Source organism: Cornus florida, unplaced genomic scaffold (genome assembly GCF_030987335.1).
Source record: "Cornus florida cultivar Cherokee Brave unplaced genomic scaffold, ASM3098733v1 CherokeeBrave_3.0.0_Hap2_Chr11, whole genome shotgun sequence".
Classification (NCBI taxonomy): domain Eukaryota; kingdom Viridiplantae; phylum Streptophyta; class Magnoliopsida; order Cornales; family Cornaceae; genus Cornus; species Cornus florida.
Genome location: NW_026775581.1, coordinates 119,725,552 through 119,797,640, shown reverse-complemented (window position 1 = coordinate 119,797,640; position 72,089 = coordinate 119,725,552). Strand labels below are relative to the sequence as shown.

The 72,089-nt window shown below is 34.6% G+C and overlaps 6 protein-coding genes and 1 pseudogene across 7 annotated transcripts; 1 reads left to right on the top strand and 6 right to left on the bottom strand.

The window, feature by feature from the left end:
* LOC132285686 (short-chain dehydrogenase RED1-like) overlaps window positions 1-280 on the top strand; it is a 5,782-nt pseudogene extending 5,502 nt beyond the window's left edge.
* Window positions 281-19,054: 18,774 nt separating this feature from the next.
* On the bottom strand, window positions 19,055-19,357 carry LOC132281990 (heat shock 22 kDa protein, mitochondrial-like). The gene has a single exon (XM_059783633.1). The coding sequence runs from the start codon at window positions 19,355-19,357 to the stop codon at window positions 19,055-19,057; it is 303 nt and encodes a 100-aa protein (XP_059639616.1).
* Window positions 19,358-32,496: 13,139 nt separating this feature from the next.
* On the bottom strand, window positions 32,497-33,252 carry LOC132281989 (agamous-like MADS-box protein AGL103). Its single transcript, XM_059783632.1, has one exon. It carries the CDS (start codon window positions 33,250-33,252, stop codon window positions 32,497-32,499), a length of 756 nt encoding a protein of 251 aa, XP_059639615.1.
* A 4,346-nt stretch (window positions 33,253-37,598) lies between these two features.
* Window positions 37,599-38,774, bottom strand: LOC132281988 (agamous-like MADS-box protein AGL103). Its single transcript, XM_059783631.1, has one exon. The coding sequence runs from the start codon at window positions 38,772-38,774 to the stop codon at window positions 37,599-37,601; it is 1,176 nt and encodes a 391-aa protein (XP_059639614.1).
* A 957-nt stretch (window positions 38,775-39,731) lies between these two features.
* On the bottom strand, window positions 39,732-53,239 carry LOC132282514 (small GTPase LIP1). Of its 2 annotated transcripts, XM_059784227.1 has the most exons (8): window positions 52,592-53,239; window positions 49,702-49,793; window positions 49,459-49,600; window positions 48,698-49,002; window positions 47,010-47,063; window positions 46,785-46,921; window positions 40,718-40,956; window positions 39,732-40,302 (listed from the first exon to the last, which is right to left on the bottom strand). In XM_059784227.1, exons 1-7 carry the CDS (start codon window positions 52,680-52,682, stop codon window positions 40,764-40,766), a joined length of 1,014 nt encoding a protein of 337 aa, XP_059640210.1. In that variant the 5' UTR covers window positions 52,683-53,239; the 3' UTR covers window positions 39,732-40,302; window positions 40,718-40,763. The 2 variants fall into 2 exon arrangements, with proteins under 2 accessions (XP_059640210.1, XP_059640209.1); XM_059784226.1 differs by lacking the exon at window positions 39,732-40,302 and having other exon boundaries at window positions 40,590-40,956.
* Window positions 53,240-54,299: 1,060 nt separating this feature from the next.
* On the bottom strand, window positions 54,300-57,580 carry LOC132282513 (probable WRKY transcription factor 51). Its single transcript, XM_059784225.1, has 3 exons — window positions 57,288-57,580; window positions 57,013-57,144; window positions 54,300-55,063 (listed from the first exon to the last, which is right to left on the bottom strand). Exons 1-3 carry the CDS (start codon window positions 57,479-57,481, stop codon window positions 54,853-54,855), a joined length of 537 nt encoding a protein of 178 aa, XP_059640208.1. The 5' UTR covers window positions 57,482-57,580; the 3' UTR covers window positions 54,300-54,852.
* Window positions 57,581-60,674: 3,094 nt separating this feature from the next.
* On the bottom strand, window positions 60,675-71,685 carry LOC132281986 (uncharacterized). Its single transcript, XM_059783630.1, has 3 exons — window positions 71,469-71,685; window positions 61,227-61,446; window positions 60,675-60,795 (listed from the first exon to the last, which is right to left on the bottom strand). Exons 1-3 carry the CDS (start codon window positions 71,683-71,685, stop codon window positions 60,675-60,677), a joined length of 558 nt encoding a protein of 185 aa, XP_059639613.1.
* Window positions 71,686-72,089: the final 404 nt, after the last annotated feature.

Genomic DNA, 72,089 nt, shown 5'->3' with positions numbered 1-72,089 from the left:
AGAAGACTGTAGCTGCAGTGCTGAAGAAGAATCCACCGGCTTGGTTCACGTTGGCCGGTTACTCCACCATAATGGCGATCTTGTACCATCTTCCACCATTTATCAGAGATTCCATTATCAGGCAATGAATTGTTAAAGTTTTACAATTTATTTATGACAGCTTCTCAACCATATATGTAACTTGATTCCATTTATCATGACAGTATTGAACAAAGAATTCATGTTTTAGTGCCACCAAGTACCTGGAAATTTTTAAAATTAATTCATAATCCATGCAGCTACAATTGTCACATTATTAATATATCAACAATTAAAGAATGACTTTCCGAAAAACAAAAAAACAATTAAAGTGAGCTAATTAACGTACACATTTGAATATACTAGATAACAACAACATATGCCTAACCCAAAGTATACCATGTACCAACACCAGAAAGTGACCAACTTTAGTATTCCATGTCTGGACCAACATAGTAGCACATTGGAGGCATAGGATCGTCCATAATCACATTCTCTACCATATCAAACATTCGATCATCAAATACAGGATCAGTAGCAGTATTGTATGTGGCATCAAATCCAATCCAATCTTCATCATTCATCATCATCATCAAATTTGGATCTTCATTCATCATCATCATCAAATTTGGATCATAAAAAGTTGGAGTAGTGTTTGTGACATTGCTACCAGAAGAAGAAGCAGCCATTGAATTTGCAGGCATTGAGAGATCCAACGGAACGGGCACGCCGAGATCACTGAAGAAAGAAATTGGGTTGTCAATAATATGATCCGATGACGGCATGAAATAACCGGAATAGTTTTCGTTTTGGTGATTAGACTTCAATTCCTGAAGTCTAGTTTTGAAGGCTTCAAGATTTTCCTCCAATTTAGTACTCAAGTTTCTCAACTGTTCCTTGGATAGATTGTTAAACCGATGATCCCAAGTAGGGTACTTGATATTCTTGGTGGTCTCTTCATCATGATCGTCATTATTTTTCTTGTCCTCCACTTTTACAAGTACTGAAGAAGAACTAGTACCCTGATGATCAGTTTCATGATCATCAGCCGCCGCCTCCTTTTTCTTGTTTGGATTGTCTTCTTCCATGAAGTGAGACAAATCAAGTGTCCACTTGTTACGATTTTCATGAGATTCTTCTTCGTATGATGTGAACATGTGCTGGATTGCATTAAGATCTTTAGGCCACATGTAGGGCTGTTGATCGTCAATCGGACGGTGGTCCTTCGGTTTGGGACCGTAAACAACTATACAAACATCAACACCACATAGAGTGGATAATTCAAAGGCCTTTTTTTCCAAACAATTTCTTCTCTTCCGAAAACTAATATATCGATCTTTTTCGTTTCTTATCAGTTTCTTCTTTATAAGTTCCTTTTTTGGTTTAGGAGCCATCTGAAAATTATACCATCTCAGTTAGATTAAATAAATCTTTAATGGCTAAACAAATGTATATGAAACTCAATCATTAATTTCTGGGCCACAGACACCGCCGCGTACCTTTCAATATTGGCTTCTCTCTGCGCCTTTGCACCGCCTCTCTCTCTCTCGGTCTGGAAGACGCTCTTATGGATATGTTCTACAGAAGTTAAGCCAATCTCTTTGTTTACAGAGGTTTGCTCGCCGCCACCAGCAGAGTCCTCGTACGCCGATATAGCAAAGCAAAGTTTTGAGTGAATTCCGTCGACCAACACCACCGCTGTGCCGTCTCTGCTTAAGAGGAAATCTTGAATTTCTCTTCCGTTTGCTCTGATCTTTCTCTCACACCGCCTCTCTTTCTCTCTCTCTCTCTAAAAATATCTCTCTCTATTTGCAATAATGCAATGGGTGAAGAACTAATTTATAATGAGAGGGTTGGGTCTCAACTCTGCGATCTCTCTCTCTATTTTCAAGAATGCTTACTGGGTATGGAGTGATATATATATATACACACACACATACATAGAAACCTTTACTTGGGCACTAATTAATAGTAGATTAACCCTTTCTGCGATCTGTCTCTCTATTTTCTCTTCCGCGTTGCTCTGATCTCTCTCTCTACACCGCCCCTCTTTCTGTCTGTCTCTCTCTAAAAATATCTCAGAATGCAATAGGTGAAGAACTAAACCTTCTTCAATAATGCTTACTGCGATCTCTCTCACTATAAATTCTCTTATCATTAATTTATAGTGAGAGGGGTTGGGTCTCAACTCTGCGATCTCTCTCTCTCTCTCTCTCTCTCTCTCTCTCTCTCTCTATTTTCAATAATGGTTACTGGGTGTGGAGTGATACATATATACATATATAGAAACCTTTACTTGGGCACTAATTAATTGTAGATTTCTTTACGGCATACATACGAAAATAATACAAAATCTAAAAGATTATGTTTGAGATACTCCTGTTTTAGGACAGTTAGTCCCAAGTACTAAATTTACATTATTAACTTCCTTATTTGCTTTACTTTTCACATGGAATTAATTTACTTCAAATTTTAGAACTAAAATTTCAAACACAAGACTAAACTCAACCTCCAATTCCTATTTATTCACATATATATTTTTTGGGGAGTAAGTAATATAATTTTAATATTTTTTTTAGGGATAATTAATATTTTTTAAAATAAAGAATAAATATTCTAAAAGATATAACTCGTGTAAAGGAACTTTGAAAGTGCATTGTTAACAAATATAAAATAGTAGAAGAATTAAGCTCAACGTCAAAAAGGTCAAATGTGTTCTGATTAGTTTTAATTATATATTCTCAATAATTAATTTTAAGTTTCTTATTTATCCATATGACTAATAAGTATTTATTCATAATTATATCCACACATATGTATGTTTTTTCTTTTTTTATCCCGATCAATTAGTGGAAGAGAGGACTAGAACGTCTATCTTTTTTTTTTTTTTTTTTCTTTTTTTCAACAAATTAAGAGAAAAGAGGACTCGAACATGATGACACGCTCGGCGCTCTACCAACTAGATCAATGTAATGCCTCATCTACATCTTATTTAATGATAAGAGAATTGAAGATTTTTTTTATTTTATTTAGTAATTATCCTGAAATTAACAATGGTATAAATGTGGGTTTAATATGTACAGAGTAGGGAAGGGAGCCAACATAGACCCGCAACCCTAAGATTGGTATTTAAGCCCAACTAAAAAAAGATACAAACTAGATCAAAGCCCAATGCACTTAAAACATTAAAACCGGCCGATAATAAAAACAAAAAATAAAAAATAAAATAAAATAAGACCAAAATAGATGTAAATGCTTAATTGCTTATCAACCCTTCCCTAATTGCCCATCTTATTGACAAATATGTACTCGAGGTGAAAAAATAAAAATATTTCTCCAAAATAGAGAAAGCAGGTACAGATGGACATCACAATTCACACCATAGAAATAGAGAAGATTCCATAAAGATACAACAAAGTCTTCAAATAAAAATAAACAAAATTATTCTGCCTCTAAATCATCATTTTACAAGTAAGATAATAATGAGGTAAAAAAGAAGAATGAAGACCATAAAATGAACAAAAGATTGACCAACCCTAAATCTAACACAGCCTGGTAGTGGGAAATGCATATAACTTTATAATTATTGTTGGACCTCTCTTTATATCTATCATCAAAAGCAATCCCAATTTGCACAGACTAATTTTCAAAATTGTCCAGAAAATGTTTCTGCAAACAACACTGCCGCACTGTTTGGAATGTCTATATAAATGTCACTGAGAATGATGAGGTTGAGAATAGTACACCATACCAGGTGGTTGAATAGGGCCAACAGGTCGAAAACTAGGAGGTGCTGGTGGTTGATGAGGTAACAGTATTGGTTGCTGCTGCGTTAATGCTGATTGTTGATGAACAAAATTTATATACTTTGGAGGGTATATAATATAATTTTAATATTTTTTTGAGGGTAATTAATATATTTTTAAATAAAGAATAAAAAATCTAAAAGATATAACTCGTGTAAAGGAACTTTGAAAGTGCAATGTGAACAAAAATAAAATAGTACAAGAATTAAGCTCAACATCAAACAGGTCAAATATGTTCTAATTAGTTTTAATTATATATTATTAATAATTAATTTTAAGTTTCTTATTTATCCAGATGACTAATATGGATTTATTCATAATTATATACACACATATTTACGTATCTTTTTTGTTTTTATTAGGGTTAATTACAATGACACTTTCTTAAGTTTGTCTTATTGATAACTATATACAAGTTAATCATTTTTCAGACAATGACACCCCTGTCACTATTTTGATCCAAACAAACCCTTTAAAAGTTTGAAAAGGCAATATTACCCATCAATATATGTTTGATTTTAATTGCAAAATATAAGAGGTTTGAACAGACACTTTTGCCCTTTTCTCACCTAACCCATTAATTTAATCTCTTTCTCAAACTTTCAGAACCAAATGTCTATTCATTTCTCTCTCTAACTTCTGCAATTACATAATAAAACCCTAATCCCTAGTTTTTAACCCGAGTCGCACTGATGGTGGACGAACCTGATTAATAAAGAATCTAGTAATGGGGTTTTTCATCGGCAGTGGAGCCTGGACTGGATTGTGACTCCGAGGAGTCCTCTGTTTTTGGGTAGTTGTTCACCGCCGGTGATCTTCAACCTGGCCAGCCGTTGCGTATTTCAGATTCCAATCGTTGTTGTTATTAGGGTTTCATTTTAAAATTTTTGGTTCGACTTTGTAGATCCATTGGGTTATATATATATATATATATTTATATATGTTCATATATGTACATAACAGAGAAGATCAATTTACAGTTTTTGTTCAGTTTAGATTTATATTATATATATATAATATAAATAATATAAATCCATTGGGTTATATATATATAAATGAGTAGATCCATTGGGTATAAACGCCGCCCCTTTGTGCTCGCCATGCACACACAGCAGTTATTATACCCTCCACCTTCACCACCGCCTCCACCGTGGTCTTCTTCTTCCCCCTCCTCCTCCTCCGCCTCCATTTCCATTATCTCATCATCATCCATCATATATGCCAAACCATCTAACCCCATTTCTCTGTCTGTCTCCGCCAACAATGCCATCAATGACACACTCACCGGCGACTCCCCACCCGCCTCCACCGCCCCCGCCTCTATCGATGACTCGCCATCCCTTGTTATTCGGAACTGAATTTGTTTCCACCAATCCGTTGTTAATTGCCGGGGACGTTGACATTTGGGGTTGAATTTGATTTTGCGTGTTCACAGAACTAGTTGAGTTTCGTCGAGATACTATCACTCTGTTCCGAACCCGAACGTCGGAGCGCGGAACTGGAAGGGTGGTGATCCAGGCAGCGCCGGCGCGGCGGAGTCGGAGCTTGTTCCTGAAGACTTTCCAGCTCTTCTTGTTGTTCTTGAAACCGCCGTTGCGGTCGTCTCGGATGATGTCGAGGAGCGTCCGGTTAACTGGCGCCGCTCTCTTCTCGCTCTCCAGGATTGTGCTTAGAGTTAGTCCGGCCAGCGAATTACGGCTTTCTTCTTCGTCTCTCACTCGAAAGTTCAATGGGTCGATTCCTTTGCCCAAGTGCGATCTCCTTCTTCGACCACCATTGGGTTATATATATATATATATATATATATATATATATATATATATATTTATATATGTACATAACAGAGATGATCAGTTTACATTGGGCCTTGTTCAGTTTGGATTTCTCGCCCGTCCAATATCCATTGGGTTATATATATAAAAAATTTCACAGTTCTTGTTCAGTTTGGATTTATATTATATGGGTATGGTGAACTCTGTGATACAGAGAGAGAGAGAGATCTATATATATGGGTCCTGTATTTTTTTTTGCGTGAAAGGTTTACATAGGGTTATTTTGGTCCATACATATAGTTTGAAAAAGGTTAAAAGGGTAATTATATTATTCAAGTAGGTCAATTAACAAGTCAAAGGGTAATAGTGTCAATTCACTATGTTAAAGGTAATTAGGGTGTCTTTGTTAACTTTATGAAACTTAAGGGAGTGTCATTGTTAAAAAATGGGTTAACTTATATATGACTATATATGACTGTAAATAGAATAAACCTCATGGAATGTCATTATAATTAACCCTTTGTATTATTATTTAGAAATTAACAAAGGTATAGATGTGGGTTTAATATGTACAGAGTAGGGAAGGGAGCTAACATAGACCCGCAACCCTAACAAAATTAAAAAAAAAAAACTTTAATTTTATGAGGTTTTGGATTCAAATCTCAATCTTACAATTTATTTCTCCAGATTTTGTGTATGGGGATAAGTTCCTTAGTTTTCATACTTTTTCAAATTTTTACAATTGAATCAAACAATGAAATCTCGATTCCGTGCATCCTCAAATTTTTCGATTCCACCAAACAATGATCGCTATAGCCTATGGGTAGTATTTGACATAAATTATTTTTTTTCTTTCAATTGACATAATGACAAATGACATTGCATGGATAAATATTTTTTTAATTACATGTCCAACCAAAATATCGGATACATATTTCATACCCATGCGTGAACAATATATATCTTAACTCAAGTATTTCGTTATTTCTAAAGAGTCCATATAACATAATCTATATTCCCGTCACTTTGCTCGAAGTCATTTTATACTATTCATTGTGACCTATAAGAAATATGTTGACCTAACATGTGCTACTATATCATTTTTTTGTAACTACTAATATTTCTTGAAGAGCAATGATATTATCATTGTTTTATAAATACTAATATTTTTTTGAAGAGTAATGATATAGAACAACTAATATGGAGTGTCTGAGTAATCGTCTCACGAGAGTGACCACTATACCAATTAAATTTTTTATTTTGTTTGATGTGGGACTCCGGGTAAAGACCCAACTACCCGATCCCGTCCATTGAACTTGTAATTACCAGGTAAAGTTTCAACTTCGCCCATTAAACTTGTAGTTACCTAGTAAAACCCGATTACCCGACCCGCCACTCCACCAAAGTTGGTAAGTTTGATAAAAGGCGAAGTCAAAGTGTGACTCGACTGTGAAGTAAGCCAGTGCAATTGTAAATGAGATTGTCTGACGTAAATGATGTAGTGCAATTGTGGTGACCTTGGTGTGCCTCCATCTGTAAATTTGCATGCATACGTGTCTGTGTATATAATTATTAATTACTCTATAGGAGAACAGTGTGTATTAAATGTTGCTGTCACGTAAAGATGCAGATGAGATTAGAGATATATATATATATGGATATGTATATGTATATTAGGACAGAAATTAATAGACAAAAGGAGAATATAACAAGTGAAAGAACACAAATAGGCACCTCTTCTCTGCCACACCCACCGCCGCCCCCACTAACACAAACAAGAGTTGCTAGTGCTTAATTCCGATGCTTGCGGTGTCATTCTCATGTGCCTGGTTTTGTTTCTTAATACTTCACCAAAATACATGCACAAACATCATAATACATTGACAAAAGTACAAACCTTGTGATAAACTTTTGAACTTAAAAAGAACTAATTAATCTCTAGAACAATTAACTAATTAATATTGCAACAGCTGAGATCTTCTTCTTAATTAAAAACATAATTGTTTCAATTTTACTGAGACCAAAAAGTAAGTCTTTAGTATTACATGTAACTGCAAGTCAGCACTACATGTACACAAAAACAAACTCATTTCTACAGGAATTAAGAAGAACCCGGCCATGTCATTTTAGGAGTGAGGTTTTTGAAAATCACAGATCCATCTGTGAAATTACTGGTTTAATTACTGGTATAAGAATAACACGTCGCTATTCTCTTTCTCGGCATCTCTAACCAACTCTCCATTTCTTTCTTCTTCTTTAGGATGGGTTTTTAGAGCAATACATAGAAAGTACGTGCAACCATGGAAGTCACGTGTTGACCATAGAGGAATGAGATTAAAAAAAAGGTTCGAGACACGTGTACTTGTACAATAAAATATACTCCGTAGTTCAGAGTTTACAGATGTTTGAAATTCTAATGCAATGGTGCTTATTTTATTCTATTTTCTATTTATTTATTTATTTTTTTTTTTGAAAGTTCAAATACAAACAAGGACAATATGGTCGCTTAACTTCACTATATATATATAAAAGAGATCTAAGTTAATATTTCATTATATTATTATTATTATTATTATTTTGACAATCGAATGTTAGGTGTTTTGACATAATTAATTTACGGGACAACGAACAGAGTAAAACTCGGACTATATCTAACACATTTCTTAAAAAAATTATTTATACTTAAAAAAAATCGATCATAATATCTTATACTAAATTTCATAATTCAAAACTAAAAAGTTTCTGTGGTAATTAAATACAAAGTTTTATTGATACCTGTATAATGTCACTAAATCTCATAAATATGTTTTGTTTGTCATTGCAAATTGCAACAGTGAAGTCAATGAGCCATATTAGACTGTTAATCTTTTACCCAGAAAAAAAACAAAAAAAAACTAGCTAGTCAAGTTGCTGGGTTCCAATTATTAGTAGCCCTCTAGGGGCTACTTTTAGATTGCAAATTCACGAGCGGAAAGAAAAAAGATCGAGATGTGATCTTCTTTTTACATATTTTTTCTTATGCATTTAGCAAGATTAAAAAGTAAAAAATTCTTAAAAAAAGAAAGGGGTTGAATAATAACAAAAAAACAAAACAATTGAATCTAAAGTTAAAATTTTCTCCCTAGAATATTGTTTTAGATTTCTTTTATGCCCTATTATTTATACTCGGACTTGCCTACGAATGCTACTATCTCTATGTTTATTACTAACAATGTCAGCTCATGGCCTTGAATGGAAAAGAATAAATAAATAAAATAAAAAATAAAACCTACGTGAAGATGCAATCTATTTGTGTGTGATATATATTTAAAAAATCACTGTAATAAAATCCCACTGTTGCAAATTTTTTATTTTTTTAAAAAAGTAAGAAAACATATATCAAAACATATAAATTTTTATTTGAATTACACAAAACCAAAGTTGCATTTAAGGATCACAGAGATTTCAATATGATGAAAAAATAAATGACACCAATACAAAGGAGTAAATGCTTATATCACAATTTACAACCACGTAAATAAATTCAGGTCTACATATATATTAAAGATGTGATGGTATCCCATAAATTCTCCCTCTAAAACACAAAAATAATTAATATAAGATTTAAATTTTTTTTTTTTTTTTTTCTTTGAGAACAAACAAAATCATGCACCATACTTTTGTTTTATTTTGAAACACATTCATCCATTTCACCCTACACAGATTTGAACCCTACCATCCACTTTAACACCACCATTTACCTCCACTAACACGATTTATGAGTTAAGGTTTGACCGCAGCCTCCCTAGAAATTTACTGATGGCCATTAGTTGGTTTTACCACTTCCCCCAAGGTTTATGGGAGGCGTTGCTTTGGGAGTCGTTGAGTTAGTCTAACCACCTCCCCCGGGATTTATGGATGGCGTTGGAGGTTTTTCTGTGAGAGTGGATGAGTTGGTTTGACCACCTCCACCGGAGTTTATTGGTGGTTTTGGAGGCGTTGCTGTGAGATCCGATGAGTCAGTCTGGCCACATTCTTTGGAGTTTATTAGTGGCTCTGGAGGCGTTCCGGTGAGAGTCGATGAGTTAGCTATCTGACCACCTTTCTCGGAGTTTATTGGTGACCTGGAACACGTTGCTAGCTGTGAGACCAAACTTAGTGCTTTGTGCTGAAACATCTTCCTGTTTAGCGCCACACCCATTGAAGTATTAATTAATATCCAATGCATGCATGGTGAGTAATCAGCGTGTGTGTGTGTGTGTGTGTGGGGTGGGGGGGATGGAGAGAGACTTACAGTGGTTTTTTCTTGTTAACTCTTAATACAGTGGTTTTTTCTTGTTAACTCTGATTTGCTGAAGCCAATAACATAGGGTACATGCACAATGTGTATATAAGCTGATTTATTTTCAACTGCTTAATTACTTATCATAGGGTACATGCACAATGTGTGAGCTGATTTATTTTCAACTGCTTAATTACTTAACATACATGTACAATGTGTGTATATAAGCTGATTTATTTTCAACTGCTTAATTACTTAAAAGTCCACCAAATTAATTAATTATTATTGGGGTCTTTGGGCTTGGCTACTTTGTTCAAACTTTATTCTCTCATGCCTGGCTTACTTCAAGCCTGGGCCTGCTAATGTAATATTGATATGGGCTGTTTAGGTTACCTTTTTATAATATTTAAATTTACTTTTCAAAAAAAAAAAAAATCCACGTCAGCGCAAGTTTTTCAACACACTAATATTAGAGGCTGGACTTGGTTGATTAATTAGACTCTGATTTGATTTGAGCTGCATAAAACATTATCATTAAAATGGGTTTGGAATTGGTCTTGGATTATTGACGACGAAGTGAAGTTCAAAATTCAAAGGAACAAGCAGCAAGGCTATCAAGTTCAACCAGAGACCGGGTTACGCTGAATTAGCGAATTCTAGTTTGAGAAAGTTTCAATTTTTGTATTTTAATTTTTTAAAAGAATATTTATTCTGAAACAACCCAATAGAAATGAAAATTTATTTTGTCAGAAGAGGGCCTCCAATATTTCACCATCAAAGCAGGATATTGAAAATCAAATACTCGATCATGACACCATTTTGTCACTTCACTTTCTTACATATAAATAAATAAAATGACATCATCTATTATTATTAGTATTATCTATTTTTGGCACTCTCAACTCCCAAAGATTGATTTGAATAATAATATGGAATTATTACGTATAAATGGTGCTAATAACTCATATTTATTATTTAATTGAGTCAAAGTCTCATAATTTCGAAAAAATAAAAACATGAAAAAACATTATTTGCCCTCTGAGGTACCATTTTTTGTCATCAACCTATGTGATAAAAGTGGTATCTCTATACTCAAAACAAAAGTAGTATCTCCATGCCCTAGGTGCCTAAAAGTGGTACCTCAGCGAGGGTAAACAGTATTTTTTCATATCCATGTTAGCATTTTGGTCAACTTTATTTTATCGAAATTATGAGACTTTGACTCCATTAAACGATAAATATGGGTCATTAACACCATTTATATGTAATAATCCTTAATAGTATTACCTTTACGAGTAAGGATGGCAATTTGACCAGCCCCACGGTTACCCGCCCCACCCCATTTTTGGCGATTTTGGGAGACCGTTTAGCTTATTTGGGCGGGGATGGTTTGATGTAATAAAAACTCAAGCGGGTTTGGTGCCGGGGGGGGGGGGGGGGGGGGTCGCTCTAACCCCCCCTCCCGATTTAAATAGGTAAATTACTTAAGTACTCTTATTTCATTAGTATATATATTTCCCAGTATATATATTAAGTACCCTATATAACAATATTAAAGTAACAAATGAATTTTATTAAAAGGAAAGTTACAATGGTGAAGAACTAAAGATGAAAAAAAAAAAAAAAAAAAAGAAAAAAAAAAAAAGCAAATTTATTTCAACAATAAATAAATTATGATCTTAAACGGGATAGAGCGGGTACCCATAGGGTAAAAGTTAAACGTGGGCGGGAATGAGGTGAAAAGTCCCCCCGTTTTTATGGTTTTGGGTAGGGACGGGAGCAAGGTTTTTAAACGGTTGCGGGGACAGGGAAAGGTACACCCGCCCAAACTCGCCCCCATTGCCATCCCTACTTTCGGGTCAATGAAATCACTAAACAACAAAGTTAGAGTGTCATGGCCTAACTTCCACGTTCACCCACCCCCAACAAAATATATTTGGTATGACTCATTACAAATTCCTTGCAACCATATTAATAAAACAACACTAAATTATATGAAAATGACTCAGATTCAAAATTGGCCATACATAAACAGTCTTCCACACATACTTATTCATACTAAGAGTCACGTTACACACTCATGTATGGAGGGGCGGAGTTAGGATTGCAAAGTAAGGGGGTTAAAGATAATAAGAAAATTTGAAGATGAACACAATAATTCTTATGATAAAGACATGTTATATATATTTAAAAATACAACAAAAAAAAAAACGATGATGTTCTCATATATCAAATCAAGTTTTCAGGGGATAAAAATTACAAAACACCTGTAAATAGAGTTTCCTGATCTCAAAGAGATTATTCTTTTCTACGTATTCTCTTCACTGATTTTTTATCTATATTTGTTCAAAAAGATGAAAAATGGAACCCCATCTCAAGTCTGTGCAATTTCCTTGCTAAACTCCAAAACAGGCCAAATCATATGAGGAAAAATACTACCGCGTGTTGAAAGTAAGTGGCTGAAGAGCAGTAAAAATTTATTACATATCACATATGAATTGAACTGATAGGAAAAAGAAGAGTAGTACTATAGACTGGGCTGATAAAAAGAGAAAGAGTTGTGTTAAAAATTAATTACATACGGACTAGGCTGATAGGAATAGTAGTACTAATTTTTTTAAAAAAAAAATTGGACGGGGCTATAACCCATTAAAAGCTCCGCCCATGCACATATGCATACACATTTGCTTAGAAATCTGTACTTAATTATGTCTAACTCCTTCATACACTTTTAGTGTCTAATATGTGTAAGAGTTCTTTATTACAATGATAATTACGAGTAATAAGGGTGATATCTAAATACAAAATGTGATGAAAGATGAACACAAGCCTTATACAGAGGAGATGGAGATTAGCCAAAGTACCGACCCTTATGCTGTGCATGGGGGCCTTTATTTATAGTCTATCCATTGGCTTGGCTCTTGAGGGTAAGGCTCTAAGCTTAGGCCTACCTTGGTAGGGTAGTCATCATGACCGACCTATTGGGTCTAATAGGGTCGTTTTGGTCTTTTAGCTCGAGGATCGGCATTGTCACATTAAATGCACATCTCTTCAAAAACGGCAATAGTTGGGAATCATTAATGTGATTATTAGTGTTGCAATCGAAGAACGGGTTTCTCACCTCACTAAATGGACCTATAGGTTAGGTGAGTGTAGTCTGTGAACCTCCTGAACTCGTCCCATGACGCTAGTGAGAATGTTGAGTGATCCTATGCGAGCATTATCCTCAAGCCATGCGGTAGCACCCAGGCTCGACTTGCGCGCGGATCTCAAGCAGGAGTGAAACTTGCTAGGGTGGAGCTTGACAGGGCAAGTGTTTGGGTGTGCCATGTGGATACATCCCATACAATCTGTAATTTATAATTCTCGTGATGTACATAATATATCCTTAACTAAATATTTTCAGTTCAGTATGATACAACTATCATTATCATATATTATGGACAACACACCATTAACCGTGTCACGGTGGTCAACTCAATATTGGATTAGACTCTTCTGAAGATGGACAACATTAATTTGTACATATACATGTACCACTTATTTTCTTCTTCAACTCCATGTCGATCAAGTCATGGCCCTCCCGTTGTTAATGTTTTTACCCGGGAAAGCAATTATATATACAAAAATATATAAATCAATATTGAAGTATATTTACATGCCTGTGATATTAAGATACATTCTGCATGTACAAAAGAAGGCGTGTGACTAGATAGTTGACACACCTAATATTAGAATATTTTTAATTCAATTTGTTTAAGAATGCTTTTTTTTTTTTCTTTTTATAATTTGTATGGGTCAAACATTCATGGTTTTTTTATTTATTTAAAAAAAGTCAAAATCCATGAAACACATAGTTAGGTTCAACACTTAACTACTTGGATATTGTCTTTTTGTATGGACTAGGTCTAGGTGTGTACAAGTCAGACAGTGTCAACTAAATAATTAACAATACAATAAAATTTGAACCAATTCAAATGACTTTATGAAGCACAATCAAATATAAATCAGTCAACCTTTCCAATACAATAAAATCTACTAGTTTCAATTTAGTTGAACCAATTCAAATGACTTTATGAAGCACAATCAAATATAAATCAGTCAACTTTTCCAAATATTTATTTTCATTCAAATATAAATAAAAAAGTTTCCAAGTTCTGGGTGTTCCAATTAGTTGACGTCAAGGGTTATTTTTATATTGGATATTGTCTTTTATGCACATAGCAAGATAAACTGATAAAGTAAAAAATTAAAAAAAAAAAAAAAAGGTTGAATAATAAGGAAAAAGAAAACAATTTATTAAACATGAGTTCCATTTGTTTGGATGTAAAATATTTTTTAGAAAATATTTTTTTATTTTTTGGTATTTGGTTGTCATAAAATATTTACGAAGAAAAAAAATAAAAATTAAAAAATATTTTACCTGAAAAGGAAAAATATTTTCCAAAAAGAATATTTGACGTCCAAACAAACGGAGCAAAAAAATTTCTCCTTATGGTGTGTTTGGCTGCATGAAATTGGAGTTTTGAAATTGAAATTGATGAAATTTGAAAAAAAAAAATTTGGTGCACTAGACACTCTCCACCTTTCCTCATCCGGTGCATAAGAGCAGATCCAAATTCCGTAACCATTTACCATTTGCGTTGAATTGAATGATGTTTTACAAGCGATTGCCTACCCTATATATGAAAAGTAATCTTTCGAAGAAAGATATGGTGATTTTGTCTTTTTATCTTTCGGGATGGCTTCACAATGACTTCTCAGTAGGAAGAGACTATTAAGGCTAAAAAGGAAATATGTTTTTTAGTTGGCTGTGATTAGATCTGTTAATGGATTGAATTTTGATTCGAATTCGATTCAAATCAGATCCGATAACTCAAATATATATGGATTGAAGATTTGATCCGATAAGTCGTTAATTATTTGAATCCAATAATTCATTAGTTAAATAAATTTGATATAAATTATGGTAAATCCAATCCGATAACAATCCGAAATAATATATGAAAACATATAAATATAATTTTATGATATATAATATTTTTTATATTATCAAAAATTCTTATCATTATTTTCTCCTCTCCTTTACTTTTTCTATTTTTTCTTATTCCCAAGTTTTTATTCTTTAACAATGAGTAAAAGATTTAATTTTCTTTTTCTTATATTTTATTTATCGTTATCTATTTATTTAATTTATTCTCTTTTGACATTAATTTTTTTTTACAAATAAAAATAAAAATAAATAAATAAATAAAAAGTACACATTCACCCATATCGGATCGGACCGAATTATCGAATCGGATCAGATATTCTTTTATTAATAAATCGGATATAAATTTATTCACAAAATATTCGTCTAATTATCAAATTGAGTATATCTTTATCATATTCGGATCCAATCAACACTTATTTGGTTTGAATCCCCCATTTACATGTCTAACTGTGACACTATGCTTTAAGAAGTATATATATTCCTAGTATTTCCTTATTCTGTTACCAATAAATGATACAATCTCCTACCTTTGTTGAATGAACTCAAGTGGGCCTTACCTGAGTTACTTGCATCTTGACTGTGATTGTGGTGGTGGGTTTTCATACAATGGCTGTCATTGTTGTCATTTTTCATTTAGTTCAATACCACTAGTAAAAAGTGATGAAATAGAGACAAATTCACGCTCTAGTACGTAATGCTTTATTAGGTGTGTCGATTCACGAGAAACCTTTATATATATATATATATATATATATATGGTAAAAAGTGATGAAATAGAGACAAATTCACGCTCTAGTACGTAATGCTTTATTAGGTGTGTCGATTCACGAGAAACCTGTATATATATATATATATATATATATATATATAAGGGGTATATTGGGCATTTGAAAGGATAAGTTTGTTAAAAGTAGATAGAGTTTTAGACTTTAGTGCACTACTTGGCCAAGAAAGAAATTAGAAATAAGTTATATTCACTGCGCTTGAACTTAGAGGCGTTAAAGACAGCAATTGAAAAAATAACGGGGGCAATTAAATGCTTAATACACAACCGAAGTAAATTCACGTCTATATATATTAAAAGATGTCATACGCCATAAATTCAATCTCTCTCTAAAACGCACTAATAATTAATATAAGTTCTTGAAATTATTTTTTTATTTTTTGACAACAAACTCACACAATTACTTAACATTACAAATATTTAAATTATCACCATTCACTTTAAGAAGTGCAGAAGGTACATCAATTTATAATTCTTATTGGTTTTAATACATCATATACCTCTACTAACGTGTTTTATGAGTTGGTTTGATTACCTCCCTATAAATTTATTTGTTGTGAGATCTGATTAATTGGTTTTACCACCTCTCCCAGGGTTTGCAGGTGGTGTTGGAGGCTTTGCTTTGGGAGCAAATGAGTTGGTTTGACCGCCTCCCCCAGAGTTTATGGGTGGCGTTGGGGGCTTTGCTTTGAGAGCGGATGAGTTGGTTTGACCACCTCCTCCAGAGTTTATTGGTGTCGTTATTGGAGGCGTTGCTGTGAGAGTTGATGAATTAGCTATCTGAGCACCACCTCTCGTAGAGTTTATTGGTAGAGTTAGAGGCGATGTTGTGAGAGGCAATGGATTGATTTGAGCACGTAGTCCCTTGAAGCTTATTGGTGACATTGAAGGCGTTGCTTGCTGTGACTGTGAGAGCCAACTTAGTGCTTTGCTTCGAAACATCTTCCTGTTTAAGGCAAACCCATTGAAGTAATTACCCAAATATCCCATATATATGCATAGTGAGTAACCAGGTGTTACATATATATATATATATATATATATATATATATATATATATATATATATTTGTGGAGAGAGTTCGAGAGACTTACAGTGGATTTGATTTGTTGTTTACTCTGATTTGATTAAGAGAAGTCTCAGAGGTGGTTTCAAGCACTTAAAAGAGAGCCCTACGTACCAAGAAGCTGAAGACAGTAAGGAGGGGCTACTTGTCTCTCTTGAAATGCCTCACTCTCTGTATATCTGTGTCAATGTGTGAACTGATTTATATAGTGTTTTCAACTGCTCGTGAGTGGGTGCTTTTAACGTGGAGACGGTCTTTCTCAAAAGTCCACGAAATTATTGAGAGTTAAGTCCGCGTCAACGCAAGATAAAAAAAAAAAAAAAAAAAAAAAAAAAGACAAAAACAACAACCCTTAACCTAACCTCCATTGCAAAACCACTATTAAAGCTAGTTGAGTTAGATTCTGATTTGATTCCAGTTGCATAATATTATAATTTATGAATATATAGTTCGAACATTGTGTAGTTGGATGACCCGTAAGCGTGGCTCAGTAGATGAATGGTAAATTCGAACCTTGTATAGTTGTATAATAGATGAGAGGTATCTAAATTGTAAATTCGGACATTCTAAATTAGATTCTTACAAAAGGACATAAACACATAACCCTTAATAATATGTGTAATTTACAAGTGATTTTATATATTCTAGGTTGATTTTATATATTCAGTCCAAGTACAGCCAAATATGGGATTTTGCTCAAATTGTACCTTTAATTTGCAATTCCAACTCTTTAACCGACCATTTAATTTTTAATTAAAACTAACTACCTAAAGACTATTAACTTTAAAAAGTTTTCAATTAAAACTTAGAATAATTTTTGAAAGTTTCAATTTTGTATATTAAAATTACAAAATAACATTTATTTTGAAATAACTCAAAAAGGAGAAATGAACATTTATTTTGTCAATGAAAACTAATTTTCTTAGAAGACAAATGGTACTTTCACTTTCACCATCAAAGTGTGGGATATAGAAAATCAGATTCTGAATCCAATGAAAGAAGGAAATTTCAAGTACTATGATTTATTTATTTGTTATTATTTTATTTTTATTTTTTTTTGCAGATGTAAGAGAGTAGATTGGGAATGTTGAGTTAGTAAGAACCTGTTTAATAATACTGCAATTTTCAATTTTCTTTTATCTTGTCAAAAATGAGAATCTGCCTTTTTGGAACTTTACTTAAAAAAAAAAAAAAGTAGTTTTTAATATTTTTTCTATTAACAATACTTACTTACTCATGAGTGAGCATGGTATCTTTACTGATTGCTAACATGGTCCGATTACAAATGTACACATAATCTGCAAATAAAAAATCACTGAATAAAAAAAAAATTATTTTCCTTATTTATTAATTTTCTAATTTTGTAATTGCAGACTGTGTATGAATTCGGAATTGGAGCACATGTAGGGATACTAAAAATAGTATTTTAATTTTTTAATATAAAATAACTATTTTAGGACAACCAAATAAAAAAATAAAAAAAAATTACTACCTAAATACTTATTATGAGACAAATAAAGTACTTGTTAAAACCACATTTTACTTTTCATATTGCTGGGTCGAATATATATTAAACTACCAAATTTTACTTGAATGGTCAGTAGTATTACCTTACGGGTTAATGAAAGTCACCTTATAAAGGAAAGTTCAAATTGCTTTAAAAAATTAATAAAGCAAAGATGCTAAATCAAATATGCTTGCCTTTCAATTGTTTTGACCAAAGATAGTTCATATGCATTGACTCGACATTGGCGTGTTTGAAGGCTTGAATAAGCCAAGTCTATTATTTGTAGTCAAATTTGAACCAAGTCCATGTGACCATGATTGCTCCAAAGACAAATTATGAGGTAGGTGGATTCTAGTTCGACTTTGAATTACTCAATCTTGTTATTTTAATGTAAAATATTTTTTTTTATAAATATATATTTTTAAGGTTAATTTTGTTTTTGTTTTTGTTTTTGTGTGTGTTTGATAAAAGTCTAAATTGAAGTTAAGGACCAATCCATCGGGTTGGACGTATAAAATAATTTGTTAAAAATTTATGGGTAAAATATTTTTGTTAAATTTTATTACTTATTTTTATTCGTATATTAATTTACATCCAAACAAACTGGTAATGCTTTTAGGGTGGTCATTTTTAAGATTACACCTAGAAGACAATATTTGAATAATTCAATGTGAAAGAAATGTATATATAACTTAGGACACTGCTTAGCTACTCATCGGTGAGTAGTTTCACTTTACTGACCTCTTATGTGTCCCAATAAAAAAAATAACACATTAGTTTTAATAAAAAAAATAATAAAAAGTGAAAAAAAATCCGGATCAACCCGTTTCCATTCTCGCTTCCTGAATCAATCGACATTAACCTGAACCACATCCTTTCTCGATCTCCTTGTTATCGTGTTTGGGCACTTTGGAATCTCAACTTTCGAAACTCCATTCTTCATCTTAGCTTGCATGTGTTCAATGTTATAGATATTGGAAGGGAGACGAAAACTAGAAGGGTGATAAAGCCTGTTGGGGTAGTCGGGCCCATACTTTTCGTCTTCCATCGAATCCTTCCCGCACTTTCCTTTGATGCTCAGACTCTCCATCTCCATTGATATCTTCACGTTTTTATTGCTGAGACCAGGCATGTCCATTCTCAGATACATTGCTTTTTCATCCTAGTTCATGTCGATGCTTCTTCTTGCAAAAAATGTATCAAACACATCATCTGGTGCAACATCAACCAATTTCAATTCACATAACCGTATTAGCAATTCATAATTCACGGAGAGTATTCAAGTCAAAACTAACAAATCTGAGACTTAAATCAGAACAAAATCAAGACATTAAACTAAATCATAGAAATCAAGCGCAAATCGAACAAGTAAAGTTCAAAATCAATGTCAAATCAATACTTGCTCATTGATTGATGATGTCCATGGAAGTGAGAAGAAGAAGAATGAAAAAAGAAGTCAATCCGATGACTCTCTAGTGGAGAGAGGAGGGTATGGGTTTGGGAAGCCATGAAAAATAAAAAGAAAGGAGAAATGATGATTACCCAATTAAAACGGATTGATCCGGTTTTCTTTTCACTTTTTTATTATTTTGTTATTAAAGTTGATGTGTTATTTTCTTATTGGGACACAAAAGAGGTTAATAGGGTGAAGCTACTTACTGGTGAGTAGCTAAGCATTGTCCTTAAACTAATTGGAGCTTTTGGAATTTATGACCAAAAATATCATTTTCTTTACACAAACACGCTTTAATAGCAGCCACCGAACATGTGGTTCATAGTTGACTGACTTGAGTCACAGCCTTCCAGTTTCCTCAATTTCACACCAAGGTTGCAAGGGTAAATTTGTCATTTAACAGGTGAGAATTAAAAATACTAATAAAATGTATATCTCCTTCTCAAAACTTGTATCCATGTTTTTATTTTGAGATGTCTCAAAATATATGTCTCATTTTAAAAATAAATGTATTATTTTTTGTAATATTTCTAAATTATCTTTTTTACTCCATCCGTCCCATATTAGTAGTTCATTTTTCTCTTTTTACACGTCCAAAATTAGTTGTCCTCTTTAAAAAGTCAAAGTATATAAATTCTATATTTCCATCATTGTCCTTTATCTTTTTAAAAAATTTCAAACTTTGTAATTATATATATTTAAATTAGAAGGGACAAATTCGTTATTTTAAAAGGGGACAATGCATTAAATGCATGTCTCCTTAAAAACTCCCATTTCTAAAAATGGACCTCTAATGTGGGACGGAAGTAGTATTAAACAAGCACACATACTACTCACTACTATTTTGTTTTTGAGTAAGAATAAATTTGTAAATTCACTCTTATCAATATAATAAATAAAAGGGCAAATTTCATGAAACCCCTAATACTATCACTTTTTGTATCAAATACCCCCAACCTACTTTATAAAACCCCCAACACCATGAAAATTGATCACATTGCACCATGTCTGTGATAAAAGGACGAAACTACCCTTCTGAAATACCAAATCAATTTTAAAAGCCAAAATATGTATTTTACCAATTATTAAAATACCCTTGGTGACATTTAAGTCACCAAAGCACAAAACGACCGCCTCTTGAGTCATCTCCAGCTACGAGAAGTCCTTCCTTAATCAACGGGCCTTTGTCTGAAGAACCTGCAACTATACCTCCTACACCAAACGGCGCTACTTTCAACATACTCGACGTCGGATCAATCACTGTTGGTTTGTTTAACGTCACTTTGGTTACCTGTAGTTGATCGGAGGTTTCTCTTTAGATGTAAATTTGCACCGGAAGGCGGCAGCTCTACCTCTTCTTGATGGCACTCATCTCTATTTCTAACTACCGACAACTCTATATACCGGATAGCTGCAAGCCGTCCTCGTCGTTGATTGCGTTGCACCCACCACCAAAATCAGCAATGCTAAACCCTGTGGAGCGGTACTCCAAGCTTCAGAACTGAAACCCATCTTCAAAATTGACCTTCATCCGACCCAGTCACGCCAGCCATCACCGTGCCCAGCTCCCTGCCATCGCCACTGTCGATCAGATCACAGTCAGCCAGAGCCATTCAAGGGCGAGTCATCCACGGCTGAACTAGCCACACCAACAGCCGAGCTCACCATTGTTCCATGCTCTCTGCCGTGAACCGTCTCGTCATCTCTGATTGTCGTCGCCAGAAATCCTTTGACGTCGCTCTCTACCGCCTCTCTGTCGGTGTTCTCAACTTCATCATCACACCACATACATCACAACATCCTCACCGCCGGCACAACCCTCTGACATCGCTCTCACCACCACCCTCTGCCGCTGCTCTCTGTGCATTGTCAACACCACCAAAGCCCACATACGCTGCTGCCTCAGCCAATTCTCCATCAATCTCGGCTCATCTCCTTCACCTCCTTGGCCGACGAAGTCATCACACAACCTTCACTTTCTCTCTCTAAAACTATTCTCTCTATACATATATTGCTCTATCTGCATCAACACACAAAACGCGGTCGTTTTGTGCTTTGGTGACTTAAATGTCACTAAGGGTATTTTAGCAATTGGTAAAATATTTATTTTGGCTTTTTTAATTGATTTGGTATCTCAGAAAGGTAGTTTCGTCCTTTTATCACAGACATGGTGCAATGTGATCAATTTTCATAATGTTAGGGGTTTTATAAAGTAGGTTGGGGGTATTTGATACAAAAAGTGATAGTATTAGGGATTTCGTGAAATTTGTCCTAAATAAAATGACAATAATTGCCAGGGATTATGTGATCTCTAAGGGCTGATGTTTTTCCCATCACAAATGTACACATTGTTTGTAATTACAAAATGAGAAAAATAATAAATAAAGAAAATACAGGTGACTGAATTTATTTTTAGAAAAACTTAATTTCCTTCTCTATCAATTTTGTGATTGGACCTCATTAATCGATTAGTAAAAATCACCTACTAAATAAAAAAAAAAATTATAAAAAAAATCGATGAGTATGCAACTATTGTCATAAAAAAAATTCATTACAATAAAAAAAATTAGATTCTCTAAACAACTCAAACATATTTTGTGAAAGATTTTAATATCTAATGAAATGATGTCTTTTGAGAAATACATGTGTAAGATTGGACTTTAACCTACTATGTGATGAATTAATCAATAATCACAAAATTAAACATACAGAGATATTAATATTATTTATTTATTTTTGGTTATTATTTTTATCTCTTTAACTCATATGATGCCATGACTGAGTTTACACATGTAAATGGAATTTATTTATTTATTTTATTTTATTTTTGCAACAAACACATTGAGCCATAATTTTGCAACTACAATTCTTAATTAGTGATCTTAATACATCAAATATTTCCACTAGCATGTAAATGGATTATTTTTTTATCTCTTAGAATATGACAGAGTTTACAAAATTTGGACTTTAAAAGTTAGAATAAAAAGGTTTAAACTGAATTTTATTATTATTATTATTATGAATTTTGAGCGACACAAATTATAATATTTATTTTCAAACAAGTATCAATAAATAAAATAAATGCTTGAAAGCAATTTTCTGGGTTTGGCAAGTTGTTGTTGTTGGGGTATTTGGAAAGCTCGGAATAAGTGTGTGTATGATGATGAGTGGTGGGATTCCTCTCAAGTTGTTGATGTGGCGTGTTCTCAGTTCTGGGAGTATAAAGTGGTCTCATCTGCCATTTCTTCCATTCTTTGTTCCAAATCCTCTGTTTCTAAATTTCCCCAATTCTCTTCGTCTCCTTCTCGTTGGCTGCCTCCGAGGGTGGATTTGGTTAAATGTAATGTTGATGTGTCTTTTCTCACTTCTTCCCAGATGGGGGGTGGTAGTGCTGTCTTCCGTAATGCTATGGGCCATATTTTACAGGTGGTGATTTTTTCTCCTTTCCCTGCCGCTAGTGCCACAGTTGCAGAAGCTATCAATCTTAGAAAAGCGGTTCTTTGGGCTCTCTCATTTTCATATCTTAATGTTTGGTTTGAATGTGATTCTTTGATAGTGGTTAATTTTGTATATGGAGATGCTCCTGGGCCGACTGATATTCATCTAATTTGCTTTGATATCCAGGTGACATTTTGGCTATTCTCTTTCGCATATCTTAGCCATGTTCATAGGACTTGTAATGACCCGGTCAAGTCATGAATTTTTTCACGGATGAATTTTTTTCGTCCATCTTAGAATTTCACGGATGAATTTTTTTCGTTAAAATTTCTTGTCTGAGTTCAGTTTCTCGTCGCTTAGTGTCGTTTCGAGTGCTCGAAAATGGTTTATGAGTCTCTTTCTTTTGGATTGACAAAATCCTTTAAGGATCAAGTCATTTTCACATTTTTCATTTTTCGACACTATTCACTTTTTGTCTTTTTCCCGTTTGTCACTTTGTTGGCACAACCTCGCTTTTCATGTTCGGTTTTGCTTCCATTTTTGCATGCACTCATGATATATGATTTCTTACAAATGTGTATTTCTATTTTCTTATAAAAGTATGCTAAGTGTTTACTTTTCTTGTAAAAGGTATGAATGCATAACTTTTTTTGTAATAGTCTTAACTTGTGGGGTTTTATTGTAATTATGTAAAATAATTATTTTTCGTCTTAGGGACCATTTTGTAATTTAATTTGAAAGATATTTTCAAAAATGACTTTTTTATAATTTTTGAAAAGTGTGACAAGTATCACATTCTCATTGGTCCACTTGTTGGCATTTGTGTGGGGACACTTTAATGCCTTGGATGATGACATGTGGAGGGTGGAGATTAAACCACTTGTTGACCTAAGATAGGTGCACTTGTTGGCTTGGATAGTTGACAAGTGTAAACTTAGGATTAAGCCCACAATGGATGCTTGGATGAATGACAAGTGTATGCTCTAAATTAAGTCTTGCAATTATTTTTGGGTTACTTTGGGATTATGGTTTTAAAGAGGGATTTTTATGCAATTGACTAAGACTTGTATGTGTTGACCATGGTGTAAGATCACATAGTGAGTGGAGGATCTAATTCCTCCATTCACATTGCATCTCATTGTTTCATTTCCTCCCTCACCAAAAACCCTAGCCACCATTAGAGGAGCTTGATGTTTAAGCTTTGACCTTGATTTTTGAGGCCCTTCCACTCACCTTTGACCATGAAGCTTGGAACACTTTTTGTTCCCCATCATCCTCCTCTACATAAACCTTGAAAGGTTTGCCATTTTGTGTTGATTTGCCTTGGATTCAAGGGGAACAATTCTCTTGTGAGTTAGGGGATGTTATAGTTTATTTTCTGAGTCATTTTGATTACTTTTGTAATGGAATACAAGTGATATGCATGTTTTAATGTTAATTTGAGAAATTAATGATTGTTGTAACTTGCATATAATTCACTTTTGACTTGGTATGTGGCATGACCTTCACTTGATCCTTGTTATATAATTAATTTGAGTCATTTGAATGAGTTTTCAAATCTAGAGATTTAAATGAATTTAATTTAATTTAAATTCTATTTAATTGTACCTTGCTTGTTTTTCATTTTTGACTTGATACATAGCATGGCCATGACTTAATTCTTGTCATATATGTATTTTGGATCAATTAAACAACTTTTATAAATTAGAGATTTAATTAAATTAAATTAACTAAAATCTACATGATGATGCCTTGCTCATTTTGCTCTTTTGATTTGATATATGCAATGAACATGCTATGTTATTTAACATATATTAATTTGAGATTATTTGGAATAGATTTGAAATCTAGAGACTTTCTATGATTAGGTTGAAAATCTCTTAAAATGTAGTATTCTAATTATCTTGTGAGCATGCTACTAACTTGATTTATAATTAGTACTTGTGGCCTCTTAAAATGGTAATTGGACTTAACATGATATAGAATATCATTGATTTGCAAAACTTGTTTAAATGTATCTTGTGTAGGTATATAACTTGTTAGAATATTATTATTGTTTACCGTAAAAGTTAGTTACTAAATTGAAGCTTATTTAGTGCTTGTGGCTTAGGATGGTAATGTGGCTCAATTGTTGTAAAATATTCTTACTTTATGTATAAATTACATATTGAGGACAGACTTATCATATGTTATTTAGACTTGAATTCTAGGACATGAATTTTGTGGATTCAACCTTACTTGTGCATAAAATATGGTAACTTGCATTCGATTTTGTATAAGTTTTGAACTTATTGATTTTGGAAAGCTTGTGAAAACAATAATAATATGATGGCTAGGGTTTGGCTCTAGTATGGAGACAAGAGTCTTCTGAGTCATAAGTGCGCACTAGGTAGTACCTTGTAGGTCATAATTACCCGAAAATACTTGCTTGGTCTAGCGACCACATGTCCTAGTCTTTCCACTATTTGTTTTCGCATTTAATTTCAAGTTGTTATTCATGGATTACTTGTAGCTTAAGAATTGATATTTACTTTGGGTATTTGAATCCTATTTAGTATACTTAAACTTGTATACTTGCTCCGTAAGTTTAGATTGCATTTAGTATACTTGTGCCATGTATACTTGTCTTGTGCGTACTTGTTTAGCTTAGTTTACTTATGTTTATATACTTGATTTATGAGTACTATATATATATATATATATATATATATATATATATATATATATATATATATATATATATATATATATATATCTTATACTTGTGTATGTATGCTAGATATTATTTATCCCGTTTAACGTGATTTAGTGTACTTGTAAGCATGCGTACTTGAATGTCGTGTATTATGTTTTAATACGGTTTAGTATACTTGAGCATATATACTTGCATGCCGTAGTTTATTTTAATTGCATGAGTAGCTCAGGATGATCCCTGAGTCTCATCTTGACATAGACGTTAGGCGGCATGATCCTTTTGAACTGTTTCATGTTAGTCTAAAAAATCTGTAAGAAATCGAGTTTATACATGCTCATTCTCTACGAGCAAACTTGTTTACTCACCCCCAAAGTTTCTGGGGGATTTGTTTAGGTACGAAGACTTGGTTCGTGATGTTTATCATTACTTAGATGATTGTAGACTTGAAGGTTTTAATTCTTGTAAAGGTTGGCTTGAAATGCCACTTGTAGTCTTTTAGGTTAAAATGTGTATATTTGATTTTATTTATGTAATGTATACATAAGTACACTCTATGCAATGTATTTGAATTGTATGTAATGAGGCCAAGGGCCAAAGACACTTTATGTGATATGTATGCAAATTTTTAACTTCATTGTTACTTATGAAAGTTAGGAGATTTCATACATTGAAGGGTCATATTTTACATACAATATACCATGAGGCCGTAGGCCATTGTAGTACGTCTACTTTATCGTATTACATATGCTTGCATGTTCACTTTGGCACACAATACCCTTCTTGATGAAACAAAAACTTAAGGTTGCATTTTTTTGAGTTTTTACCCTATTCTGTTTCAGGGGCATTTCGGGTATTTCGTAATGTGTTTTTTTAATTTTTGCTGACGCATTCATGTAGAAAACTCAATTTTGGAAGGGATTTCTTTTTTGTGTTTTTCCAGAAAATATCATTTTGGCCTTCAAAAACCTATTTTTTTCTGAAAAATCTTTACTGCTAGGTTTTTTCTGAATTTTAATACAAGTGTACTTAATACTATTCATCAACTTTTTCTTGAAAAGCGTGACGACCGATCCGAAACTTTCGGGGGTCTTGTGAGTGTATTTTAAAATTGCATTTTCAATTTAGGCAATTTAAAAACCTCCCGAAGCCCCATTTCCTTTTCTTGGGCAGTAGCTAGGACAGATTTTTGCCCTCTTGACCTGATTTTCTTGGGGGCATTCTGGATAATTTACAATGCATTTTTTTTTTTTTGTTTCTGTCTGCACTACCGGGTAGAAAACTTGATTTTAGGGAGGTTTCTTCTTTGAGTTTTTCCAAAAAAGTCCGTTTAAATGCCCGTTTTTACTCTCAGTTGAAGCAGTAGTGGGTCAGCAACACTGTAGCAGTCGTGACCCTCGTAGGGCCACCGCGACATTATTTTTGTTTTTAACCTTTCTCCCACGTTCGGACTCCAAATCGAGTAAAAAAAATTTTGAACTTGACTAATTTTTCATCGTCTATTCAACGGTGTGCTTGGTTATGCCCGGATATTTCTGAATAATTACCAGTTTACCCTTTTGATTTATATGTCCGTTTTTTTTTTTTGTTTTGCCATTTCTCCTTCGTCCGGACTCCGAATCATGCGATTCTTGAGTCCATCATGATTAGTTTTTCATTATCTTTCCAGCAGTGTGCTCGGTAGCACCCCAATCCATATTTTTGTAAAATAACTATTTTACCCCTGGGGGCTTATTTGTCATATTTCCGATCTTTTGCTTCCGTATCAGTTCTCATTGAGTTTCACGATTTCATGGAAGGTCATCAAAGTGTCTTAGAGGCGTGTTGTGCCTTGGGAGACAGTTGTTTTATTTTTTGCTTCCGCATCTAGATCCGTTATCGGGTAAATTTTCAATTCATCACAAGACATACTGGCTTGAAAAACCAAGCCGTCACAGGACTGGCAATGAGGTCGCAAACGCCTTGGCGAAGTTTTCGCATCTGTATGGATACTACTCTTGGTTTTATTCCTGCTGAAGTTTTCGCATCTGTATGGATACTACTCTTGGTTTTATTCCTGCTGATATTCATCATTTAGCAGCCAAGGCCAGTATTTAATGTTTGTCTTTGCTGGGTTCTGTTTGCAAGGGTGAAAAAAAAAAAAAAAAAAAGTTAGAATTATTTGCAAAATATCTTTTCTTTTGTGCTATGGACATGAATTTGAAAAATCACAATTAACAATAATATATAGTATTATTTTCAGATTACCTTCCAAAACCCATTAGCTCTGAAAGCCCATCCCGATAAACAGGTGGTGCTGATAACGTGATGTTCCGCCGGCGGCATAGGCCACGCGCTTTCGCCGTCGAGAACTGTGTTGTGGTGGCGACCAGTCGGTCACTGGCGGACCTGGAGCACGATTCTAGGTTTTTTCTAAAAGAATTGGACATGTTGTCCGATGGAAGTGTCCGAAACGTAATTGACAATGTGCTCGAAAAAACTAGGTCAAATCCATAATGTGGTCAACAATGCCGGTGTACTCTCCCGTTTGCCTTCTTGCTGAAATCCCTTTATCTGCAGTTGAGCATACGATTTCAATACAAATGTTTATGGTATACTTCTCAATCAACACAGTTTTAGTATTTGTTCATTCGATTTCAACATAATTTAACAGAGTCATGTTTATTATTTGTTCATTTGATTTCAACATAATTTAACACAGTTATGTTTAGTATTTGTTCATTTGATTTCAACGTAATTCAACACAGTTATGTTTAGTATTTGTTCATTTGATTTCCCTTTTTGTCTTGATGTCATATCACAAGTACTATTAGTTACTTTAATTATTATTGAAGCCAAGTCAAAATTATGTTGATTAGAAAACAAGAATGTTTAAACTAGTATGGAACTCAGAAGAAAGTTTTCAAGTCAGTAAAGCTAAGACTAGGACATTAATTGGGTGTACCAGAAAATGAGATTAGATTTAAGATGGGAAGATAAAATTATAGAGTATATTTAATCAGTAGTGTGGAGGGGGGTTTCTGAGTCGAAGCGGAACCAATTGGATGTGTTGGTGGACAGTGGAGTATGGACATTGATTATGGATAAATTGCATGATAACTAATGGGACTTGTACCTTGGGTTGGCTTTTAGCCATTAGTATTTCTTTGTATTTTGTTGTGGAGAAGCTGATGCATGTTGTGTTAACAATAGACCTGTTTAGCAAAACAAGTGGCGGATTGGATTTAAAATAGAGTTATGAAGGGATGATTCAGAATCTATTAAATCAAAGCTAAAAGGGTTTAAAAATTTTACAGGCTGAAGCATAATGGAAGAATGATACTAGCAACATATATGAATTCTTACTGAAGTCTTGTCAGACCTGCCCATATCTTAATTACTATTTGTCAATACTGCATTTTCAAATTACATTGTAGAACTACTAGCTTAAGAAGTATATCATTGATGTGGTTAAGACACCATTTGCTGAAGAAATGCTCCACTAGCTTGCAACAAATGCCTCAAATAAGGGTTTTCCAGGGGCACACTTACATTGGAAACTAAGCCGACGTGCTTAACGCAGGATGCCTCAAAATCCACAAAAATCACAGCTGAACTAGTTAGGCCTGAAACGCATAATAGTTTTGGAGAGAACACCTCTCTCCAGATAGTTGAGCCTCAAAAGCTCAGGCTCCAAGTTGGTTTTTCAGTTCTCTAGGTGCCTGTTAGATTAGATGAATATCCCACTGTGCATTACTGGGTTTAACAGATCATCTCTGACCTGGTATATTTTGTGAAAGACCCATGTTGTAGTACCACGATTGGGGTCCTTATGTAACACTTGCGGAAACCTTATTTTTCATCACAATTGACTGCAAATTTCTCAAAATTTTACCATACCATAATACTGTTGGAGATGCATCAAATTTTGGTTATTCCATGAAATTCTTCATTCTGCATAGAACTGATGTAAGATTTAGATCTCATGCTCTGATAAGAAACATACATAGCCTCCGACATGATGGATCCGGTGCATCAGGTACGTAGTGAATCAAAATAAATGGTTTTTGAGGCACTTACATTTTGTTCATAACTAAGCTTGCAAATTGATACTGCTGTGGATTTCTCTCTCTCTCTCTCTCTCTTTTTAATTTATTTTTTCTTTTTTATGTAAATTGCAATATGTTAATACCACTTGTAAATCTATTGCATCTTAACTAAGCTTTTTATGATAATTGCATAACATGCTAACTTCCTTGTATAGTAATTTTAAAAATGGAGATTTGATGATATATGTCATTTACATCGTTAACATGATGCAGCCACTTGGAAGCAGGCCTTATCTTACCACGTTCTGTAATCTCAAGATAATATTAACACATGATTATTCTTTTGTCTTCAACCAAATCCTATTATTTGGAGTTATGTTTTGATCAAATACACACCACTTTCATAATTACTTAGACAGACTGTGGGGTGTTTATCCCAATTGTCATGCATAATTTTCCCCTATTTCTTTGTCCACTTTGAGAAGGTTCTATTTGTTGCTGATTGCATAATAACAAATCCATTTCATATTTATAATGCTATTGTTTGTACATATGTAGGTTCCATGAAGTTGATTCAAGCTGTGGTTCTTTACATGATATCTAAGAAGAAGGGAAAGATTGTCAACATTGGAAGTGTTTCCGCTTTTTGAGCCCTGGACCATGGGCTGGTGCTTACACTGCATCTAAAGCTGCTCTGCACTCCCTACTGATACATTGAGGTTTGTGCTATCTTGCCCATGTTAGTATTAGATTGGTAATCCATTTCTTCTTCTTTTAAAAATTATTTTTAATTACCTCTCCCCTTATAAGTTTTGGTCAGCCTCTTTAGCCCTTACCTTCTAGGCAAACAACTCTTCCTCTCCTAACCTGAGGTCCTAAACCATCTCCATATGGTTAATCCAATTTTTATCTGCTTAAGATGCAGAAACCCACCATCCTTCCCACAGCTTCCCCTACCTCTCCCACCCCCAATAGAAGAGAGGAAAGAAGAATTAAAAATTTAATGTATAAGTAACACGGTCCAGGGTGCATAAGCTGTAATACTTCATCCAAAGTTGTGCCACATTGTTTCACAGATACCTTGGGTTTTGGACAACGTAGGCGCAGATATTTTTATACCCTCTGTTCTTATCCGTAGATTTTTTTTTATTTTTAAAAAGTGCCCCTTAGTAGAGTAAGGGTGATAGAAGAAACTTTCTTGGCTTCTAGGGTGCCATTGAGCTCTTCTTTGTCTCGACTTCATTGGATAATTGTGTTTCTCGGAATACATTTTGTGACGCTCTGCATGTTTAATTCAATTCAGTTACCCAGAGCGTTAATTAGTATATTCCTCTATTACGATGAGGTGAATGATCATTTGCTGAATTTTGTCCGAGTCCTGTAAATTTTATTCAATTTATAGTTAGTATATCAAATGTTAGTTGGAACCAACTAACAAATAAATTTGGGGACAGAGATGAGTCTGAATGATCAAATAGTTTTGTCCTAGGAAGTATGCAACAAATGCAGGCTTCTGTTAGTTTTATCGACAAATAGTAATACGAAATGAGTGGGGAACAGAATATCGATGGAGTCAACTTACTTGATAGTCAAAAATTATTATTATTATTGATTTAAAGTGTGCTTGACCGTCGGCCTACAACTTGAATTAGGACCAGCATGAACAATATGAATTGATGTAAAGCAGGCTATACTCTTATGTTACATTTGGGAGCACCATATCAATGCCGCCAAACATAGCATTATGTGGGATTTGACACGGTGTTTAAATTTATATAATAAGTTTCTTGATGTTAGATTTTCATTCCATATATCCATCACTGAATGCAGTTTGGAGCTCAGACCTTTTGGGATTGATGTTATTAATGTTGTACCTGGACTATTAAGTCAAACATAGCAAATTCTGCTATAGCACTGAATGGAAGTTAATTGGTATTATAGCACTGAATGCCTGAATGGAAGTTATACAAGAAATTTGCAGCAGCAATCCGAGATACTACCTACGCCTCACAAGGCTCAAATGCTACCCCTTCACAGAAGAGTTCGCGAAGAAGACTGTAGCTGCAGTGCTGAAGAAGAATCCACCGGCTTGGTTCACGTTGGCCCGTTACTCCACCATAATGGCGATCATGTACCATCTTCCACTATTTATCAGGAAGGCAATGAATTGTTAGAGTTTTACCATTTATTTATGACAGCTTCTCAACCATATATGTAACTTGATTCCATTTATCATGACAGTATTGAACAAAGAATTCATGTTTTCGTGCCACCAAGTACCTGGAAATTTTTAAAATTAATTCATAATCCATGCAGCTACAATTGTCACATTATTAATATATCAACAATTAAAGAATGACTTTCCGAAAAACAAAAAAACAATTAAAGTGAGCTAATTAACGTACACATTTGAATATACTAGATAACAACAACATATGCCCAACCCAAAGTATACCATGTACCAACACCAGAAAGTGACCAACTTTAGTATTCCATGTCTGGACCAACATAGTAGCACATTGGAGGCATAGGATCGTCCATAATCACATTCTCTACCATATCAAACATTCGATCATCAAATACAGGATCAGTAGCAGTATTGTATGTGGCATCAAATCCAATCCAATCTTCATCATTCATCATCATCATCAAATTTGGATCATCATTCATCATCATCATCAAATTTGGATCATAAAAAGTTGGAGTAGTGTTTGTGACATTGCCACCAGAAGAAGAAGAAGCCATTGAATTTGCAGGCATTGAGAGATCCAACGGAACGGGCACGCAAGATCACTGAAGAAAGAAATTGGGTTGTCAATAATATGATCCGATGACGGCATGAAATAACCGGAATAGTTTTCGTTTTGGTGATTAGACTTCAATTCTTGAAGTCTAGTTTTGAAGGCTTCAAGATTTTCCTCCAATTTAGTACCCAAGTTTCTCAATTGTTCCTTGGATAGATTGTTAAACCGATGATCCCAAATAGGGTACTTGATATTCTTGGTGGTCTCTTCATCATGAACGTCATTATTTTTCTTGTCCTCCACTTTTACAAGTACTGAAGAAGCACTAGTACTTTGATGATTATCAGTTTTCTCCTTCTTATTGTTGGGATTGTCTTCTTCCAAGAAGTGGGACAAATCAAGTGTCCACTTCTTCCGATTTACATGAGATTGTTGTTCGTATGATGTGAACATGTGCCGAATTGCATTAAGATCTTTAGGCCACATGTAGGGTTGCTGATCGTCAATCGGACTGTGATCCTTTGGTTTGGGACCGTAAACAACTATACAAACATCAACATCACATAACGTGGATAATTCAAAGGCCTTTTTTTCCAAACAATTTCTTCTCTTCCGAAAACTAATATATCGATCTTTTTGGTTTCTCATCAGTTCCTTCTTTATAAGTTCCTTTTTTGGTTTAGGAGCCATCTGAAAATTATACCATCTCAGTAAGATTAAATAAATCTTTAATGGCTAAACAAATATATATGAAACTCAATCATTAAATTCTGGGCCACAGACACCGCCGCGTACCTTTCAATATTGGCTTCTCTCTGCGCCTTTGCACCGCCTCTCTCACTCTCGGTCTGGAAGAAGCTCTTATGGATGATGTTCTACAGAGGTTAAGCCAATCTCTTTGTTTACAGAGGTTTGGTCGCCGCCACCAGCAGAGTCCTCGTACGCCGATATAGCAAAGCAAAGAAATGAGTGAATGCCGTCGATCCACACCACCGCCGTCTCTGCGTAAGAGGAAATCTTGAATTTCTCCTTGCGCTGATCTTTCTCTCACACCGCCTCTCTTTCTCTCTCGTTCTCTCTAAAAATATCTCTCTCTATTTGCAATAATGCAATGGGTGAAGAACTAATTTATAATGAGAGCGTTGGGTCTCAACTCTGCGATCTCTCTCTCTATTTTCAAGAATGCTTACTGGGTATGGAGTGATACATATATATATATACACACACACATAGAAACCTTTACTTGGGCACTAATTAATAGTAGATTAACTCTTTCTGCGATCTCTCTCTATTTTCTCTTCCGCGTTGCTCTGATCTCTCTCTCTACACCGCCCCTCTTTCTCTCTGTCTCTCTCCAAAAATATCTCAGAATGCAATAGGTGAAGAACTAATTTATAGCGAGAGGGGTTGGTCTCAACTCTGCGATCTCTCTCTCTCTCTCTCTCTCTATTTTCAAGAATGCTTACTGGGTATGGAGTGATATATATATATATAGAAACCTTTACTTGGGCACTAATTAATAGTATATTTCTTTACGGCATACCAATGAAAATAATACAAAATCTAAAAGATTGTTTTTGAGATACTCCTATTTTAGGACAGTTAGTCCCAATTACTAAATTTACTTTATTAACTTCCTTATTTGCTTTAGTTTACACATGGAATTAATTTACTTAAAATTTTAGAACTAAAATTTCAAACACAAGACTAAACTCAACCTCCAATTCCTATTTATTTATATATATATATATATATTTTTTGGGGAGTAAGTAATATAATTTTAATATTTTTTTTTGGGATAATTAATATATTTTTAAATAAAGAATAAAAAATCTAAAAGATATAACTCGTGTAAAGGAACTTTGAAAGTGCATTGTTAACAAAAAAAAAATAGCTGAAGAATTAAGCTCGACATCAAAAAGGTCAAATAATATGTCCTGATTCGTTTTAATTATATATTGTCAATAATTAATTTTAAGTTTCTTATTTATCCATATGACTAATAAGTATTTATTCATAATTATATCCACACATATGTATCTATCCTTCTTCTTTTTTTTTCTTTTTCTTTTTCTTTTTTTATCCCGACCAATTAGGGAAAGAGAGGACTCGGACATGTATCCTTCTTCTTTCTTTTTTTTTTTTTTTTCGACAAATTAAGAGAAAAGATGACTCGAAAATGATGACACTCGGCTAATTTAATGCCTGGTTTACATCTTATTCAATGATAAGAGAATTGAGGATTTTTTTATTTTATTTAATTATTATTCTAAAATTAACAATGGTATCGATGTGGGTTTAATATGTACAGACCCGCAACCCTAAGGTTGGTATTTAAGCCCAACTAAAAAAAGATGCAAACTAAGAATCGAAGCCCAATGCATTTAAAACCCTATAACTGGCTAATAATAACAACAAAAATAAAATATAAAATAAAAAAACACCAAAATAGATGTAAATGCTTAATTGCTTATCAACCCTTCCCTAATTGCCCAACTTACCGACAAATATGTACTGAAGGTGAAAAAATAAAAATATTTCTCCAAAATAGAGAAAGCAGTTCAGATGGACATCACACTTCTATGAGAAGATTCGACAAAGACACGACAAAGTCTTCAAATAAAAATAAATAAAAAGGAAATGCCTTTATCTAGTTAAATTTGCAATACAAAATTGTTCTGCCTCTAAATCATCATTTTACAAGTATAATAATAAGGAGGTAAAAAAGAAGAATGAAGACCATAAAAATGAACAGAAGATTGCCCAACCCTAATTCTAACACAGCCTGGTAATGGGAAAGGCCACTGCTCTTCATCTGCAGTATCTGTTGCTATCTAAATGCATATAACTTTATAATTATTGTTGGACCCTGAGTAACATAAAACGGAAGCGGGAGCAAATTCGAGAGCAGGTGCGTGAGAGCGGTATAATTAAGTTATAAATAGTGAGAATTTGAGCCAGAATGAGCGTAGAGTGTGAGAGCGTGAGCATGTTCGGAATGCTAGAGCAATACCCTTTGAGAAGAATTTTGTGACTTAGGTCGGACCTCTCTTTATATCTATCCATCAAAAACAATCCCAATTTGAGATTACAAATTTTTTTTTTTCAGTTAATTAATAAATTTTTAAATAAAGAATAAAATCATGTACAAGGAGATTTCATTTTCCCTCAATCTAAAGGAGGAATTATTTTAGTTTTAAATTTCTTATTTATCCATATAACTAATAGGTATTTATTAATACTTATATATATATACTCAAATTTATTTATATAAGAGAATTAAGGATTTTTTTATTTTATTATTTTTCTGAAATTAACAATTGTATAGATGGGGGCTTAATGCGTACAGAGTAGGGAAGGGACCCAAGATGGAACCGCAACCCAGATTGGCATTTAAACCCAACTAAATTAGATACAAACTAAGAATCGAAGAACAATGTACTCAAGCCCTGTAAAGACTAATAAATAAACAAATAAAAAAACAACAAATTAACATGTTGCCATGTTTGGGAATTTGAGTAACTAAATCCAAACACCAATTTGATATTCCCAAACACATCGTAACAATATTTTGTAATAAACTTGTTATGACTTATTTTGGGTCAACCAAAATGTCATGTGGAGTTTTCTTTTGAGCCTACTGAACTTTGTTTATTTCAACTTAAGTCGTAACTCATTGTAATTATTACAAAATATATATATATATATATATATATATATATATATAATTTACTTAACCTTCCACAAAATAAGAATAAAATTAAAATTAAAATTAAAATAAACTTTGATTTTATGAGGTATTGGATTCAAATCTCAATCTTACAATTTGTTTGTCCAGATTTTGTGTATGGGGATAAGTTCCTTAGTTTCCCATACTTACTCAAGTTTTTATCGATTACATACTTCTTCAATTTTTTTGGTTTTCCACCAAGCAATGATCGCTGCAGCCTATGGAGGTAGTATTTGACATAAATATATATATATATATTTCTTGCAATTGACACAATGACAAATGCCATTGAATGCCTTTTTTTGTTTTTTTTTTTTTTTTGAAACAAGTTTAACACAAGATCTTAATTATAGAATGATACTGCACAAGGATTTTTTTTAAAAAAAATCGGGGTTATTGAAGTCGTTGAGTTGGGTGTAAATGCAGGGGACTCAAAAACAATAGAGATGAAGTTTAGGTCCTTGAATTCATTTACAGGTAGAATGTATTGCACTCATTTAGATGTTCATTGTTAATGGGGTTGTAAATTTTCAATGTGATGGATGAATTTTCAATTTTTAGTTCATGTTTTTGGGTTGGGAGACGAAAGTCCTTAAAAGAAGAAGGTATATTTAGGAAAAAGAAAGGATAAATTTCGTTGATTTCGATCCCTTGAGGTTTGAACAAATAATGAATGAATAAATCATTCAACTTTTATTAATATGACTTTCCATGATTTCGTTCGCCGGCCTTTGAGTGAAAAAGTAGGTAATGCCTTTATATTATAACAATATGCTACATTATACGAGAAAATTATCATTTTATATAATTTGCTCAACAAATTAAGGCTAACAATTCCTGTCTTAAATAGTAATACTTTTTAAGCCTGCTTTGCTTGCATTAAATAAGGACACTTTGTAATCCTGGTCCTAAACCATTGACTGTCTTAAAAAGTTATTTTTAAAGTATTAAAAAATAAATAATAATTCGTTTTTCCGTTATTAACTAGTGTTAATTAGAAACCGCCTTTAAAATCTCAGCATATAAAACAGAGAATCCACGAAGAAATTCCAAGAAGTTACCAGAGAAATATAAAATTCATAAATGCAAATACATATAATTGTCTAATATGAAAATTTAAAGGTATACTGACAAACATTATAGCATAGGATCGATCAATATAGTCTATATCTCCAACATCAGAAACTAAATTCATGTCATATATATATATATATATATATATATATATATATATACCTTAATTAAAATAAATTTCTTGTTACTCATCCGAAAACCACCTACTTGACAACACTCATTGTCGATGTGATCAGAAGCTAGCATGCATATAAGATGGAAAACTTGAGAACACCGTCGGACCACCATAGTAGCACACCGGAGGAGGCATTGGAAGGTCATCCATGATCGCATTCTCCACTGTACCAAACATGGTATCATCATAAATAAGACCAGTATTGTATGTGATGACATTGCTGCCGAAATCACCCCCAAGTCCAATGTTGTAATCTTCATCATTCATCTTCATCAAATTTGACGTTGATGGTAACATGGGTTGCATGGTTGGAGTGTAGTAGCACATCTGAGCCCTAGAATTGTCTGTAACCACATCATTATTCTCCACTATCCCAAACCTCGCCGGAAAAATTGGACCTCTGTTTGTAGGAGAAGCAATACTGTGTGTGATCATATTATTACTATGACAAGAAGTAGCACCAAGTTCAATGCGGTGTTTGTCGTCCATGTTCACCGTCATCATCGAATTTGGCATTGAGAGATCCAACGGTGGGTGCACGTCGACATCACTGAAGAAAGAAATTGGTTGCTGCTCATGATGAATAATAGGGTCCAATGGCAAGAAGTAATTAGAATAATTTTCTTGTGTTCCTTGTGTAGCAAGAAAGCTATTTTCCGTGTTTTGGTAATTAGACTTCAAGGATTGATGTCTAGTTTTAACGGCTTCAAGCTTTTTCTCCAATTTGATACAAAATTCTCTCAATTGTTCTCCTGACAGATTGTTGAAGTACTGATCATCCCAAGTAGGGTGCTTGATATTTTTGATGGTTTCCTCATCATTGCTTTTCTTGTCCTCTACTTCTACAAGTACCGAAGAATTATTAGTACCTTGATGATCAGTTTCATTAGTCTCCTTTGGGTTGTCTTCTTTCAAGAAGTGAGACAAATCAAGGGTCCACTTCTTACGATTTTTAACAGGTTGTTGCTCGTACGATGTGAACATGCACCAAATTGCATCAAGATCTTTAGGCCACATATAGGGTTGTTGATCATCATAATGATCAATTGGACGGTGGTCCTTCAGTTTGGGACCGTAAACAATGACGCAAACATCAACACCACATAGAGTGGATAATTCAAAAGCCTTCTTTTCCAAACACTTTCTTCTCTTCTGAAAAATAAGATATCGAGTTTTTTCGTTTCTTATTAGTTCCTTCTTTAGTTTCGGAGCCTTCTTTAGTTTCGGAGCCATCTGAAAATTATACAATGACTGTTAGACTTTGATGGTCGACTTTATTTTTCCGAAACTCTCATGACTTCGATGGTGAATATGAGTACTGTAAAAATACCTATATATATGTATGTATAGTTATGAAATTTAATCAATTACCTTAGCTTCAATATTGGCTTCTCAATACGCGAGCGATGATCAACACCAACACGCCGCCCCTCTTTCTCTCTCTAAAAAGATGTAGTATCTCTGTCTAAATCACCCTGCTCTCACTTTATATTTGAAGAATGCAATGGGTGGGGAAGAAGTATTTTATAGTGAGGGGTTGGGTCTCCATTGTAGGAAAATCCTAATGCATCTTGGAGTGAGCATAGAAATTGAGATTAGAAACCCTGTAGTGTGGAGTAGAGTAAATATTTGCTTGCGTACTGATTTATTAAAAAATACAGTATATGCTTATATTTTTTTTTGACTTTTTTATGGAAACTATACAAAATACTGTGAGATGCTAAAAGATTGTGTTAGATACACTATTTTAGTAGTATTTTTTAAGAAAATTAGGACACACACAGTGTGTTGGTGTGTTGGTTACTTCGTCCCAAATACTCCTTGAAGGAATTGTGTTAGATAAACTATATATATAAAATATATATATATTATTAAAAAAAAAAAAAGGGGAAAAGGAAAATCTTCTTCCTTTGGCACACTATTACGACTTCTCTGTTTTGTTAATTTTTGTGTTTCACTGGTAACTCCATATTGACGTAGGACTTGTAACAAAATTTTGTTACCAAATATTATATTGGTTGTGTCCTTAATAAAGAAGTTTAACCAAAAGGGAAACTCAAAATACCTTATTTATTGCAACAAAATAAAAGGAAATCAAGTTCTATTGGAACGCTATATATATATACACAATATGTGTTGGGTAAAACGAAGAAGAGAGATACATTAGAGAGAGACTGGAGAGAGCGTGTGTGAGGCGACGAAGGCAAAAAAAACTATACTCAAAGAAGCACAAAAGGTAGAAGTTTGCTTCACTCTTTTATATATATATATAAACTCGTGTGTGTTTCAAATACTTACAATTTCAAACCCATGTTACATATAATGCTTTAGATTAAAGAATGTCCATGCCATCTACGCCCACAAAATTGACATGGAAGGACAAGCAAACCAAGAGCAATGGCTGCAATAGCATGACGGAGAAAACCAGCCCAGAGTGTGTCCCAGAGCAGGCAACAGCGGCAAAGAGCGAGCCGGAGAAAACCAACCCAGGGTGTGTGCCAGAGCAGGCAACAGAGGCAAAGAGCGAGCAGGGGAAAACCAGCCCAGAGTGTGTGCCAGAGCAGGCACCAGCGGCGCAGAGTGAGCCGGAAAAGAGCTGCGAACCGACTTGGTCACTGTTCATGGACGGCATACTGCCTGTCCATCCCTCTCTATTATCTCCTAATCCTCATGGTAGCAGTTTTAATGGAAAATTGTCAGTGAATGAAGAGAAGATGACTGAGCTAGTGAAGACTGTTGATGCAAAGATAAATTCTGCTCTCTATGGACCAAAGAAAACACGAAGGTTATCAGTTTTTGAAGAGATATGTAAAGAATAGATATGGCATACCATGCTTAATATTTGTTTGTAACAGTTACAGAGACTCATAAATAGTCCTTTTGCTATTATAATCTAATTTGTTTGTTATTGAACTCCAAAAGTGGTTTGTTTCATTCTCGGGAATAGCCTAATGGCAAGGTTTCTCACCTCACATCTTGAAGGTCCCCTCCCCCATAGACCGACCCAAAAGAATTGACTGGAATTGTAGTATTTTGAAGAATCAATCATTATACATTTAAACACATAGTAAACATCTCATTGAGTAAAAGAATGAATGAACTAGTTTGTGTTCCGTTTTATGGTAGGTGCAAGGACCAGCTTACAAGTAAAAACAAACGACCAATAAACTGCACACCTTGGAAGATTATACTCCTTTTGGAAATAATAAGGGATTGTGATCATCAAACGTTGATATCTGAGCGCTTTGATCTGGCACTGCTGATTTCTGGGACACCAGTCAAAGCAAATCTTGGGAGGTTATAGTTTTCAGGCGTCGACATTGGCTGCTGAGGATAAAGCGTGGGAGGTGGTGTGAGATTGCGTTGAGCTGGAAGTGGAGGGAGTACATTGTACTTGTACGGATCGCCACCTAAACTGCAATAGGTAGAAAATCATTTAACAAGAATAGTTGGAAGCAGGTATCAAGATGAATATTTAAAATTAAACGATGATCATGATACATCAGAATGTAGTGATATGTTGCTGACTACAGCACAAGATCAGACAATCTCATTACACTGACACTTTACAAGAATCCTCTCTCTGTGTCTGGTGGCTATCCTCCATAATTGATAACTAGTCGCAACTAAAAACAGAGCAGGAAAAACAGAGCAGGAAAGCCATCTAACAATTCAAATGAACTATTTGTTTGTTTTATCCCCGTCACTACACTGAGATAACAGTTTTTAACACAATGACCTTGTAACACAACAATATGTGGATGTATTTCATTGTCCAACATGGCAAGAAAAGTTAAGACAGTAGGACATCTCTCTCTCTCCGGTGGCTATCCTCCATAATAGCTAACTAGTCACGACTTAAAACAGAGCAGGAAAGCCATCTAACAATTCAAATGAACTATTTGTTTGTTTTATCCCCGTCACTAAGACACTAAGATAACAGTTTTTAACACAATGACCTTGTAACACAACAATATGTGGATGTATTTCATCGTCCAACATGGCAAAAAAAGTTAAGACAGTAGGGCCTCCATTACATAGGTTGCTTCAATAATAGCAAAATATACCCGTTGTGTTTTATTTTAATTATTCATTTGCAAGGAAGTCAGACAAACTTTTCCTTGAATTAAGAACCGAAAGTAAGAAACCCATCATAAAAAATAAAAATAAAAATAAAACTGACACCCTTCTCCTTCAAGTCGATGCAAATCTCACCTTTATTTTTTGAATTTTAACAATAATTTCTTGATTGGAAATTCAATTGACATTCAACTTGAATTGCAAAAGCAGAAGAGGAAAAGAATCAAAATCGCAGTTGCAGTTGAAGTTGAAGTTGAAGTTTATTAAGAGGAATCAGCAATTATTATTATTTCCTATGTCCATCATAACTATGCAGTTTCTGAAAATACCTATTAAGATATGGGACAATTTAACGGCCCAAGGGGGGAAAAAAAAAAAAAAATTTACGACAAATTGTCGTGTATTGGCATATTCCATAAAAAAAAAATTTGGTTGTAGAAATTAGGGATCTCAGGTTTGAGCCATCATAATGGACTGGCTGAAGATCAAAGACTGAATATAGATCACGTCAACAAATTTCTTCCATCAACTTTAATTACAAACACTAAATAATGATAGGTTTTACTTGGAGGACATAAAGGCTAGGTTAGTTATTGGATAGCTTACTGGATTCACACAGGACTTAATTCACCTCAATAAGAATTTAGATATATTTTTAATTGGAAAAATCATGTTTTTATCTATTTTGGATTTCTTGGTTTGATCTATCTAAAGTTTGGGATTAATTTATCCAAAAAAGAGTGCCAAAACAATCAAGCATATAAGCAAACCAATTGAACAAATTGCAGAAAGCTCCTGATCAATCATACAGATTCAAGACCACCCAATGATCCAAAACATCTAGATCAATTGACGTAAGGTACCAAACAAATAGAGCTTATAACATATTCTGAAAAAAAATTATGACCATCCTGTTTCTAAGTGGTTCCCATTACTGATGTAACTTCTTCAAGCTTTTCCAAAGCCTATATAAATACATGATGGTCTTATTCTACACATGCACGATTGTGAGAACTTTCCAAATATATATTAGATTGGCATTGAGTAAAAAATATGTTGTGTATATCAAGTTGTTCTTGGAGTACTGCATGGTTTGGTTGATGAACACCTAGCCACGAATGTTATTATCCTATCTTCAAGATTGAAGAATTTTCTTGCTATCTGAAAAGAATTAGTAGAAGAGACAAGTGTGATGCACTTACCACCACTCTGAAAAAGGTGAATTGTTGAGGATGATCTATAGAGAGACAGTTGTTGGGATTTTGACAAAGTGGGAACAAAAAATAAATTTGCATATTAGACATAAATCAAGAGGGCGAACCTTGGACCATCCCCAGATGCCGCAATTGCGGGTGTTCATGGTTATTATCATTTCGGTTTTTCGTATAGAAAGATTGCCTCTTAATTGCTTTTTGATTCACTGTTTACTAGATTGACTGTTAATTAATAAACCAAAAAGAGAATTGGGAACAAAATTGTGATTAAACAGGAGACCTATTCACCAACCTCAGATCTATGATATATTATGTACTTCTATAGTATATTTGGGACCTTTCCAAATTGGTGTCAAAGCTTTTGCAAGGATACTCCAACTTAGTATCACAGTACTACAGTCAGCAGGTTCACTCAAGTCTGAATGAGATACTTCAACAAATTTATTGAAAATTTTGTTTTTCAAGATTTCAACCCAATGTCACTACAATTGAGAAGAGCAAAGACATAGACACAATGAAAATAGACTTGTTGGCTCACTTCAGACCTTTGAATTAATCTTCCAAAGTTGGAACTTTTTTGATTGATGATAATTTAATGATTTATGTCTTGGTGAAGTGGAACTAGCTTTATTGTGTAGAATATTTGGAAAATTCCTTAAGCGGAAGAAGTATAACAATACTTTCAGAAATGAGTATAAAGAAAGATCTAAGGCTAGTAAATCCAGAAGAAAAGATGGAAATGACAGATCCAAAGGCCAAAATGATGTTGACTGTTGAAACTGCCATGAAAAAGGTAAGGGTTAAGTGCATTAAAACCCCCCTCAACTATGAGCCAATTGCAAGAAACCCCCCTGAATTAAAAAATACCCCCTCAACTATAAAAGTGTCAAACAACTGTTAACCAAAAAATAAAATTACTGTTTTGCCCATTAATTAAGTGATGCTGTATCAATAGATAGCCAACTTCAATTGCTGATGTGGCCATTGTAATCTCCCTATCCAATGAAAATTTGACAAGTCATCCTATCATCAATAATTTGAAAATTTGTTGGATATTTGGAGGGGCCAATGGGTGGGGGCTCAGGCGAGAGTCTTCTGGAGGGTAACCCCTTTTTGCATTTGGTGGAGCATTTGGAAAGAGCGGAATTGTAGATCTTTTGATGGGAAGGAGTCCTCTATTGGGATGCTGAAATTTTCTATTATTTGTACCCTTTTTTGTTGGGATCAGGGTAGAGATTACTCCTCTCTTGAGGAGATTGTTGACTTCATGGGCTCTTTGAGTTCATAGATTTCGTTTTGTCTTTGTATAGTTTGGGACGCGTTCCCCTTTTGAACGCTCTTTAATACATTTTACTTATCAAAAAAAAAAATTTACTTATGCGGACAAACACACCTCTCTCTCCTCTAGCAAATCCTAATGCCGCCCCCCACCCTCTCCATCTGTATCTTCACCATCATCCCTCCCCCCACCACCCCTTTTCTTCTTTCTCATTCTCTCTCTGTCACACCTCAAAGCTAAATCGCCAATCTATTGTTCTACAAATTCAATCAAAATACACCACAATTGAAACTCCGGTCGGTCTTATGGTTTTTCGCTAAAATCATAAACAAAAGTTGCTGCTCAACAAACCAGTGCAGAGGTGGATGACTTATTCGGCCACGGCAGTGGAGACGAGGACTAGGGCCTTGAAGCACTTGAAAAAAAAGGAATTGTTGAATTGGTTCTCAAGCTTTACTGCATCAATGTGTAGATTCATTATAGGTTTTCTATGTAATTATATTTACTCATAGACACTAATTAAAATATGAAGATTTAGAGGGTGGAGATTGGTGATGCTGGTGATTAGAGAGAGAAAATATGGAGATTGATTAAGGCAGGAGATCAGAGAGAGAGAGAGAGAGAGAGGGAAGAAGTGAAAAACGATTTTAGGCTCGGTACTTTCATTTTTTAACAGGATTAACCCATTACGTGTTGTCGCCGATCACCAAACCAACCCAATCCCAACTGCCCAAAAAATTAGTGTTATTCTTTCAATCAATTCCCCTCCAAACATCGACCTTTGCAACAAAACAATTTTTTGTTCAAGGATTTTCCACCTTTTCGTCGTTCTAATTGTCGCCGGGGTTGAAGGTTAAAGAGAAAAAATAAAAAAAGAGAGGGAGGTGGTTTGGACAGAGACAGGGGGTGGTGGCGGTTGTTGACAGTGGAAGTGGTTGTGAGGGAAGAAGAATCTTTGTGAGGGAGAGCGGTGGCAGCGGCAGCCATGGACGGACAGTGGAGGTGTTGTCCATGGCTGAACAGGTGGTTCGAAAGGGGGCAGAGAGAGATTTGGAACACGCGCGTGTATATATATATATTCGTATATATAATATTCATTTAATGACCATAAGGTTATTTTTGTCTTTCTGAATTTTTGCCTGGTCATGTGTTTCTTTTCCGTTAGATTTCAAATGGAACTAACATTTTGCAACAAACTGAATAGTTCAGGGGGTTAAGTGTCTTTCTGATAGTTCCGCCCCGCGCGGGGGGGGGGGGGGGGGGTTGAGAAAGAGAAAAATGTTCAGGGGGAGTTTAATGCACCTAACCCAAAAGGTAATGATTGTCCAAACTCAAAAAGAAATCCGATAGAAAATCAAAAGCCAGAAATGTACTTTTGAGTAATGAACTTGAATCCGATCACGTTGACAGCACTTCTTTTAATGCTACTGCTGCTCACTCTTTTGGTTTTATAGGGGAAATAATGGTCATTTGAAAATTTCAACGTTAACTTCCCTTCAAGAAATGAAGAATTTTCTAAAAGAAACTGAATATCGTGTTTCAGAAGAAAAAATAAATGCTCCGAAAAACAAAATCTCAAAACTGGATCAATTTGAAATAAAAAGCCAAGTTGAAAAGTAAAAGGAAAAGAAAAGGAAAAACTTAAAGTCAAAACAAATCAAATATTTCTAATTGAAAATACAAGGTAATTTGAGTCAGGAAAGATGAGTTCAAGATCTCTGTAAGTGTGCCCTTAGATTCCTTGAGAAATCTATAGCAATCAGCCTTCCTATTAAGGATACAAATGAACCGAGCCGAGCCAAGGTTTGGATTGTTTAGGCTCAGCTCACCAAAGTTGGAGGGGGGCTCGAGCTTGGCTCGTGTTGGACTTCAGACGAGCTTCTCGAGCTCAGCTGGCCACTGTTCAGCCAAGCTCGGGTTGGTTTTGCTCGAGCTCATTTTCCTTTGACATTTTGCGTGCAGGGAAACAGGGAGGACTCACAAAGATGGTTGGCCTCAAAAGATAGTGTATTTATGGTTGAATTACCATCAGACCCTGTATGGCAAATGAATGAGTATTCTTTCCCTCCGAGTATTTAAGATCCCAAGGTTACTCTAAAATAACTATCTTTGCATGCATGACCTTGTGTAATAAAATTATTGCAATTGATCATTTAATCAAGTGAGTAAAAAACATTGCCAACTGGTGTTATAAATGAGAGAGAAGTGGAAGCAAATGTTGTTGTGCCAGGGATCCATGGAATCTGAATTTTTTTTCTAGCTTTGGTGCAATGGGTTCTTCAATGACTGTGTTTCAGGAGTTGGGCCTAAAGGAAAGGGGAAACCAGTCTCAGCTGGGAGACTATAGGCATCTTCGTTCTCCAACATAAAGACCATCATCGCTGCCATCATCATCATAGTACTAGCTTGCTTTAAGCTTGGGAGACTTTTGCTCTTGGTTTGGGCAGTGAGTCCAATTGATATAGTGAATCATACATAGAAGATGGCCCCTGTAGGGTTTGATGTATTTGGAGGGAAACAGGAGATATACAAGCTTGATATTTTAAGCCTGACAGACCATAATTTGGATATTTACCACACGCCATAACTGTAATATTATTTAATCTAGTTTCTGAGGCAGCACAAAGATTTAGACACAAAATATATGATTAAGTTTTCAGTAAGCCATACCTTGTAGTTGTACGCTTGTACAACTGATCTTCATCACTCAAATTTTCATTTGACCGCTGCTGCAGTGATCTCTGAGACGTAGAAGACCACGGGTTTGGTGCAGATAAGTCATCTGAAAAATATCTCCTCCTGATCAACTGAGAATAGGGCATCCTACAAAAAATTAGATGGTCGATCCAAGCAAACTTAAATTTACCGGAGAGAGGAAAGTTCAAGAATACCAACCATACGGAAAAACTTCACTAAAGCTTCCTTGTCATATCTAGCTTCTTTTGCAGCCTGCAAATGTTCAACAAATGAAATTTTACATGGTTACCAACCGTTTGAACCAAAAATAAATACGTTCATTAACAATTACTAAAGAAAGCATCTACAATATATTTCTAATAAGTGGCAAAAATAAAAGATTACCAGATACCATAAACTGCTCTACACAAGTCCCCAGTCCATTAATGCACTCTGGTGCATACTCATGAACTAGCTAAATGAGGCCTAGATTCAATTTAGCTGATACCAAAATATTTGCTTAGATATTAGCAGCATATTTCCTAATTAATGCTTGGATCACTCAATGAGAATGACAAGGGTGCATTCGGATATCCCATGGATCAGAATCACTCAATTCTGTTTGCCATGAAAATTAAATGCACAAGCCTGTCCTTTAATTCAACAGAAGATGGGATAAGAAACTCGAATGCAGTCGTTGAAAGAAATTCCTAATATGATTTTGTACATGCGAAATCATACATCTCCTAAGAATCCATATAAATTGGACTCATTTGCAATACAATGCAATACACAGCTATATGATAACTTCCATCATCTGTGCAAATGTCCCAAAGATATGACAAGTCACTGCACATGATGAGCATGTCAAAAAGTTTATGCTTTCTCTAATTCATTGCGAAATGGTATGTAAATTTCGTTCAAGTTCAGCAAAAGAACATAATTGGAAAACGAAGACAAAAAACACGTATGAGAGCTATTTAAAAAAACCAGACACTATAACAAATTATAATGTTAGGAATATGAGTCGTGTTGCCAAACTGTAACGAGACCTTAGTTGATCTAGTTACCTCTATTACAAGAAGATGATTACTTCCAATATCCTCATCCAAGATTTTACCAATCAAACATCAAGTCAAGACGAGCTTGAAGGATAGCAAAAATGTATACTTTTATAACTTGCCACTTAATTTTAACATTCAACGAGATTCAACTTTGCAAGACATTCTCATGCTATAATAGAAGATAGATGAGTTCCGACAAGAATATGAGGTGTCTGGCACAGTGTAATCCAAAAACAAATGCAGTACAACTTGGAATATGAACATCGAAAATATTGCCCAACCCAGATTCAACATGTCCAGAACACACAAGAATGATAATGACAATGACAACGATGACAAAAGGCAATAATAGGAGCACCCCACTACAAAGTTCTCCAGAAATACCACTCAACACCTTCTCTTAAAGCTTAATCAACTGTTTCTTTTAATTTCGTTTATAAATTTGTAGATTATAGTATATAATAAGATACTGCCCATCGACAAACTATCAAAAAACACAGTACGCCAAAAATGTGGTCATACATCCCAAAAGAATATATGATTCCGTAGTCTTTATATTTATAGACTGCAATATGCCAGAAAAAATGGTCAACTAATGTAAAAGCAATGCATAAAGAATCTGTAAGTCATTCATTATTTGAAATTCTCCCAAGCCTTCTGCTAAACAGTGTAGAAGTGTAGAGTGTCATTTTTTAAAAATAAACTAAATGAAATGCACTGTTTCCCTCATCCAAAGAACCATATGTTTCCACAACTACACCAACAACATATAATATAGCAAACCAGTAATTCTTATACCAAGAACCGCTGATGCTATTATATGCTTAAATTTGAAATTCTTACTGCTAGAAGGCCTCCACTGCCAGGAAAACTCTCAGTCAATGGGAGTTCCTCACTTGATGGAAGCAAACCCTGCTTCTCAACCCACTGTCGTGCTACATCAACAAGATTGCCACTGCTTCCTCTTGTGCCCTCTTTTGCTGCAATATCTGCCTTGTTACCAATCACAATGTAGGGGACAGGAAGGCCACCAGGACCTCCAGACCCTAGAGGGGCCGAAAACGATCCAGTTGCTGCTATCTCTGCTGCCCACTTTTGCAAGCCTGTCTTTGTCCTTCTCTGAGATAGATCATGAACAAAAATAACACCTGCGCATAAATTCCATACCAGGTAAAAGTAATTGCAAAGTTAGTCTTGCAGTCCATCAAGCAGAAAGATAAAAACTGACCGACTGGATACAGGTACAGAGCATGAATTCCAGACCAGGTAAAAGTAATTGCAAAGTTAGTCTTACAGTTCATCAAGTAGAAAGATAAAACTGACCAACTTGATACGGGTACAGAAGTTTCAGTATATTGATTTAGAAAAAAGTGTAAATTGGAAAAGAAAAAGAAAAAAGAAGAAGAAGAAGATAGAATGAAACAAATGCCCTCAAGTAAAATCTAGGTCACAAACTAATTAATAAAAGCTTTATATATTGACTATTGAGATAGTTTGTGCAATGGAAATTTCTTCTACCTGAGCCTTATCTCTTCTAAGCTTACATATAGAGTTAGTTGTCAAGGAAAAACAAATTTCAAGAACCAAGGGAGTTAAGTATTCACCGTTAATTTGTGAATAGAAAAGAGACCGGCAATCTTTGTAACGCTCATGTCCAGACACATCCCAAAGTTCAATAAAGAAATCCCTCTCACTGTCACCTTTAATGCTATTTGAAGAGCTGCCAGAATTTCCATAAGTAATGTGCTGCACATGGGAAACATGGAGCATTTAGGGAAGATAAAATTTCCAGTCATACCTCTGTATTGCCTAATGAAAAAAAAAAAAAAAGGAATAGTGAGTCTTACCTTCACAGCAACCGTACATCCAACCGTTTGAGGAGGACGAGCAATGGAAGAACCTTTGGCAATCAAATGAACAATAGAAGTTTTCCCCACACCTACCAGAGGATAAAAATTGAATATGAAGTTTGATAAAAACACGTTGAAGTTAATATATGTATAAAACTGACAGAAGAAATTAAGTCCAGTAAAGCATGATCAACATCCAAAAGCACAGGACCAGTTGAAGCAAATTAGCCATATTCAATTTCGATTCACTAACTAGAGTTTCAGGTAGCCACATTTAGCAACGTAAAAAGTATCCAGAAAATTTCTTAACCATGCCATTCACATTTTTTCTTTTGGGATAACCAGGAAAGGTAATTTAGCAAAAAGCCCCTATTGCGGGTCGGCAAACGGACGGCGGGCGTATGCATCATTTCTAGCCTGGATTCTGACTTAGAGGCGTTCAGTCATAATCCAGCGCATGGTAAAAAATTCATTGATCAACCCTAACCAACTTAGAAAACTCAGGATCATGCAATTAGAACAACCTTTTTGTCATAATAAATCTGTTGGCATAACACATAAAACAGAAAATTGCTACCCTATTTGGAGGTTTGGCATGAATGAGGAGGATTTGTGGAGGAGGGTAGTTGAAGAGAAGGGTGGCTAGGTTGTGAAAGTCGTGTGAGCATTTCCTATGGGATTGGCTTTTCGAAAATGTCATGAATTGCTGGGAGAAATTCTATAGACACATCTTTGTGATGCGTATGGTCAATTGATTCACTTTTGGGAGGATATTTGGGTTGTAGAAACTAATCAAATTGGCAAGCCAAAGAAGCTATGGCAGAGAGGGAGTATGTGACTGTTTCAGCCAATAGGTTTGTTTTGCATCCAAATTTAGTACCACCCTCCAGTTGGGAGGCAGGGGCAGTAAGTCTCTCGCTTGAAGTGCTTTAAGGTAGCACAAACTCTATCAGGTGGAAAGGGAGCCAGAACAGAAAGTTTATAGTGAAATTTTATAATTGCTGTGTTATGAAGCTGCCTGGGAATTTTGTTAGAAAGAAAATTAGCACATGGAAGCCCTCTTGAAAGTGGCATCTCTATTGGATGACAGCTTGAGAGGCCATCTTGACCATTGATAACCTTGTTTTCTCTTCTTCTGCGGTGTAATGTATATTATGCCAAAGTTACTACATGATTGTTATGGTAGAAAGGGGAGTTATCAAGCATGGGAGACAGGCACATCATGCATTATGAGAAATATATGGAGAGATAGGAACTAGAAATGGTTAAGCTTTCCATCCAGAAAGTGAAGGTCTTGATGTAAAGTTATTTGCTCTTGGCTTAAAGCAGGGCTCTGATTTCTATACATTCTTTTGTGAAGTTATGGGGGAAGTGATAACGTTTTTGGTTTTTCCTTTGTTTGGCTGAAATTCAGGCAAATTTAGAAGCCTGATAGCCCAAGCTCAATCCAAGGTATTTTACCTTCAAATGCAACCCCAACCCAAGCCAAGTTGCTCAACTCAAGCTCAATGTGCTTGTCTATGAACTCGGCTGGTTATTGCATTAAAAAAAATTAGATTGAAATTTGGTTGGTCTCGTGCTGAGTTCAGGTTAATTGTTTAACCACCATAAAAATTAAAATAATAATAATAATAATAATAGTAATAATTCCCAGCATAAAAAATAGAAAATAAAAAAAATGATTAACTAAATATTTCGCTGAGTAGAAAAAATTACACTGTTCCTAGTAGTTTATATATATATATATACACACACACACAAATACATACAAAGTCCGGATAGAATTTGAGTGATGCTTGGATTACCCAATTAATATTTAGTTTGGGTTGCCCAACACCTCAATCTGAGTTCAACTTGAGAATAATTAAACCCAAATCCAACCCAAGTTGTAAAAAAACACTGCTGAAGAGACTGAAATATTGGGTCCGGTTCAAGTTGGCTAGCCAAAGTTGCACCCCTACTTCCCCTGTAATTGGCTCTAGTAAATGTACTGCACCCTCGTTTTTGGTGCTCTTCAATGACATTTCAATTATGGGGAAACAAAAAAAAAAAAAAAACGCATGCACCATACAATTGGCAATCTTATAATTTTACAATCCAAAAGTACCAAATGGATCACTTATCCAAAAAAAAAAAAAAATAGGAAGAAGAAAGTACCAAATGGATCCAAATCCCACAAGTCCAAGAGGATAAAATCCTGGTGAAATCCCAAATAAGATTGTTTGTGTTGGATCCAAAATTGAGCTACAGTGGGGGAGGAGGATGTGCTAATGGATAAAAAAAGGATGAGTTTCTTCCCACATTTCTTCACATATGGAATTCAAGCAAATGCAGTTAAGTTTGAATAGTGAAAATTTTGGAATCGGTTCATAGAAAGTGAGATAATTCCATATAAGATAGCTTGGTAGTATGCCAATAGAAGTTGGAAAGCAATGACCATATTTGTAAGGTTGCTTGGGAGCTTGGGTGCCATTTTTCTTTTCATTCTTAGTGGCATTTACTGGATGTTGCTTAATTCAAATTTTTAGCTACATTATTGGAGAGTGGTAATAGATAACAAAGATGAGGGAATTCTTCCTACAAAAATTTTAGTATATCTGTTTCTTGTTCTCTAACTTTCTTTTTCCTAGTAATTGGTTTATATACATATACTCCCCAAATCTGAATATTGGGTTTATGTTTAGCTTAAAATTTGTAACTTTTACCAGGGAAAAAAAAATGTAACTATATTCTATATATAGTGTTTCACAATAAAGAATTAATAAAACCCAAAATCAGTACTAAAACCCTAGAAATAAAATAAAGTACAAAACAAATCCAAATTCAAAAAGCAAAATTAGTAAAGCCGAGAGAAAAAGAAGAAAACAATACAGTAAGAATCAAATACCTGAGTCTCCAACAACAAGCACTCGGACCTGCCCGCAAGGTGGTCCACCGTTCTGCTCTTTGCTCTCCCTCTCACGTTCCCTCCAAAACATCTTTTCCTCCAAACCCTAATTAGAATTCACCGCCTAAACTCCTATCACATCCACATGAGATGAATATAGTTCCACCAAACACGCTAAATCTCCAAGAAAAGCAATTAAAACTCGATAAATATCTTCCCGATTTAACCCCAAAATCCATATCAGACAAAAGCAAAATCAAGATTTGAGCTGAGATTCAAAAACCCAACGCGAAACATCCTGAAAAAAACCAACACAATCCTCTGTAATGCTCGATCCACGGCTCGCCAATACAAATGGTTGATGCAAATGCTTGTGGATCCACAAGAAATCTTCAAGTGGATCTGTGCAATCCAAATCACACCATAAAAATTGGAATATTCAAATTTGAGAACTGGGTCTCTCTACAATTTTCTTGAAGGTTTACAGCATCAAAGTAGCAAATATCTCTTAATTGAACGTGTATGTGTATATATATATACGTGTGTGTGTGTGTCAATATGTAGTGTAGAGATCTATAGAGTGAGTGATCTTCAGAACAACAAACTATATGGGTGTGCAAATTGTTTGGGACGATTAATGACTTTTGGGTTGGGAGGGTATTTTGAAGAATGTGAAGGGACGAGATCTGACAATCGTAACGTGTTTTTCACGCGCTATCAAGAGTGTGAAGACAGCAGTCCACTGTTTTTGTCACTTATCCCCTTAGAGAACAAGTACTTAATACTGATAAATGATTTTCTACTTGTAAAAGGCTTGTTTAATTAAAACTTATGTTCAAGTCATATCAAAACCTAGATTTGTCTTTGGATTTACACAGCTTGGGATCAAAGGAATTGGAGGGAAGATGAAGGGACTGATAAATGATTTTGTACTTGTAAAAGGCTTGTTTAATTAAAACTTATGTTCAAATCATACAAATCAAAACCTAGATTTGTCTTTGGATTTACATAGCTTGGGATCGAAGGAATTGGAGGAAAGATGAAGGGAAATAAATTTGGATAATTCGAGAGAAAATGAAGGAAAAGAAAATTAAGAATAATTTATTTTGTTTGTCATGAATTTGAGTGTCTGAAAATATTGTGAAGAAGAAGGAGAAATAAACAAACATTTTAAATACCATTTTTGTTATGTTTCACAAAGTAAAAGGCATAGAAGAAAAATATATAAGAGTTGATAATTACCATCGTGTTCTTGTTTCTAAAATATGTTAATTCTTCTTTTTATTCTTATTACTTGTATAATAAAATAATTATTTTCTTTCTTTCACATATATATATATATATATATATATATATATATATTTACAAGGGTATCTTTCTTTTCTTTTCTTTTCTATGTTATCCTCTTAATTCATTATCTTCTTTCATGTCCTCTTGACTCATTATCTTCTTTCATAATTAATTTTATCTTATTCTTTCTTTTCCCTCCAAATTCTAAAAGAAATATTATCATAATGAGGGAAACAAAAAAAAAAAAAAAAAAAAAAAAAAAAGAAGAAGAAGAAGAAGGAGAAGAAGAAGAAGAAGAAAAAGAAAGGAAGATAACTTAATTATGTTACTTTGAGAGCATCCGTTGGCTTGAATTTAGATTTAGAGATAATTTAATTTAAAATTCCAAATCGGAAGTGCTAATTCGATACTCTTAAATACAATATTAATGATATTTAAATTAGAAATGAGAATGATCAAGAAATGATCATTGAACTCCTAAACTGTTAATGAAACAAGCTTCCCTTGTTCTCTTGATTATGTTGGTACTTGGTATATAGCTGCTGCCTGCTGGTAATGATATATATGTATATATAGAAATATATAGTGATTAATTACCTCAAGAAATATATCAGTTATTTGACAATTAGACCTTCAAAAGGGTATAATCACATACTCTAGCAACAAATAACTAGAAAAATATACTTACCAGTTACCACACAAAACAACCACCACCAAAAACAAAAAAACATAACTTTCATAATGAACTAGGCTAGGGATTTTGGAAATAAATCAGCTCTGATCCTCAGCTACAGACCTGGCCGGGCCAGCCCGTACAGATGCAATAATATTGGTGAAAAGGACTCTGCCTAAAAAATACAACACAAGTCACCATTTTCAATCTGATCATACTACAATAACATCAATGATGATGATGATGATGATGATGATATACATATGTGTGTGTGTGTGCGTGTGTATGTGTGTGTGACTTAAGGAGAGGAGTGTGCTGAAGAAGCAACAGCATGCAATGTCCAGGCATGAGGTGCCATGAGAGGCATCTGATTGCAATAGACCACACAACTCGGGCTCTCATGGTTGTGTACTCCATCATATGTTGTTATCACATATCTTGAATCAACACTGTCCCTTTCTACCCTCTTCTTCACACTGCATCCTCCACTTGAACATTTAAAGTAATTCCTGTTTAAATTTGGTATAGTTATGAATCAGCATCAATAAACACCGCGTTCATCAATACATAAAACATAAAAATTAAAGTTCAAATTACTTGAACTCTCAACCTCCCCATTAAAGAGGAGAGATCATACCATCAGGTTAGAGGCCTGGTGATATATAATTTCTAGTTGCGATTGTTAAGCACAAAACTTATTAACTCTTATATATACATCGATGGTTGTTGATGACATGGTGTTATTGGATAGTTCTAAAGAGGCACTAGAGTTAAAAGGATTAAAAATTAGTCGAACTAAAACGGAATACATGAAATGTAAATTTAGTATATAACAATAAAAATTCCAGTCCACAACTCAAAGTAATTATTTTTTGTACTTAGATACAATTGTACAGTATGAGGAGAGAGTAACATTGATTTGCATAGAAGGTAAGAGACAGAGCTCAATCATTAGGAATGAAGTGATATGTAAGGAAAAAAAAAAAAACAAAAATTTAATAAATCCAGTAGGAAATATGACTGTGATATAAAATAGTGGAAAAAGAAAATCTATGCCACAGACTCTGTTATACGAGATAAAGGTAAAGAGATAAAGACAAAGATGATGATGATAATAATATATATATCAATCGTGTGCTTGTATTCTTCATTTGATGACAATCATGCTCAAATTGGGAAAAAAACGAGCCTAAGGTTTATCATAAACTTAAATTAATAGAAGTAGAACCAAGTGTACTTTTGAAATTTATATAAAAAAATAAAAAAAATTTGGAAGTTTAAGTAAACAGACATTTATTACCCACAATATGTCTCTACTTAGCTCTATCCCTTTTAAAGAAGAGAGTTCAGGTCATTGGACTAGAGCCCCTTTAGATTTCTCTCTAGTGTCTAAGAATTCATTCAAAATTCGTTAAGCTGAAACTAAATAGCATTTGGATCACATGAAGTTAGCTAGCAGAGAACTAGCACTATGGTCTTTTTTTTTTTTTTTAGGTAGAAAACATTCTTACCATCAATCTGAGAGGATTAATCTATGATTTCGAAGGGCAAAGTAAATAATAATAATAATGATAATGATACTGATAATAATAATATCTCATTTGCTTTGAACAGTTGTCGTGTGTGTGAGTGTGAGAGGGGGAGAGAGTGATTGAGAGAACATGCGTGACACCTGCACCTACTACTAAAAAAGAGGAGTAAAATGGGAGTGTTTAATGCGAGAGCCAACATTAAAAAGCGATATGGTTTTTGTCTGGCAAGTTGAATGTTGATAATGGCCTGTGCTCATCCCGGGACCAAGAAAGATTGTAGTGGCGTGCGCACATACAAACAAACCCACAGATGGATAAAAATGCGCATATTTATATATATATGTGTGTGTGTGTGTGGATAAACATGCGCATATTTATATATAGGGGAGATCCAATATAAGAGAGGAATGAACAAAAAAAATTTCTTTATGCTATATGTGTGTGCGCGCAAGAATGAAATGAAGCATGAATAGAATCAGTCGGGAATAGAATAATTGTTCAATCTCATTTGAATTTCATTTCTATTATTTGGTTACAAACAATAAAACAATATAAAAATCGGATAATTTAATTTTATAATTTGGTTAGACTAATTTAAAACGATGTGACGGAAAAATATTTATAGCCAATTAATGTAAAACATAATATTGTAATCTCTCTCTCTATATATATATATTACTTAAAGATTGTTAAAACCCTGGATAGAGCAAATGCATGTATAATCAGACAGTACGTGGCAAACAAAAGTGATCGATTATCATAGGGTCTACATCTAATTAAGCATAAATAGGACACCTGAGTTGAGATCTAAATCCAACAAAAACCCTCTCTAGTATCCAATAAAATATATAAACCTCTCCATCTATAACTGATCTAATATGCATATAAATTAATACATATATTCCACAAAATATTGGCATATATACCTTGGATTTGGATTGTTTTTAACCATCTTCTTCCCGTACTTCCTCCATTTGTATCCATCATCCATGACCTCTACCTCTGATTTCGTTCTAATAGCAACCCTAGACTCTGTGTACACCTTGTTCTTCTTCACCCTACAAAAACATAACACAAAAACCAATTATATAAATATAATTATGTACTCCTACTTAATTATGCCATCAATGATTAATGTAATTTTTTTTTTAACCATATTAATATCAATAAAGTAAAAAATCAAGTGGGCATGGTCACATGCATGTTACTATTTCTTGAAGTTGCACCAGTGAATTCGATGGATTCGCCTGTGCTAACATTATCGGAGTAGAAATTATTTTGTAACCACAGCTCCTCCTCGGACACGTCTTGGAGCATCAGATAATTATCGGAGAGCTCGAACTCGGGCGCATCGATGTTGTGATCACTGAAATTATATTTAGGGTTTTGATCCATTGACAGGGAGTTGGAGGTGAGTAAGAGAGAGAGAGAGAGAGAGAGAGAGAGTGTGTGTGTGTGTGTGTTGACATGAACTGTTAGGGGCTAGACGCCCATTTAAGGTTGGTATTGATTTTTTGTTATTGAGTTGCTGCACCTTCGTAGACGCTTTCCAGGAGGATACAATGAACGTGCTTTGGCATTGCCACGTGTCGGGTTCTGGTTGCAGAAGCTTATGTCATGGTGGTGACGTGGGATATTTCCTTTATGGGGTATTATCTAGATGGGATTGGAACCCACTAACAATAACATGATATGCATATCCACGTGTCTATTGTTGTTATTGTTAAATGCAGCCGGAGAAAAAACAGTATTATAAGCTATCATACAGAATTTTATATATGTTTAATATAGAACAAATATAGAGCCAAAAAAAACTATAAAACAGGACATGAGAAGGAACGAAGAGAGGAATTAGTTTTCTATTATTTTTTCTCTTTTTTTGGTGTATTCTTTCAACACGATTAATGTATATTTATATATAGATTTTCATACAGATTTTCATTCCCACTTTACTATTCATTTTCTTCATTTCTTATTCACTTCCCATTCTGACATCTATAAGCCCATATAATTGGTGCAAAGTAATTAATCATATATGGACCCCACATAATTGATTTTCACAACACTCCCCCTTAGGTTCTATCATATTACACTAAGAATTTGCCTAGTTAAAAACTTGTTAGGAAAAATTCAGTGGGAAAAAACCATAACGAAGGAAAAAGAGTACAATATTCTTGTGTGTCTGTGATACCCCTCGATTCTAGAGCCACGGATGATCAAGTCTGAGCACATATCCGAGGGATACCAAACAATTAAGTGTATAAATAAGCATGATTACAAAAGAAATAAAGAATAAATAATTAAGCTGAAAAGAATCTAAATAATAATTCTTGAAATACTAATTAAATAATCCAATAATACCAAAACCTCCAATATTGTTACAACTAGAAAATTCATCTAGTGGACCCCTAATAATATCCTAAGTGGAAAAGTAAATAACTGAACTGCAGAAAATTCAAAACTAAAACATAAATAAAAGTCCTATATAGTCAGAAGAGTGAGTGACTGTCTCTGCTCAGTACGAATAAGCTCTAAGCCTGAAACTGTCGAACACCTGAAAAATAATAGTGAATTAGGCCCATGAATAACTTCTATTCTACTACAATCCAAACATAGACTCGATACGCAGATACATCATAGACAACTCAACAATAACTATCTAGTCCATAAATATATAAATACACTCTAAGGGACTCTCACTGGACTACAAGGCGGTCTCAACCTGATTAGTAGACAACATGCAAAACGCACCTGAGAGCCGTCTCTGCTCCATTGCTTCGTCTTCACTTCGTCTGGTTGCCGTCTGTGCTTTCGGCAAACTCTAGTGTTCTATCCCAAACCTTGCAGCATTCTTAGAGTTCTATTTATGTTCCTAAATTCCTAGAAACCCTTCATAAACCTTTGTGATTTAATTGACCCAAAACTTACAGCATAACAAAACAGTTTATACAAGAACTAAAGTTTCAGTTAACAAAACAAACGAACAATTTATGGTCAGATAACATGCATCAATATTCCATTTTAAAGTTTAATTTACATCCAAACCATCCCAGAAACTCCTCACATTCCTTTGTGAATTAATTTACAAGAGTTTAATACATAATCCAAACAGTTTATACAAAGAAAGCAAACTTCAAATATTTATACGTTAATCAGTTTACAGTTCGGCAAATATGCATCAAACATCAGTTTTAAAAATTGAATTAATTCATGGAGACTATATAGAATGCACAGAACACAAGTTTACAGGAAGGAGATAAAATGAAACTTGCCTTTAGGTTTCGGTTTGAAACCTTACAGCGTCGTCTCCAAATTCTGGCAACTGTCGACTGCCGGCCAACCTCCTACCGCTCTGTTTCAACCCCACAAGCCATCATTTCATTCCTCCTTGGTCCGACCTTCAGTCCATAGCTGAAAGCCTAGTTGGTATTTAGGTTCCTTCTAAGAATATATATATAGCCGTCCCAATCTTAAGTCTACCCGTAACCTTATATCTACCAGTTTTAATTAAACCTAATATAAGTCGGCGACCTAATTAGACACAACAATAAAAACCCTACGACACAAATAAATTCTGTAAGCTACCAAATATAATCTACCAAATATACACTACAAAAACACGTTAATTAAAACATCAATAATCAAATATTTAAACCAACTATATATTAAATTAAAACAATTTAAATTAAATAATTAAATTAAAATAAATGCACCATTAATCAATTAAGAAGTCAAAACACATAAGTCACATAATTAATTAACCAAAACAACTAAGCCATATAATTAAATTAATTAATTAATAAAAAAAATTAAATTCCCAATTTTATCCTTTTGAAAATTAGGGGTATTACATTCTTCCTCCCTAACAAAAAGAATTCCGTCCTCGGAATTCACGAAACTCTGAATTTATGTCTTTTCAAAATTCATTTCCGTTTTCGTGTGGCACGGCTTTTTTTTATAGGAGTTCTACCAAATTCCAACACATCCAACCTTATACACGATTTCTATGTATCAGAAAAAGCATTAATGTACAACGCCTAGGTTGTATCCATCAACGATCCAATCTTACCCAATATTTAGCGAAGGGTAACGAGCTCTATTCCTCCAAGTTCCGTAGAACATAAGCATACAATTCCTATGCATCCAGCGCGAGCTAATTGGTAACGCTAAGCCACAGACGACTGCCTAAGTCTATAAGCCAAAATCCATGAAAAATCAGTGCAATACGTAACATTGATCTTACTCCAAAACCCATTGCTTCCTATAAGTCTTCTCAAATAACCATTACCTGATAGAAAACTCCTATATACGAGCTCAACTGTCTCCAAAATCCGACTGCTGCCTCCATACCGTGCGCAATCTTTACTAAAAGAGAGTATTTATCCCCCGATGTATTCTTAAATAAAGACAGGGTATTATTATATAATCTCACTTCTATGCTAGACCAACCAGTGAGAGATCTGTACAACATATTATCCAAAATTTCAAACATTGTCGCACTAACTTCCTTGTGCCAACAATAGCACAGATAATAACTGAAAAGCTAAGTAACGTTTTCAATTACCCATGCCTACCTAGGATATATATCCTAAGCATATTCGTCATGATCCAATATTATATTGCGATCAAATCTCCTATCTAGAGATGCAAAGCATAGTTGTTGCTCCCACACCTTCGAAAACTCCGTTGACATAGCAGTGTTTAGCTCCCTAAGAGATAACCGCATACCAGAATTTCGTTATCAGTGCAATGTAGAACTGACACGACACATCAAAACAAATCCGACTAACAATGATGTCCACAATCGAACTTGCTTGATCCACGACTCTTAATTCATATGGAAATTAAAGTCCAACCAATATCAGTACTTTCTATTAACCATCCATCTCCTGATTAGTCCTACTTCCCTGTTGATATAGGAAGCGGTTAAAACTTCCAATGATATCCAAGCCTCAATTTTCCACCTTGTTAGTAGGTGATACACTTGGAGACAGTGATACCCATGTTTCTATTCATACCGGCTCACCAAGATGATCCTGGTCAGTCGTGCTGTAACTCCTATCCATTTGACTGCACTGTAAAATTTATAACTTTTACTTCTCAGTCACTCCGACCTTCCTAGAATCGAAAAGACAACTACCAATCCTCCTTCAGTACCCTAAACTCATCTAAGTAAGATACGACCTCCTGTGGGGTCAACCCAAATATTCCAAGTTGACCGCCTCCATTTCCCTGGTAATAGCAAGTGTTATTATTTCCACGTGCTAAAATGCAACGGATTGCACAATAACCACCGCAGGTGTAATCACCACATCGGTTGATAAGATCATCCTCCTCCCCATTACTTCCATCCGACGAAACTTAATGCAAAGTATGAATCACCACATCTATCCATCTAAGCCGTCTCGTGATCCGTGCTATTCGTAGGAACTAATATCTTACTAGTTTCAAAATAGACAAAGTGAAACTGATTTAATTTTATCAATCAAACAATATCACAACCAGAATCCTGACCCTCGTGTAAAATCAGCAATCTCTCATCTAGATCCGTGGAAACTACTCTGTCAGTCCCACTCCATTATAAGAATTGGCTGCAAGGATCCAATGATCTTTGACAGTCCATCCAGATTATCTACTAGATAGCAGACTTTGAGACAAATTCACTATATCCCTTCTCCTGCCTGCCCTCCAAACATCTGTTTCCCTCTGTAAAGCATTATGTTTCCTCCAAATGCAATAAAGAACTACGAGTGGTGAACTTCGGTCCTTACATCCTCCTTCCAATATGTCTAACGAATGTATTGTTAGTTTAATAACACCAATTTCCATAATTAGATGTTCGGTCTCATCTTCAAGTCTTTGACATCCTACATTTCTAACACAAGTAAGTGTCAATTAGATTTCCTGTCGAACTTCTAAAAGAATACAGAAACAATCCATCCTCCAAATAATCAACAATTCCCAGCAACAACTATTTGTTACGAACTGGGACCATAAAAAAAATTCCATATTATTTGTGCAAATGAAGAGACTTGTTTTATCCTCGATATGCACCTCCAGCAATTCCTCCTAATGACACCCCCTCATGAAAAAAAAAAATCTTAATTAAGGATAAACTAATGAATAGTTAATCCGTATACTATCCTCAGTCGGTGACGTTCCATTAAGTACTTAAACCAGTACAAAATCCTCCTACTGACTTGGGAACACCTGTTTAAAATTTCCTAGAAGATATTCAGCCAAGCCAGTTCCTACGATAAACCAGCATGACGGTACAGCTTATCAAATGAATCTATATCATTTGACTCAAACTACTAGTTTACTTATCCCATCCTGAACACATACTATAACCACGCATGTCTAGGTTCATTAGATTGGCTAAAGTTAGATATAGTTACTAAATCGTATGATCACATGCCTAAAATCCTAACGTAATTAACGTTATTCCTCCAAAACGGTAGTTAACTGATCACTCACTTGTGTCCCCAACTAAACCATATTCCCAATCCTGAATACTTGACGAAAAAGAAACACATCAAGCACACACAATAAAACACAATAGAACCCTACGTAAAATATCGTTCCTCCTAGCACAGAAAATCTCTTTTAGAAATCAATTTTACCTGATTGGTTCACAATCTCCTTTCTACAGTTTCGGAGGTAATCATCCAACCTCGAAACATAGCGCAAAATAAACTCCATTTGCCTCAGCAATATGCCAAAGGCTTAACCTTCATCCTCCTTATACACGGAATGCAAACCATCTAATGTAGCTGTATAAAGAAACTTAGATCGTCAAAACCTAATCCCCATACTCCCCGGAACGTGCTATATAATCTTTGCTTCGTTCTGAGAAGAACTCCATCCGATTCCTGAACCCCTAAAGAGTTCTTTTTATCTACCTCATTTAAAGGTAATACACAAGGTTAACTATCTACCTCAACCCTACGAGTATCGTTCACTATACTATTAGCGAACAAGATCACTTTCGCGTGATCCTTGATTTTCAACATTCAACAACCTCTTTCTTGGATATGTTGAAATCTCCTCCACTAGAATTATCTTTGGACTCCTATTCCTCGGTTGTCTCTTTTACAAGAACAACTGAAATTGTGTTGGTCCCGTTATGCGGTGACCTAAAACGCACTCCTATATCCCTCATTGGCTTATACTTCAAAAAGTAGCACCAACCGGAACTAAACCTTCAATCCCAAGTTTTGCTTCTGATAGAGAACACGATAACGTACTCCTCTACTCCTTTGGTTTGATTCGTTGTCGCCGCGGACCCCATCCTCCTTCTAGTATCAACCATTCCATATTTATGGAATATAATTGATATCAGCTGCTCCTCCTAACGAACCGTAAAAGAGTACAACGAATCCTAATATGGCTCTAAGTTTTTAAGAGACACAACGCGGAAGACTTCTAACGAAAGACACTTCTAAGGACACTAGAACCTGGAGTGCTCTGATACCAACTGTGATACCCCTCGATTCTAGAGCCACGGGTGATCAAGTCCGAGCACAGATCCGAGGGATACCAAACAATCAATATGTAAACAAGCAAGAATAAAAACTGAATTAAGAATAAAATAATAATGCGCTGAATGAAAACTAAAATAAAAATCCTCAAACTTTAAATAATAAATTAATATTATTTAAATCCTTCAAATCCGTACAACTCGGAAATTCATCCAGTGGACCCCTAATAATTCTAACTGATAAATAAATTTACAGAATAAATATCCAACCCTAAAATAAGAAAATAAATCCTATGTAGTCGGAAGAGTGAGTGACTGTTTCTGCATCACCACGATCAAGCCCTAAGCCTGGTACTCACGAACACCTGAAAAATAAAGGTGGGTCAGGCTCATATGCAAGTTCCATCCTACTACAATTTGTACATAAACCCGATACGCAGATATATCCTAGATAGCTCGGCAATATCTAAAATAGTCTATATATATATATATATATACACACACTATAGGATGCTCACTAGCCTATAACATAGTTCAGCCTAGGTAGAAAGTGACATAAAAACACGCTTTTCAGCGGCCAAATACCTAGACCTACCAGGGAACATCAGCTATATCTAGCTACCCAACCTTTGCAATATACGCACTCTAACCGTGATCAGGAAACTCAAGCTCGTATCACGGTACCATAAATATATATATATATAAATTCCTTCCTAATGCAAAAAGATAAAACAAACATCCGTTATGTCGTTCAACTGTTTTAGTTGACAGGACATGTATCCATGTAGGAGTTAACTATTTTAGTTAATCCATTCCGTATGTATGAAGGGGTAGGACTTAACTTTTTGATCTAATCTATCCCCGATATGTCACCGTCCCATACCGGTACATATAATGCAAATGATCCACAAATGATGCACATTCATTAGAATATCAAATATATCCAGAAACCAGCATAATAGAAATCAGTTATTATTAAGATCCTATCATGCATCCAGTACATGATCATGATCATAACCTTTCTTTAAATTGTTAAAGTAATGATACACAATTTAAATTATCCAATTCCATACAATTGATCGAACATAAATTTTAACAGTTCATTAATTAACATCCATAGCACAATATAATGACAAATAGAGTTATAACTGTGCACATTATACTAGACTGCCAAAAATACTTCCATACTAGTCCAGTTCGTTTGCTAAAACAAAACTAGTAATCACAACCTGCACCATCCTTGACGGCATGCCAAGTAACGCTTAAATTATATGACGTCCCTTTAAACCTCACTATAGATTATCTGTCTAATATAACAACACTCAAAAATCTACACGGAATACATCTTATGAAACCCCAAAAGGATTCCCATACAAGTCCATTTAGTTCTCTAAAATAAAGCTAGCAACTAAAACTCCTACAACTCCTGTCGGCATGCAACCTATCAGTTAGAATTACATGACGACCCTAACCACAGCATAACCAACCTTCTTAGAGCTGAAACATGTCATTTATATCATTGGTATAAAATCCTAACATTTACCTTTATAGCAGTTCATTTAATTTACTAGCCAACCAACAATGTCCATTCCCCTGACCTGAATCAATACATCCTAGGTCTTAAACATGCTCTGTACATCATTTAAGAACCCCCATGAAACTCCAAAATTACCCTTTTGCCCCTGAAGTATCGAAAAATTACCAGAAATACCCCTAGAGGGGTTTCTGTTCAAAGGAGCCGGCTCCCCCCCATGGGAGCCGACTCTTCATCTTCCAGAGCCGGCTCTTCCTCATGGAGAGCCAGTTCTACCTTCTTGGGAGCCGGCTCCCTCACTTAAGGAGCCGGCTCTCTTCCCCTGAGAGCCGTCTCTGCTCCATTGTTTCGTCTCTGCTTCGTCCGGTTGCCGTCTGTGCTTCCGGCGAAGTCCAGTGTTCTATCCCAAACCTTGTAGCATTCTTAGAGTTCTATTTATGTTCCTAAATTCCTAGAAACCCTTCATAAACCTTTGTGATTTAATTGACCCAAAACTTACAGCATAACAAAACAGTTTATACAAGAACTATAGTTTCAGTTAACAAAACAAACGAACAATTTATGGTCAGATAACATGCATCAATATTCCATTTTAAAGTTTAATTTACATCCAAACCATCCCAGAAACTCCTCACATTCCTTTGTGAATTAATTTACAAGAGTTTAATACATAATCCAAACAATTTATACAAGGAAAGCAAACTTCAGGTATTTATACGTTAATTAGTTTACAGTCCGGCAAACATGCATCAAACATCAGTTTTAAAAATTGAATTAATTCCTGGAGACTATATAGAATGCACAGAACACAAGTTTACAGGAAGGAGATAGAATGAAACTTGCCTTTAGGTTTCGGTTTGAAACCTTACAGCATCGTCTCCAAATTCTGGCAACTGTCGACTGCCGGCCAACCTCCTACCGCTCTGTTTCAACCCCACAAGCCACCCTTTTATTCCTCCTTGGTCCGACCTTCAGTCCATAGCTGAAAGCCTAGTTGGTATTTAGGTTCCTTTTGTATTCTCCCTTCCAACCCTCTCAGTTTTTGCCTCTCAATACACTATTACGTGAATAGGGTTTTTTTCCAACCCTAACAGACTTATAAGAATATATATATAGCCGTCCCAATCTTAAGTCTGCCCGTAACCTTATATCTACCAGTTTTAATTAAACTTAATATAAGTCGGCGACCTAATTAGACACAACAATAAAAACCCTACGACACAAATAAATTCTGTAAGCTACCAAATATAATCTACCAAATATACACTATAAAAACACGTCAATTAAAACATCAATAATCAAATATTTAAACCAACTATATATTAAATTAAAACAATTTCAATTAAATAATTAAATTAAAATAAATGCACCATTAATCAATTAAGAAGTCAAAACACATAAGTCACATAATTAATCAACCAAAACAACTAAGTCACATAATTAAATTAATTAATCAATAAAAACAAAATTAAATTCCCAATTTTATCCTTTTGAAAATTAGGGGTATTATAGAGAGAGCCGGCTCCATGGAGGAGGGAGCCGGCTCCCTGATCTTCAGAGCCGGCTCTGTGGAGTCCAGAGCCGGCTCTAGGTCCCTCTGAGCTGTCCATGAAGCATGGAGCATGGAGCCGGTTCCATGCTCTGAAAGAACCTGCTCTTTCAGTTTTGAGAGCAGGCTCTCCTATTTTGATGCGTATTGGGTTTTTTTTGGGGCACTGTTTGGATGAGCTATGGATTTCGAACAGTTCTGGGAGTATACTGAGGTGTTTAACATTGTTATATAATTGTTACTAAGAGTCTCAGTGCATGGTTTATACAGTTATGCGAGTAGGATGAATAATATGAAATTAAACGCTTTTGCATGCTATTAACGGATAAAACATATTTGAATTGCATAATTCTAAATTAGTGTTTTAATGGATTATAACATGAGGTTAAATAATATTTTAGAGGCACAGTAGGGTCTTCAGTTAACTGACTGGACCTATGCAGGACTTAGACTTTGGATGCTTGTCTACTCTTTATAATTTTGGGATTATCTGGTTTGAACTGGATTATACTTTGGGTTGTAATCGTTGTAATAACATATACTATTCTGCAAGTAATTGGATAATGGTTTTAGGAATTTAATTGTTGAGAGCTTATGTATTATTCTGCAATTAATTGAAGGATGGTTTTAAACTGTAATTACTGAAATATTAAATATCTTCTTGCAATTATTTGGATTATGGTTTGGACTGTAGATTACTAAACTTCTATTTATGTGTTGTAATTTACATTGACATGGAGGATGGTATGCACCGGTATGGGACGGTGGCATACTAGGGACGGTTTAGCTCAAAACGCTAAAACCTAACCTATCGGATGAAAGGAATGGATTGTAAATTATTGAATCCTAAATTGTGTTTAAGTCAGATCAACTAAGTTGAGTGACTTCCTGGATTTGTTGGTTGTAGTTAAGTCATATCAGCTGAATAAGTTGAATGACTATCTGGATTGTGTTTTGTATGTCTCCTCAATGAATAATTGAATAACATACTCTAGATTTGGACGGACTTTAGATATATGGTTATGGTACCACGAGATGAGCTTGAGTCTCAGGCTCGTTGGTTAGGGTGCATATATGCAGTGGATGCGTAGCTGGATATAGTAGGTAGGTGTACCCTGTTAGGTCTAGGTACTCATGCCCACCTTTGGGTGCGTTTTCGCATGTTGCCTTCTATTCAGGTTGAGACCCCTATTATAGTCCACAGAATGTCCCTTAGTGTGGATATATATATATATATATATATATATATATATATATATATATATATATATATGCATGAACTAAATAGATATTGTGAGGTATCTAGGGTGTATCTGCGTATCGGGTCCACTGGATGGATTCCCAAGTTGTACTCATGGAGGTTTTGGATTTGGAGGATTTTATATTTCTTAATTCTTTCAGCTTTATAATTTAAATTCTTAAATCTTTATATTCTATGTTCGCTTTAAAATATTTTAATTGTTTGATATTTCCCTCGGGTTTGGGCTTGGGCCTGATCAACCCGTGTCGTGGATCTGAGGGGTATCACACCAGCTATGCATCCCACTCATATACGCTCCCTAACCATCGATCCTAAGACTCAAGCTCATATCGTGGTACCATAATCACATATATATATATAAATCTATCCAAAACTAAAGTATGTCATTCAATTGTTTATTGACCTGACACAAATATAAGCAGGACTTAACTTTAATAGTTAATCCATCATTTATTCCATAATAGGTAGGACTTAGTGTTTTGAACTAATCCATCCCTAATATGCCACCGTCTCATACCAGTGCATATAATCCACAAAATAGTCCAATAATTGATAAAACATAAATAAGTAATTCATCAATTATAATTCAGAGAATAATATAATATAAATCAGATAACTAATTGAGCACATTATATTGAATTATACAACGGTATAATCATACTAATCCATTTAACTTGCTAAAACAATAACAAGCAATTAAATCTTCCACTTTTATAGACAGCATACAAATAAGTATTAAATTTCATGATATCCAATATTTTAGCATAATAGCATAGACTAAAAATCCTGGAATTTTAACATGTTAATTTAGATCATTTAAAACTCCCTATTAAAGTCCAGAATTTTATTTTAACCCCTAAAGTTCTAAAAATCTCAAAATTATACCCGTAGATGCACTGCTAGCAGGGGAGCCACCTCTCCCAAAGAGGGAGCCGCCTCTTCCCTTTGTGAAGCCATCTCTCCCCAATGAAAAGCCGGCTCTACTCCTTGTGGAGCCGGCTCTCTCCCTCCCAGAGAGCCGTTACTAAAACCTTTCATCTTCTTCGCTTCTGGCGATATTGCAGAACCCTCTGTAATGTTTTATTAAGGTTCCTAAGCTTCAATCTATGTCCCAAATAATCCTATAAATTCATAAAATACAATATGCATCATTAACAATAATTTAAAATACCTAATATGAAGCAATTGATACGATACATTAATTTTCAATTAGCAACACATAACCAAGTTAAAATTCTAAATTAATATGCATACAAGATCAGTTTTAAAGTCTGATTAAATCCTGGAGATTATCTAGGCATGCACAGAACACAAGTCTAAGGGAAGGAGTAGGATATAGAACTTGCCTTTGAGATTTCGGACTAAAATTTCAATGTTGTCTTCCTAGATTTTTGGCAATTCCTTGACTGTTCTCAACTCCTCTACTGCTTCTGGTTCAACCCACAAGTAGTCTTCTTCCTTCCTCCTTAGTCCAACCTTTCATCTATGGCCGAAACCCTAACTTGTTCTCTTAGTTTTCTCTCAAACCTCACTATATATCACTCAACCTCTGCGTGTACGTGAATAGGGTTTTTAACCCTTGGCAGACATAACAACATATATATAAGCTTAAAAACCTAATTCTAATTAAAATTAGAGAAGGAAAAGAAAAGAAAATAAATATATAACTAAGTCAGCTATCCCACCACGTGATTTCATAAAAATATATAAAACCCTAAAACTATATTATACATATATAATGAATAATGATACTGATTTAATCATTAATAATAATTAATAATTAAACAAACCCTATATACATATATACCCATATATATATGTATAACCATCCATGGGTATTAACTGTACCCATTAACCTCCTATCCAACTAATCCATACTATCCAAGCCCAATTCTTTAAAATAAAATAAACATTTAATCACATAATTTAATTAACCAATTTATTACTTTATTCAAATCAAACAATTATTTCAATTTTCACGTAAGCATACAATATAAATAAAAACAAATAATTAAATTAAACAATAATCCAATTAAATAATTAACCAATTAAACATATAATCAAATCATCAATTAATCAATTATATAAATAAAAATGCAAATAAAAGAAATACCGAGACTATTCTTTTAAAATTAGGGGTATTACAATGTTTGAAAATGGTATTGTATGGGTTAAAACTGCCTCATTAAAACCTTGTCAGGAAAACCTAGTGGGAAAAACCATAGCGAAGGAAAAAGAGTATACAATATGCTAATACATTTTCAATTCAATTGTTCCCCCTCATTCAGCATTAAAAATCTTTGAGTCGACGCATTCCAATATTATGCACCAGCTTCTTGAATGTTGTAGTTGGAAACGCTTTAATAAATAAATCTGCTAGATTATCACTTAAGTGTATCTGTTGAACATCAATATCACGACTCTTCTTGAGCTCGTGTGTGGAAAAGAATTGTAGTGAAATGTGTTTAGTTCTGTCACTTTTTATGTAGCCTCCTCTTACCTGTGCAATATATGCTGTATTATCTTCATATAATATTGTTAGCCTGTCTTTGATTGAGGAGAGTCCACATGATTCCCGTATATGTTGTACCACAGATCTCAACCAAACATACTCTCGACTTGCTTTATGAATTGCGAGTATCTCAGAGCGATTTGAGGAAGTTACAGTCATGGTCTATTTCATAGATCGCCATGATATAGCAATATCACCATAAGTAAACAAGTACCTTGTTTGTGATTGTGCTGTATGTGGGTAAGAAAGATAACCTGCATCTGCATATCCAATCAACTGGGGCTTTGATTTTCTTGAATAAAACAGCCCAATATCAGTCATTCCCCGAAGGTAACGCATAATGTGTTTGACCTCATTCCAATGTCTCCGAGTTAGTGCAGAATTATATCATGCTAATAAGTTGACTGCAAATGCTATATCAGGGCTAGTGCAATTTGTAAGGTACATAAGAGCACCGACTACACTAAGATATGGTACTTCAGGACCAAGACCTTCTTCGTCTTCTTCTTGAGGACGAAAAGGATCTTTCTTAATATCAAGTGATCGGACAATCATTAAAGAACTTAAGGGTGAGCTTTATCCATATAAAAGCGTTTTGGGACTTTTTCAATGTATGTTGACTGATGGATAAGAATTCCACTTGGTAAATGCTCGATTTGCAGACCAAGACAAAATTTTGTTTTACCAAGATCTTTCATTTCAAATTCTTTCTTTAAATAATCAGCAGTCGTGCTGAGCTTTTCAGAAGTTCCCACAAGATTTTGATTGTCAACATATACAACTATAATGACAAATCTAAATTTTGATTTCTTGATGAAAATGCATGGACAAATTGGATTATTTATATATCCTTCTTTTAGTAAATAGTCACTTAGACGATTGTACCACATGGGTCCAGATTACTTTAAATATCCGTACAAGGATCATTGTAGCTTGATCGAATATATGGTACGCGGTTTCAAGTTATTTACTTAAGGCATTTTAAATCCTTCAGGGATTTTCATATATATGTCACTATCTAATGATCCATATTAATAAGCTATAACCATGTCCATCAGACGCATATATATCTGATCCTTCTAAGACTGTCAAACTGATCAAGAAGCGAAATGTGATTGCATCCATCACATGAGAGTATATTTCCTCATAATCAATACCAGGTCTCTGCAAGAAACCTTGGGCTACAAGAGTGGCTTTGTATCTTATAACTTTATTTTTCTCATTATGTTTCTGTACAAATACCCATTTATACCCTACAGGCATGACATCTTCAGGTGTTTGGATTACAGGTTCAAATACTTCACGTTTTGCTAATGAGTTTAGTTCTACCTGTATGGCTTCTTTCCATTTTTGCTAATCAATTCTACGTCGACACTCTTCGACGTTTTGAGGTTCAGGATCCTCATGATCACCTGCAATTTCAAGAGCAACTGCAAAGGAGAATATATCGTTAATAATAATTGTATTTCTATCTCACAATTCTTTATAGTTTATTAAGATCTCATTATTTTTAGGTACAAGTGCCACTTCCGGGGCATACCTCTTCTTAGGCCTTTGCCTCTTCTGGAGCTTATGACATTTCTGGAGCTTGCCTCTTCTGTGGCTACTTGCTTATAAAATTTATATTGATCAATCATATTTGTTGTTCCTTTTGCAAGTGTGGCCTT

Excerpts from the sequence above, each read along its gene's own strand:
- LOC132281988 (XM_059783631.1), bottom strand. The coding sequence starts at position 38,774 with ATGGCTCCGAAACTAAAGAAGGCTCCGAAACTAAAGAAGGAACTAATA.
- LOC132281986 (XM_059783630.1), bottom strand. The coding sequence starts at position 71,685 with ATGCCTGTAGGGTATAAATGGGTATTTGTACAGAAACATAATGAGAAA. Across the intron at positions 61,447-71,468 it reads ATATGCGTCTGATGGACATG|TTTCGTCGGATGGAAGTAAT; the intron begins GTTATAGCTTAT and ends CTTTGCATTAAG. Across the intron at positions 60,796-61,226 it reads AGGGTACTGAAGGAGGATTG|GGAGCTAAACACTGCTATGT; the intron begins GTAGTTGTCTTT and ends GTTATCTCTTAG.
- LOC132281990 (XM_059783633.1), bottom strand. The coding sequence starts at position 19,357 with ATGTATCTGAGAATGGACATGCCTGGTCTCAGCAATAAAAACGTGAAG.
- LOC132281989 (XM_059783632.1), bottom strand. The coding sequence starts at position 33,252 with ATGGCTCCTAAACCAAAAAAGGAACTTATAAAGAAGGAACTGATGAGA.
- LOC132282514 (XM_059784227.1), bottom strand. The coding sequence starts at position 52,682 with ATGTTTTGGAGGGAACGTGAGAGGGAGAGCAAAGAGCAGAACGGTGGA. Across the intron at positions 47,064-48,697 it reads GCAGTGGAGGCCTTCTAGCA|GCTGCAAAAGAAGCTAGATA; the intron begins GTAAGAATTTCA and ends GAACATTTGCAG. Across the intron at positions 40,957-46,784 it reads TACAAGCGTACAACTACAAG|TTTAGGTGGCGATCCGTACA; the intron begins GTATGGCTTACT and ends TACCTATTGCAG.
- LOC132282513 (XM_059784225.1), bottom strand. The coding sequence starts at position 57,481 with ATGGATCAAAACCCTAAATATAATTTCAGTGATCACAACATCGATGCG. Across the intron at positions 57,145-57,287 it reads ACTTCAAGAAATAGTAACAT|GGTGAAGAAGAACAAGGTGT; the intron begins GCATGTGACCAT and ends ATGTTTTTGTAG. Across the intron at positions 55,064-57,012 it reads AAAAACAATCCAAATCCAAG|GAATTACTTTAAATGTTCAA; the intron begins GTATATATGCCA and ends AAATTTAAACAG.